General features: G+C 39.5%; 1 long non-coding RNA gene across 2 annotated transcripts; it reads left to right on the top strand.

Annotated features, from left to right (window-relative positions):
- Positions 1 to 15,595: 15,595 nt before the first annotated feature.
- LOC110476981 (uncharacterized) lies at positions 15,596 to 53,421 on the top strand. Of its 2 annotated transcripts, none has more exons than XR_014953118.1 (4): positions 15,596 to 19,990; positions 37,420 to 37,573; positions 50,842 to 51,028; positions 51,262 to 53,421. It is a non-coding gene; the product is annotated as an uncharacterized LOC110476981 (long non-coding RNA). The 2 variants fall into 2 exon arrangements; XR_014953117.1 differs by having other exon boundaries at positions 51,234 to 53,421.
- Positions 53,422 to 72,089: the final 18,668 nt, after the last annotated feature.

The raw sequence follows: 72,089 nt of genomic DNA, 5'->3' as shown, positions 1-72,089 counted from the left end.
GACAGTGTTAAGGAAGGACATGGTGATGGACTGAACTATTCCTTAATCTCCTTTCTTGCAGTCTGATCTGTTTTATTGCATGTACTGTTCTGCTGAAAAGGGGTGCAGGAAGGAAAGCTGCTCACCTGCCTCAGCTGAGAGGTACTCCCTGCAGGAAGTGGTGCTCTCTGGGTTGAGGGGAATTTGTGCCCTTCCTGAGTGAAGCAGCTGGAGTGCAGAGACTGACGAGGGCAGCAGGAAATCTGTAACAAAGACTGAGACTGGTAAACTTCTAGAGAACGAGTGAAAAGACTTCCAAGAACCAAATGCAACCTACTCATGTGGAGTTTGTTACAGCCCAGAAAGGCTCTGAAAACCACTGGGCTAAGGCCAACATTTTAAGAAAGAAGAACAGAGGAATCTGATTGCAAATACTTTATTTTCTAATATATTTTACCCAAAGGATCTTAAATCTGAAGTATCATTTTACAATTTCACTTTCAAAGTTACTTCTCTCTTGTGCTTCCATAAGCACATCTGCAATGATGGAGAGCTTCCTTGGTCTTTGTGGTGTGCTCCAAGTCCACCTTGGAGCTCTGACTTACTTCAGGTCCTCTTATACCCATGTGGAATTTAGGGGCAACAAATAATGAAATACAGAGTTTCAGAATTTTTGCATGATGCTTGCACATAATGCATGTAGAAATCGAATTAATTTGATATCTTTCATATATAAAGGACCAAAGAAACTGGTTAGGGAATGAAAGGCCAACTGAACATGTTACTAAATTAATTAATCTTTGAAATAAGCTAAATTTTCAATTCCTCCCTTACACAAATCTTGCACTAAATTTTAACAAATTCGCGGATAAAGGGCTGGGAGAAAATCAAATATTATCTTATTGGATTTAGCAGTGGATGAATATTTCTCATTCTGTCACAATAAGATTATTTACTCACAAAGAGGTACTAAAATAAAATATTATGAAAGATAAATGCTCATATATAAATGGCAAATATTTTCCCTATAGATTTTTACTTTGGGGCACAAACTTTACAAATATGTCTTCTGTTTTAAGCATTATTTTTCCTCTAATGCTTTTACCATTATTTTCCCATATTTATCATTTCAAGCAAAATCCCTGTCCAATTACATCTGTAGTCCTGGATGCCCTGCTTCCCCCTTAGGTGAATATAATATGAAAGTCAGGTACTTTCTTTCTTTCTGCCTTTCAAAGTGAAAGCTTTCTTTTGGGATCTAAAACCAAATCACCAAGAGATGTCTTCTGCAGGGACCATTACCTAGATTTATGCTGTTACATGCTTCTAGGTGCCTACAATGAAAGGTGAACCCAACCATCTTACTTGGGAAAATGCAAAGATCTTTCATTTCTACCATTTCCCTAATAAAAATCTCACTGGCACTCTCCCTCCTGAATTTTAATTATGGGTCTTTTTAAGTTCATAGGCATTAAACAGATATAATTTCTTACTTAGGAAATACCATTACAAGTGATTCACATGTACCACAAAACTTTGTGATTAAGCAATTGTGAATTTTCCTTGTCAAACTCGAAATAAGCATTGTATAGAAGAGTCCTACTCTGTTTTCCAAATTACAGTGCAATAATTGTCTCGTGGTTCCAAGTCACGACTGAGTTTCTGTATCCCCTACATTGTTTTCTTCTCTCTTTCATTTCCATATCTACATCTTTGCTTTAAGAAGAATTATTCAGCAGCACAAACCAGCAATTTCTCTTTGCTGTAAAACTTTCTTTGACATTTTAACACAGTATTAAAGATGCTGAAAAGTGTGCATTAAAGGCTGTATGTACAGAAAAACAAATCTTAAATCTATTTTGAAGAATTTGTGTCTGTTCTTCCACTCCAAAAAGCAACTGAATGGCAACATTTGATTCCTGAATATAGATGGTGAAAATCTGACAAGTAGAATTAGCTGCAGATGATGTAGATATTAGGATAGTTAAATGCACAAGAAAATATGCTACCTTTAAGATATCATACTGATTAGGATGGTCCTAAGGCTAACTAAAGATGATCCTCAATTATAAGAAAGCACTGCTATGTGTAAGAAATCTTAATGAGCAATGAAATTAGACAGTGAAGCTCAAAAGAAAATTATGATATATAAGCACAAATCTCATTACTCTACTGGTATGGAACATTCAACAGAGAAACATCTGAAAATGAGAAGGTAATAATTTATCTCTAAGTTTTCCCTTCAAATTAAAACTTTGTCACATACTGATTTTTTAAGACATCCTGAAATGCATAATTGGCATCATATCATCAAATGTGTAATGCCACTTATTATAACAGGTATGCAATTTTTTTGTCCCACAATGTCACTCTGCATCGTAAAATTAGCCAAGGATTATGTCTTTCAAAGCAAAGGACTGAGCTCCATCACATTGAAGCCATCTGCTGAAAGATTCAGACAGAAACTGCCACAATCACCAAACCCAAGATACTGCCAGCTTTACCTAAAAGGAAACACAACATGTCACACTCGTCTGACATTCCCTGTTGTCAAAGAATATGGCTTGCATACTGATCCAGCAAGCATCTGAGCAGCTTCAGGCACAGAAATGATTTAGACTGATTTTGTCATTTGGATCAAAATAGAGGAAAAGGAGAAGGATCTAGGATCAAAGTGTTCCAGCACCAGATTGTGGAGCTACTATTCCCAGCAAAGACCATTCATCTTGCATGCCTTGGTTCAGGCAAAGGTCCCAAAAATGAAACTCTAAAATAAGTTACAAATTCATCACCTTTGAAAAAAAAAATCTATTCTGTCATGGCAGAGTCACCAAAGAGAGTTTGAAATAAAAGCACTGCACTGAAAAGAAATTGTCTGTCTTCATTATGAGAAGTTTACAGTGTTGGTTCTTTCAGTTTTGTCTATACTATAGACTACCCATGGCAGAGACATGGAAACAAAGCTGGTCCATGCTCATCCACACCTTTTAATGTTGTAGTATTCCTGTGCCAGCTGGCAGTTTTTCCTTGTTCAGCTTGGTATTAGCATCAGTCATGGTCTCTTCTTGTTACTCAGTACAGTCACCCTATTTGAGAGGAGGAGAAGGGCTTTATCCAGACAGGTATGACCTGCGCCATGCTATCTGTCCACTCAGCTAAAAAAAAAGCCCTTCTTTATCAGTAGATGTGTAGCCTTTCTGTCCATAAAGAGAGGAATTGCACACATGGTTCTATATCACAGTTAAATGGTTTCCACGTGTTTCCAGGGATGGGGCATCCACCACTTCTCTGGGCCACCTCTTTCATTGTTTCTCCACCCTCACCATACAAATTTGTTCCTTATCTTTAGTTTAAATCTGCACTCTTTTAGTTTGAAACAATCTGCCTCTTGTCCTACAGCAACACACCCTGCCAAAAACCTTTTCCCTGTCTTTCTTGTAGGCCTCCTTTAGTATCGAAGGACTGCAGTGAGGTGCCCCCAGAGCTTCCTCTTCTCCAGGCTGAACAACCCCAACTATGTCAGCTTTTCTCCACAGGACATTTGTTTTCTGATCATTTTTGTGCCCCTCATCTGGATTTACTCCCACAGATTCAAGTCTCTTTTGTGTTGGGGACCCCAGAGCTGGGTGCAGCACTGCAGGTGAGATCTCACCAGAGCAGAGCAGAGGGGCAGAACCTCCTCACTCACCTGCAGCCCAGGACATGGGGAGTTTCTGGGCTGTGAGAGCACATTGCTGGGTCATGTCCAGCCTCTCATCCACCAGCTCCTTCTGGGAAGGGATGCTCCCAATCCCTTCATCCCCAGACTGGGCTGATAACAGATTTCTCCAATCTAGGTGCAGCACCTTGCTCTTGGTCCTGTTAAACTTCATGAGATTCTTATGAGCCACTTCTCAAGTTCGTCCAGGTCCTTCTGGATGGCATCCTGTCCTTCAGGAGTGCCAACAGCACCACTCAGCTTGATGTTGTCTGCAAATTTGCTGAGGGTGCACTCAATCCCCTTGTCTGTCATTGATGAAGATATTAATTAGCACTGGTCTCAGTGTGTACCCCTGAGGGACAGCACATGTCACAGCCTCCATCTGGGCAGTGACTCACTGACCACTATCCTCTGGATGTGACCACCCAACCAGTTCATCATCCACCACACAGCCCACCTGTCAAATCTCTGTCCCTCCAACACAGAGTGAAGGATGTCGTGCAGGACCACATCACAGGCCTTCAGTGTCTCAGACAATATCTCTGACTTAAAGACAGTTTGTGCCCAGAGTTTTCAGTTTAGAGAAAACAAAAAATCCTTACATTTTCAGAAGAAAATATTCTTTACCTGCAAATGAGTAAAAAACTAGAGACTTGTCCATTCCTTATGTATTGTTCCAGTGACATTGTTGCATGTTCTTTGGAAAACAGTGACAAAATGACTGAGCAGTGAAAAATAGCTTTGTAAGAGCATTGTTTTTCATCTGCAGCACATAAGTTGGACATCTTGTGCCTAACATGGTGCTGGGCTATGTCTTCTGTATTGTGAGCAACTGTTTTTCCCCAAGAAAATAAAAAGAAAAGAAGAAGAAGAAAAGTAAAAGGAAATAACCTGTAGAGAAGCATCATTAAAAGACACTAAGCAGTGGGTTACAGAATAGTCCAAACCAGTTCATTATTGAATTTCAGACATATCTGTATCTCTCAATGGGCCAGATTTGTACTCTTAGAATTTCTTGACAACATATCATGTGTCTTAATTTTCTTCTTTCCATACGCCACATTTTCTTTTCTACAGTTATTCCTCTCATCATGCCAATGAAATAAAAGCATGGAGGCACTGCCACATGCTGCAGTGCTGCCTATGCTGCCAGCACCCTCCTCACTCTCCTGCATAAAGCTCTTAGCCTCACCCATATCTCTGTTTGAACTACAAGTTCTCTGGAGCAAAGATCTCCTACCACTATGTGCTTGTAGAGTGCTTAACATAAGCAAACCATATCATTTATTGGCTGTTAGGCATGACTCTAATAAACATAATAAATAATAATAACCTTTTTAGCAGTCCACCAATTACCAGAGATCAGAGTAAAACCTTGCAGGAAATGGGAGAGCTGCCTGACCTGGGGTACTTTCTGTGCCATTCTTAGCACAAATTATGACCAAAAAGAAAATTGTTCATAATGAGATCTAGATGAAAGTCTTCACAGGGAGAGAACTAAACCAGAAACTGGGGGGAGGGTTTCTCCTGGCCTCATCTTTGCTATAGGCAAATGGTCTTGTCCTAATTACATTTTTTTCTCTTAGAATTTATCAGTAATTGTGGAAAAGAGCAGTCTAAACGGGATATTGTTAGTAGTGCACTCTTCTCCCCTTTGCCCAATTTGTTTGAAATAGGGTTGTCTTTTTTTTCCCCTGTGTTTTCTCATTCTATCTCCCCAAACAGCTCTTGCAGTGTCCTTTCCTCTTCCCTCCTTGCTCTAGTTCTTCCTCACTTCAGTCTCTCACTCTGCACCCCAAAGTCATCACTCACACCTCCACATGACACAGCCTCCTTCCCCTCTGCTTTTCCTCACAGAAGCTCACATACACCTGTTCCAGGATGGTGTTCCCAGGTGGTGATTAATGAGAGTTCAAGCTGGAGCCAAAGGCTGGGATGAGTGCAGATATAATAACAAACATTAGTGCAGGGGAGGGAGGCAGAAGCACATGTTTCTCTTCCCCAGGCTGCCAACACTATTCCACAGCAACTGGTTTGAAATACTGAGCCCCTGGGCCTCATTCCAGCCAAAGATGCCTAAAGGTTCTGATAATTTCTGAGGTGCAGGAGAAGATCCAGACCCATTACACATTTTAGGAGAGGATCTACATTTCCCTAGATTGGTTATCATGTTAACTCTGCAACAGCAAAGGGAATTTCTTACTGTTCAAATGTCACAGAAAAAAAAAAAGCAGGAGAAATCCCTGTATCTGATGGTGTGGTTTAAATCCAGCTGGGAACTAAGCCCCACAAAACTCCCCACTGGATGGGGTAGGGAAGAGAATCAGAAAGGTAAAAATGAGCAAATCTGTGGGGTGGGATACAGACAGTTTAATAGGCAAAGCAAAAACCATGCATAGAAGAAAAACAAAACAGAAAATTCATTCACGGCTTCCCATGGGCAGGCAGGTGTTCAGCCACAACACAGCCTAATACTGAATACTATGAATAAAATTAACTTTATCCCATTCAAACCCAGCACAGATGGGAACAGTCCAAGTAGAACATCCCTCTTTCCACATGGTGCTGCACAGGGCTGTGTTCCAGGGGTCTCTGCTGTGGCAGAGCTGCCTTGACCTGCCTCAAACACCCTCCTGCCAGTCTCTCTAGTGCTCTCATTCAGTGAGCCTGCCTGCATTTCAGACAGAAACCACTCAGGTCCTATCACGATGGGCTCTGAGGAAAACAGAGAAGTGTGCAAACAGAACAAGTGACATTTAATCTCCACTTCTGCACTTTTATCTGAGAAGCTTGACAATATACTGTGATTGGATAATGATTCAGGGAGAAATATTGAAGGGAGAAAGTGCAAAGAAAAATGTGAAAAGAAAAAAGAAAAGCCAAAGAAAGAACTGTGTTATAAAGTAGATATCCATTAGGGCTAATTTTATGCTGAGCTGAGAAGGAAAATTTCAGACTGTTATAAGACAGCCACAAAGCAAAAGCTGAGTTTCTGTACCACAAAGAAAAGTTTTCCTATGGTGGCACTGATAATGCTGAATTAAAGTAAAAGTCATGATGTGAAAAGGTTATTTCTAAATATATACTGAAACATTTAACAGGACAAAAAACATACAAAGCCCAGATAAGTCTTGCATTTTATAAAGTATTTTAGATTTGCACAGTTATAAAATATCCTAAGTTAAAATGGAACCACAAGAACTATAGAATCCAACACCTGGCCCAGGACACCCCAAGAATCCCAACATGTTCCTGAGAGCATTGTGCAGACACTTCTTGAGCTTTGTCAGGCTTGGAGCTGTGATACTTCCTTAGGGAGCCTGTTCCAGTGAGCAACCACCCTCTGAGTGAAGAACCTTTTCCAACACCTAAACTAAACCTCCTCTGGTTCAGTTTATTCCATTCCCTTGGGTCTTGCCACTGGTGACCACACATTTGTACCTGCCATCAGGACTGGGGCCAGGCTACACTAAAGCTGCTCCAGGTCCAGCTCAGAGAGCTTGGTGACTGACCTGCCTGCCCTGCCTGATATTGCATCCAGCTTGTACCCAAATGAAGACAGGATGTGAGTCAAAGCACTAACCATTGCTCTGGATTTCTTTAATTTGATTACATTAGATTCTCTCACATAAGTTCTTATCTTGTTTTCCTGTATCTATAGTTGTCATATGTGTTATTGGCATCTTATCTTTACAGTTTTGTCTCAGCTAACCCTTATGCCTCATTTTCTTCCCTCACTTGCACTCAACACTGACTTTGGAACATGGATTTGAGAGAAATGAGAACTGAGCAGAGATCAGAATCTATTGTACTCATTAAAGAAACTTTCTGGCTGCTCTGCTCTTCAAGTAAATAGTGTATAACAAGTTGTCTGCTAAAAGATGAAGGTCTGGGATAATGGAAGACCTTGTGCTGTTGTGAGAACAGTCAGAAAGATGATGAGGCAATGTCCCAGCCTGATACCAAGGGACACACAGTTTAGTCTTAGTCCTTATGTCACAAATCACAAAAGCTCATGGCTCCCCAGGCTGATCCTTAGGACAGAGTAAGAGCCAAATTACATCCTCCTTAAGGAAAGGTGTGATGGGGTCACTGCAAACCTGGCCTTATTATCCCAAGTACTGTAACATTTATTCTCCCCTGTAAATGTGGCTGGATCGATTCTGGTTGCATTTTGCTTTCCTTCTCCTAAATAACCCCATTAGGAGACAACTGCAAAAGGAACCCTGGGTGTCTGGGGCTCAGACTCCCTCTGCTGTAGATGTGTGCTGGATGCTTGAGCTCTTAGGGTCCAGGATGGCTGGAGAATTTCTCTGCTTTCTGCTCTGGAACTACCTGAGTCTTGCTACTCCTTAAAAACAGTCCCTTCCTATGTCCCAGTCAGAGGAGATTGCTGTAGTCTTCCTGAGGAAGCCATGGCCTGGCTTGAGTCTGAAGGGAGGCAGGGAGAGGGAAATTTGGGAACATCAGGGCCTATCTGGAGACCAGTACTGGATTTCCTTTTTTAATATCAAGCTTTTGTTTCATCCATTTAAGGCTCAAAACTACTGAGAACAGTCACCACCTCAGTTAAAATGCTTTATTCCCAATAACTTCACATTGTTCATCCAGTACAGGAGAAGAATTTCTGTCCAAGCCTGAGAAGTATGGCCTTTCCAAAGCAAATCCCATGCCAAGGGCTGTGCTGCCTCAGAATCCTTTTCTCTGCATAGCATTTGACAGATACACTGGTGCCTAAAAAATTATTTACATTATTTATTTGGACACATCTCAATTTAAAATCTGAGTCTGATGGAAACATTCTCTTCAAGACAGATATGTCCAAAGCACAGCTTCAGCCCAGCTGGATCATTTAGATTTTCCCCACTGAGTTGTATGGTGTTTTTAATTGAAATGTCATCTCCACCTTAATTGTTGCAGCAAAAGGAGAAGATATTATAGTATCTATCCATGACAGGCAAGTAAAAATTTACTAGGTTCAATACATGGGAATATCTATTTTCTAAGATGATTGACCTCTGTGATTCAGGTTCTTGGCAACATCCAGTTCTGGAATTTTTAACAGTGAATTCCAAAGAAAAATAAACAGAGAGGAAAAGCTTTATTTAAGTATTTGGTTTTGAAGAATTCACTCAAAGATGACATAGTGTTTTAGTATTTGTTAGAATTAGGCACTAAAATTCTTCAATCTTTTCCTTGTGGCTTGAACCTATTTTTATAAAATCTTTTTTTTACTCCATTGTATGCCCATAGACAATAAATATCTACTTTTACCCATTTCAGAGCCTAAATTCTGACTCTTTTTATATGTCCTGTTTTGCTTAAAGACAATGGCAGATACTTTTACTTATTTTATATTATTTTATAATAATTCTGTATCCTTTGAATATTGCTGCTTTTTCCTTCTGTCTGATGTATTTTGTTTCCTCCCAGTACTTCAAGCCCAGTGTTTCTAATCACATCTTTTATCTTTCAGATTGTTACATTGCAATTAACCTTCCCCTCAGCTGTATAAAGGTGTAACAATACTGGTTTATTTTGTCCTTCCTTATAGGCTATTCATTCCAGACCTCCTGAAAAACCAGCCTGAAGCAGCTGACAAAACTGCCCCTTAATGAAACTGCCCTATGAAATTACTCTAGAATATAAACCCCACAGTCATAGGAGGAGTGAAGCCTTATGAGTGTTTTGCGTTAAATTTATTTTTCATGTGAGCGTTTTAAAAAATCATTAAAAAGAGAGTAGTGTATGGGAAATGGAAGCTGCATAAAGGTTCTACACTAAGAACCATCCTACTGTAGTAAAAGAAAATCAGCTCCTACTTTTTTGTGCAGCTTTACTAATCAGTTGTTTGAATAACCTATATCAGAAGCAGCATATTGAATCTTTACTAAAAAAGTACCACAGACAAGCCATAGACAAGCACACTACATTAAATTACATAGAAGATTCTCATAGATAAACAAATATTAAAATCCAATGGAGATAAAATACTACTTTTCACATATGTATCATCTATGCTTATTTATTGTCCATATACAAGCTCTGCGAGCAGGAGAGTAAATTTGGTCTGGACACAATCTATATGGTTTATTTCCAGCTTACTCTTTCAGTTTTCCTAATTGGTAATTATTCAGACTTTTTCCATGCCAGGAAAAGAGCCATGCTTCCCACTGGAGAAAATACAGATCCTTACGAGGGACTTTGAACTTGTAAACCTTGTGTTGACTTCTCTCACTCAGCTTTCATGACAGCCATTTAGGAGTAGTCCATCAAACCACCAGGTTTCTCAGATCACAGGTGTGCAGACATAGTCGAATGAAAAGGCTCATCTAACCTAGAGAGTAGTTTGTAATTGGTTGAAACTAAGCCATTAGCACTTATGAAAAAAAGTTAGTAATGGCTTTTATTATTATTATTTAGTGGTTTTTTGGTTTGGGATTTTTTGTTGGTTATTTTTTCAGCCCGCTCTCCTTTCCAGACTTCCTCTTAAATCTGACCTTATACAAGGAGACAAACAAGATATCCTTCCTGTTATCCTGTTTGCTTTGCACTTTTAACAACACTTCACCATGTGTTTGCACTGTGGGGGCATATCAGGTCGCCAATCTATCACCTACTGTGCTGAACAAAAAAGGAAAAAAAAAAATTCTGCCCCAGATTTAGCAGGTACAACACAAATTACACCAGGTATGTGGTCTGGAAAGACAAAGCAGACAACAGAAGAAATGGCAAAACAGAATAATGAATAGGCTGTACCCTGTATCTTCTTCTGGCTGTTTGATTTCTCCTCTTGTCTCTGCAGGTCTCCAAGCATTGCTAAAGAATAAGAAAACAGGATTATAAAAACCTGCGGATGTTGACTACAGATTTTACTGAAGCCCTGTCAAAGCCCAAAATACACATACAATGAGCATGTATGTCATTGCATATTATGTCAGGTACATAAATATGAATGTGAAAGCCCACATACATCTTTACAGAGAGCACCCCTCATTCATGTGCACGCACTGCTATACCTTGTGTGTATTTACCAGAGGGACTAACACAGCAGATAAAGAAAGTTCTCACAGGCAGGCATTTCAGTGGCCTCTGTGCCCAATTTTTCCTGCAGTGCAGTTAAAGTTGTACCACCAGCTCTGTGCTATCATCTGCTTACTGGTGAGTAACACAGAGACACACTCTTCTGGCTCTTCTTACACCCTCTGGACTGGAATATCAGACCTGCATGTTTCTGCTTGAAATGCCTGAAATGCTGACAAATTGAATCATTATGAACCACCCTCAGGAATTTCATTGCCTGAGTCCTGACAACTGCCGGTGACATGCAAGCATTAACTCTAGCAAGAGGTGTTTAAATGGCTTTAAATCTCCAGTTCTCCCTCCTTCTCACTTGAAATATAAATGGTCAGCTGAACTTTAGTGCAGACATAATCAATAGGAAGCGAGCAGAAAGGAGGAGGCTGTGGCAGAGTGGATGGACACTTCAAAAGAAGCCATGTCAATATGCTTATCTTTTCCTCACACTGCACAAAGACCAATCTCCCTCATGGATAACAGAGTATACTCCATCATGAATTACTGTCTCTTACAGTGTGGTTCAGCACCTTTTTGCTAGTGCTGTGATAGTGCTTGCAGTCATGCTTATTTAGCCTTTGAAAATAGGGAGCATGTACGTGCTTTGTAACACTCTGAGTTTCCTGAAAATATTCAGTTGAAGCTTCAGGCACTCTCACTGCAAACAGAAATCTCAAAAACTGTGGACAGTTTTGAAGAGTGTGGACTGTATAAAAAAAAATCCAGATGAGCTGGTCTTGCTCTCTAGCTGTCAAAGGGTGTAAAATTTCTTCTTTTATATCCATATATTTATTTCTACCTGTCAAAATAATTTTCCTGTCATACAAAGACATTAATCTGTGAGAACTATTAACATGAAGACTTTCTTCAATGTTCCAGTTTGACTTCCATTGAAAATGAAGAATGTTTGGTGTATGTACAGAGGCAAGAAAGAGTACCCTTCAGTGGTTGCTGCAGGGCAAAGATGGTTCTGCACTGAAGGTATCATCCAAAGCAGCTCACCTGTGCATCAGGTGTAAAAAACCACTGTAGACCAGAATAGAAAACAGAGATTTGCCATGTTAAGGATAACAGATCCTCTTTGTTCAGCAGCTACCTGACCAGGCAGAATACTTTTTTTTATCAAAACTTCTTTCCTGTTGCTGTGGGACCAGGCTACAGGTGCTCTTAGCTTTCCGAATGATGCTGAAAAATGAGTTATCCTTACAATTTCTCTCTTCCATGTCACCAGAACTTCAAAGTTTAGAATTCCGGAAGACAAAGATTAAATACAGATAAATAAGACTGAAATCCAGCCTGAATTTATCTACATATTAGTTATAAATTTGCTTTCCTAGTACCAGAGTTGTGTGTATAAGCTGGTGCCTTATATTTTTCAAATCCTGTAGTGATCCATTAATGCATAACTCTAAACTCCATATAATGAGTTAGTTACCTGTCTTCACATCTTGGTCAGACAAAGGAATCCCTCTAAGCCTGAGACCCAAAGACATCCTCTGCTCCAGGCCCCAGTAAGCACAAACAAAAGTGAATTGAGGGAAAGCAAACTTGGGGAATATGACTTCATTACCTGAAGCTGTAATTGGAGTATTGACCCCTGATATTCTAACAGACCAAACTGATACCTGTCTGAAAAACTCGTGGCCTCCATCCACCTTGGGTGTAGCCCCTCTTGGAGGCTTTTGACTGCCCAAGGTGTACCTATTGAAGGCCTTTAATAAATATCCACTTTATTCTCTTAATCTTGTCTAGCCTTGTTCTAGGTAGACGCTCCAAGGCATCAAAGTTCCTTACCTTATTTTATGTTTGGATGTGTTTAGACAAATTCTGCCTGACTGTGCAATTCTGCTTTTTCTTGGTAATTCAGATATGCACTGCCAACCGCTTATAAAGGGTATAAAATATCAAGAACAGAGGAAAATCAGAGGCATCACCTACAAAAGAAAGGATCATACAGACATCAAAACCATGTCCTTACTGCAAGTTGATAGAATGCAAAGTGAAAAGGGGGAGTAATGGTGTTGACATGGTTTCCAGTTTTACCCCAGCATGGTTCTATGGAGCTTTTAATTCATGCTGTAGACATCCACCATAACTGGCTGGGTGAGTAGTGAAGTTCATAAAATTACCAATATAAATGTCAACTGTTTTTCCTCTCCTCATAAAGCCTTATTCTTCTTCCTTTTCAATGATCTCATCCTCCAGAAACATAATTTTGTATTCCTTGATAGTATCTCCCAATCACTCTAGATCTTTTTAACATCTTCGTCTAGGGAGAAAATTTATAATTTATTTTTATTATTTCCTTATGAATCACAGCATATTTGGAAAATTACCTGATTCCTCCTACTTAATTTTGGCTCACTTTTCCCCTGAGATATGCAGGTGACTTTATTAGGAAAAGAACAAATGAGATCTCTCTGGGAATCCTGCACTCCATCCAAAGCTCAGACTGTGCAATGAGAAGAGCTGATCTTCCACCAGTGAGAGATGAGGCCACGGAAGTTTCTCTGCAAAGGGCAGCACACAAGCTTTGAACACAGAGAGAGCAGAGTTTGATATTCCCCTTTTATGGTTTTAGGAGTGAGAATGAAATGAAAGTGTAGGAATAACAGGTCAGACTAAAGGTTGTCTGGTCCAAAATTCTGTCCAAGAAACACAGGGACATGCAGGGACAGCATACCATGACGTTGCCCAAGGGGAATTTTACAATCTCTAGTCCTTTGTAATTCTTGGACTGCCTGAGCCAGTTTACTTGCATTTCATAATCCTTGATTTTAGTTGGGGTTTTTTCTAAATTCCTGTTAGTTTGTCCAATGGTTTACTGAAATTGTTAACTTTTATGATCAACACTTCAGTGAGGAGCTCCCATACTACAGCAATATGCAGATTGCTTTGCTTTCTTTCTTTCATCTGTGAGTTCTTTCTGATGCTTCCTACAGCACTCACTGGAAGGCACAGTGAACATCATCCATCCTCTCCTGCCACTCATGGTTTTACAGACCTCTACCACTCTTTCTGTAGCTCACCTGCCAGCCTGAGGAGCTGCCACAAGACCCTTTCTCCAGGTGACACAGGTTTTACTGTGACATGGGCACACAGGAACGGGCCTGGCAGAGAAAGGTAGTGCCATGCTGGGGCAGAGGTTCCTTGGCACTGGGAAGAGCAGGGTGGGACTGAGGTAAGGCACAGCTGAGCCCTTCAGCTAAGCTGGGGGCACAGGCAGGAGCAGCCCAGAGGGGCTGAGAGGGACTGAGCACAGCCCCCATCCCATCTTTGCCTGTGTTTTAAGCATGAGGTTTCTCATTCTGTTCCCTCCCCTGTTCCAAGGGAGAAGAGCTGTGAGGGAACCCTTAGCCAGTGTTAACTACCACAAGGGTCAGGGTGAAGCCTAGTGAGAGGAAATCATATCAGACAGAGCCTGGGATGGCTGGGAAGAACCATGGGGAACAGACTGTTCTCTTCAGACTCGACCAAAATGCGGTCTGGCACCCCCAGGAAGGGACATGGGAGGCACCAGATGGGGCAGGTCAGGGCCAGCGTGTCCAGGGAGTGCCCTCAGAACCAGGACACACATCTTCCAATTTAATATCACTTGGAAGGAACCCAAGTCATGGCCTCAGAGCTCTGCCCAATGCAAACCAAAGGGCGTAAGTCGAAAGAATGAGGAGATTTCTTCAATGACACACTCTTGATGTAAACATGCTAAGGTCTGCACTCCAAGATGTTTGGATATGACCTCATCCATCCACCCAAGTGCAGCCAGAGCATCTCCCATCTGCTCTGATCAGAGCTGTGCAGTTTAGCACTAATTCCTTACTCAAGGCTAGGTCTATTGAGCATCCTCATGCCCCAGAGCTGTTTAAATCCATTTGAAAAACCAAGCCTGTTCCCTTAATCTTACCTTCCATAACAAAAATGCAACAAAAAAGTTCTTCAAAATATATTAAACAAGACAGGAGCAACAACAACAAAATCATGATATATCAGAATATAATGTGAAAAAAAAAAGATATACCACAACACAAAGCTATTCACCAAACACTACCCTGAGAAGGAGGATAAGCAAATAAAGAAGAACACATGAAAGGCAATGTGCTTCCCAGTGTATTCCTGGGAGACACTCATGCAACAGGGAGAGTGGTCTGGATGCTGTGGCTCTCACACCTGCTCTCAGCAGAGGAAAAGTGAGATGATAATAACCCCCTTCTGATGTATAGGCAAGGGACATGAGCTGACAAACAGTGTGATTCATGATCCTTGTGTTAGAGGGGAGTGACAAATGATTGATAATATATTTCCACATTGTTTCTGACAGGTGGCTTGTGGAAGGAGAGATCAATCCCAGGTTCTGAAATGCATAGAGATCTCAGCACAAGGTAAGAAGGCAGCAGCTAACACATGAATTATGTTCCACAGTGCTTGAGATCGTCTGAGCAGCAGCTATGCTTCCCTTTGGGCATTTTATGCAGTAAATGCTCTATTTTCCAAAGCATTCAGCATCCTCTCCTTTTCCCTGATGCTCCTGTGTGTTCAGGATATTGAATATCATACTGGAATGGACCTTCAGAAGACCATGCATTTTTTAGCAGGGATTTTCAATAATTCACAGGATCAGGCCCTAAGTATGCAGGGTATTAGACAAGAAATTTTTCAGTCTCTTTACCACACAATTTCAAATGCAAAGAGCCTCTGGTTTCCATGTAGTAATAGTGTTTCAATCTCCCAGCCATATAAAATGCCTGGCTAATTGGACTGGTAGAGGAGAGGGGTTTTTTTGTGTTTGATAAATTAATCAGTGAGCACTGCTGTACATTTCCCACTAAAATTCTTAATGCCAAAGAATGAGATTCTTTCTTTAGTTTTTAATTGAAGGGATGACTTTTGATCCTCTATTAGTGAGAAGAGAAGAAAGCCTTTCAGACGGAAGCGGCACCCCAGCTGTTGCTCAGCATCTGAGAGGTTCAGCACTGCACTTCCACGAATCCCAGGAGCCTACTGATACTTAGCATAAACATGCTAAAAGGATCAAATTGACATTCACACAAACTAGAGTCCACGAAATCACAAAAGCTCTTAATCCAAGCCTCTGTGTAAAAGGATCACTTCTAATTACCAGTCTAGATTAATCATCAATGTTTAGCTAATAAAAATGAAGCTATCAATAAGCAAAGCAAATTCTGAAATGCTGGTAGAGTCCAGGCATAAGATAGAAGATGATTTAGTCATTCATTGCAGCATTTCTTTCTTTCTTGCTCAGTTTTTCAGCATTTCCAAAGCTTTTGAAACTAATGAAGACAAAAATCCCTGAGGCTTCATTGGTTACAGGTTCCACACAAACACTCACACACACACAAAGGCAAGCAGGTCAAGAAGCAGGGCAATTGAGGATATCCTGTTAGAATTCTCTGTAGGTCTTTGCTCCTGCCTGGTACTGCTCAGTGGAGCTAACACATAGCTGGACCCTTAGGCAATGTTATAGGGCAGCTGCAAGTCAAGGTGAAATGCCACTTCTGCTCTTTCATTAACCCTCCCGGGCCTGTCATTAAATATGGCAGGCTTAGCATTTTTCAGTTCAGATGGAAAAGCACTGCCAATCCCAGGAGGCAGAATTTTTTCAATGCCTAAATTGATGAACAAGACAAGGTCAGCAATTTTCAGTTTATTGACAGAACTCTATTTATCTTTAGAAGTATTGAAATGGTATTCCAGGTGCCCTGGAGCAGAACTGTGACCAGACCAAAAACAGAGTTTATGAGAACCACTATCACTTTACTACCTGAAGTACTGTGAGTGGCTTTAAATTAGCTTGCTACATTGGAGTGATTTTGTGATTAGAAATATTTTCGTAAGAAAAGAACTTAAATAAATGCAACAACACACGATAGATGGAGACAAACACAGAGAAGCAGAATAATAGAGAAAGAGCAGAAACTGCAGCCAATCACCCATTTAAAGTTAAATATAGGTTCTGATGCAAAAATTGTGTGTGGGCTTTGTTTGAGGTTTGTTTGGTTGCTTATAAATGTTTATCACTAACAAGCTGACTAACTGATCTAGATCTCAGTGGGAGAAAGAGAACTGACCATTTGAAATCTGCCATCATCACAGCAATTCACTCATGACAGTTACTGAAAGCCACAGCTGAGCTCCACTTTTTTTTTTATAAAACTAAATAACCTTAGTTTATTCATAATGAATAATAATGGGTGACACATTGCTGCAGGAGCAATTTGCAAAAATTGGATTTTCCCCTTTAACCATTGCTGGAAGGGGGTTGCACTGAAAGGCCTTGCCTTCAGCTAGAAAAAAGTGTCTTTTTTGTCCCCCCAAACAAATGCAGATTGTCTAAAAGTAGGCCAAAAAAAAAAAAGAAATGGAGGTAATAAATGTTTCTAGCAAAGACTAGAAAATCTAGTTAAAATCTGGAGCTTACTGACTTTACTTCAACCCACTAAATCAATAGCAGAAAGGTCTGACCAGAGCAGGGGATCTGCAGCAGTGATGGGGTGACTGCATCTCTGCCCCTTGAGCTGCTTCATGAATGAACACTTAGCCTTTGTTAAAACTGCAGATTAAACTGTTGCCTTCCTAGCTTTTGCTGCAAATGAACTAATTTCTGCTAGCTAAAATGAGTGAAGACCACATCTTTGTCCCCAAGGAAGACAGAGTCTAAGGACACACCATCTTTTCATTATACAAACTATATTTTTAAGGGAAAAGCAAGCTGGGATTCCATGGTATCACTAGGCTAACTTCCTTGGATGAGGTTTTGTTTTTTGGAGAGGTTGTACTGCAGACACCCCAAGTCTCCTAACAAAAATGGTCTGGTTACTTAGCCTTTGAAACAGGCAGCATCTCTGCATTTTAATTAAGTCCTGACATTAGGACGCCTGGAAAAAAAACAAAACTTCTGTGTGCCAGCAAAGAAAGCAACACCAGAAGTGTGTGGGAAAGCGGCTGGGATTGAATCTCTCAAGGCTGAAGCATGATTCCAGGGCTGCTCTTCTGCTTCTCACAATGATCAACTACCTTAACTGGGGCTTGAAATGAATGTGGCTGCAGGGCTGCAACTCCAAGAGCATCCTCAAAGCCACTGAGGACATTTAGAGACAAGGATGGGTCTGATGAAGTTCTGTAGAATCCAAGCTGCTAAGAGCCACCAATTTAGATTTGCACAGAAGCAGGAATTTCTTTCTAAAAATGTAGGCATTAGCAGGCATTGAGCACCCAGGGAGCCAGAGAACCTGGCAGAGTTTCACTTTTCCCCAGTTTGCCCTTCAAGGACCCCAGATGGTGTTGAGTGGATGTGTATGCATGGAAAATGCCAGCTGGCAATTAATCTCAGAGATATTTCTGAAGAGGTAAACATTACTTTCGTCCTGGAAGACTAACAATATTAATGATGCAAAATAAGTTTCTGGGTAACCCTTCAAAGTAAAATTCTTATAGTTCCTCCAGACTAGATTTGCAATTTTTAGGAAGTGGTCAAAGAATCAATACCTGAGTTTTGTGCTTTGAGCAGGGAGTATCTAAGATTTTGTTGATAACCTCAGAGTTTCCTGATGATAGTTTCCTTTATGTCAATGATTCATGTCAATTTTAGCAAAATTCTCTTTCCATTTACCCTGGAGCACATCTGTGGGCTTAGCAAGTCCATGTATATTTCATTATATCTTTCACATGTGTATTTCACATGAGCCTGCTCTCATCTGGCTGCAAATTTAACTTGGCAGTTCAAGTGTTAGCCACCAAGTGATGTTTTCACCAGAAAACATGGCCAGCATCCCTCCTACCTCCCGACTCCTCTCTTCCTGCTGCATCAGCCTCCAGTCCCCTCTCCCAGCTGTGCCCTGGGTAGGAAATGCAGAGGCACCTTTGGGCACAACTTCTATGCACAAGGATGGCAGGTGAAAGGCACAGTGTCTCACAGTTTAATTGATGTAGTCATAGCATCAGCCCCCAAGGCAGCCACAGACCCTCATCCTCGCTGCACACAGCCACTGACACCTTCACCCCAGTTTCCAGATGCTTTGCTCACCTCCCCTCTTCTGGTATGTTGGTGTGGCTCCATGCTGGCCTATACAAATTTTGGTTCTATGCAAATTGCTTATGGTATGCAAATCAATGCATTAAATAACTAACATAAAGTGACACACACAGAGATGTGCATAACTTGGCAGCTATAAATCTGGAATCGTTCCACTGACGTCAATGGTTTCACTTCAGATAGGCTCCAGCATAGAAGGTGTTGAAATCTGGCCCTGTGGTATTTTCAGTCAGCTTCTAAACACAAACTCAGGAATTAATGATTTTAAAGGTGTCATTATTATTATTGCCTGTGGGTTTTGTTATTATTTAGGTTTGTATGACTGAAAATACACCAAAATGTGTTTTCAGAATGTGCTTGATTTCAAGAGAGCTCACGTTGATGATAAATAGAGCACCTGTGGTCTATCAGAACTTCAGGCAGTTGGAACCTGATTCACTTTGGTCCTAGTGGCATAATAGTTTCTATTTTAAAGTAGCCAGGGCCTAAAATGCAGGATTTATGCCAAAAAGTCTTCAGAGGCAGATGTACACCTAAAGTATTTGAAATGAATTTAGAATAGAGAATGAGCAGAGATAGTTCCGTGCTACATGCCATGTATTTTTGATCTGGGGCTGGGAGCCTGGCAGCATATGCACCATCTTGTGTAACCACCCCCTGACAAGGATCTGCTGTTATTGTGTGCAGGGAAAGCAGAACATGGTAAAGGTTAATGCTGCACATGGCAGCACCACAGTGCTGAGCAGGGCCCTGGTTGTGACTGCTCCAAAAGCGCTCTGCAGTCATTTACACATTCGCAAATGTCGCTTTCACATGGCAGAATTTCCACCCACTTTTGCCTGAATGTAAATGACTTCAAGAGATGCCAGGCATTAAGTGTTCTCACAACTGCCCCCAACATCCCACTGCTCAAAAACAGTGCTTCAAAAGACTCCTAGAAAACCCTGTAAGACTTTCAAAATAAATCTGTTTGTGTTTCTGAGCCTTCTTGGTCACTAGTGGGCTTAGGCTCAGAGTTACAAGGATATACTGAATTACAGGACATGTGAAACGATGACAAGGAGATCCAGCAAAGCCTGATAATGAGAGACTGGAAGAGCCAAACTCTGCTCCTGCTGTCTATTTGATCTGTTCAACTCACCATAAATTCTGTTGCATACTGCATGGGTAAAAAGCTACAGGAGGTTTGTATTGCATGAAGAAGCTTCCAGATTTCTTATTAGTCAACTGAACTAGCATCAGAGATTATGGATTTAAATATAGAAGCAGTCAAAACTGGAAATGTCTGTGCCTAACTGTACAAAAAATGTTAACAAGTGTGTATTATGTTTTTAGCAATATTTTCCTTTGGTTTTGTGTGTGGTTTGGGTTTTTTTGTTTTTGTTTTTGTTTTTTTTTGCTGACATTATAATTATGGTATCTGCACGTTTGTGTTGCTACAACTAACTTCAACTGACAAAATTAGAAATGCCTATTATAGCCATTAGTCTGGGAATGCTTTTTAGTTTGTTTAGGTTTTTCTTTCTTAATCCTAACAGTCTCCCTGCAGACCTGAACTGACATCAATTTACCAGTGTCTTGACATCTTAAAGTTGTTTCTTATAAAATTTGCATTGGTGTCATTTTGTTTCAAGCTGATATTGTGACAGTGTCTCCCTGGATTTATACTGACAATTTATTTTTGTTTTGACATCATGTCATCCCTATAGCCCTTCACTAGCTTCTATCATAAGTCTGTGGATTTAAATGAAAAGTGGTTTCTTTGTGCAAACTACAGTAACTAACTAAACTTTTTCAGTAGCTACTTTTCTGACCTCAATATCTAGCTATTGATTGCACTTGGGTTTTTATAGAAATGTCAAAAGTTCCTGCCTAGTGCTTTAGGCAGCTCTTCCATATGTACCAAATAAGGAAATTAAACCAAAGCTCCCCTTGAAACTAAAAAGTAATTGCCTATAAAAAAAAAAAAAGGGTGAATGCATGTTTATAAAACCAACATCAAACAAACAAATGGGCCCTATTGGTGGCATTGCCTGGAGAGCTGCTGGTCCTCCTTTGCTTTCACTGAAACATTAGAAACACCTTTTTGGGACTGAACATAACATCTGCTTCCAGGTGTTTCCTTGGAAAACACAAATTCGTCAATATCTATATATTTAATATGCTGTTTCTACTTCATTTAAATATTAAAAATTACATTAGGCAAGCTCTGGTGTGGGCTAGGGGAAGGGAGTTTTCAGGAAAGTTCCCATGTGATATTATAGCTTTGAACCTGGTTTATTTTTTCAGCTCTTTCATTCTTAAATTCAAAGAGGCAAGAAGGATTGCGAGCAATGTCACAAATGCCTTGTGACCCTTCCTGAAGTAGAGCCATTGCATGTTAGAGCTAAAATTCCCAAGGGGATATTTGTAAATTATAAAGCAAAATCCTGCCAGTGATTATTGAGTGTTCCTAGGATTATCCATGATCCTGACAGAGTGGCCTGTGTATGTGATTTTGCAAAAGCTATTTTTCATCAGAGTACGTGCATGGTTTAATGAGATATTTGCAGGGGTAACATCATTTCTGTGTTCTGGTATAAATGGTTCAGCTTCTATATATCATAGCTGGTAAATCACAGTATGGGTCCAGAGAAAAGGAGCCTTCAACAGCAAAATTTTCTCATTTTTATTGGATCAGAACATAAATTCTGACTGATGGTTATGGTAATTTGCTTTCACTAATGTCTCACCATCAGTGTCTAGGCAGAAACCCCTCATGGTTTAACCAAAATTAAGAACTCAGATGTGAATCTTATGTGTGTGTGGGAGTTTATTTATTCTGCCCCATTTCACAAAGAAGAGTGAAATTTGATTGTCTGAACAGGGTAATCAGGCATCATTAGAAAAGACTTCCAGCTCCTGTTCTAAAAGCACCCAGGTCCTGACAGAGGTCCTGTGTGATACCTGTCAGCCTCACATGGAGGTTTAGAAACCACAGCAGATCTCACCTCCAGAAGAGATCAATACCTAAGTATGACAAGACCAAGACAGGAGACATTTTAACAGCAGTGGAAATAGAGACCTGAGAAGACAGTGTGTGAGGCTGGTCACAAAATTTATTTTTAAACTCATCAAAACAAAAATTATGACTTCATTATAAGTTTAACTGACACCTTGAAAGTTAAATTGGAATTACTTTGAACTTTATCACCAGAATTCAAAGGGGAACCTTGGGCTTGAAACTACTTAGAAAGAAACTGAATGCAAGACCTGCACTAAATGTAGATAAATTATCAGATATCTATAAGAGCAGTGTCAATTTCTATAAATGATTCAGATGAGGAAAAACCATAGTGTATAAACCTATCAGTGAAGTTTCTTCTAAATCCTTAACTTTTCATTAGGTATTCTCTTTGCACCCTTCCAATATTGAAATATGTTGCTGCTGCTGTTAGAATTAGATCAGTATATTTCTGTTTATCTGCAGAAGCACTCAATCTGCTTTTGATTTCAGCAGAGTTTCATATGTAATTAAACATCTGTCAGATTGGAATGTTGCTTTCAATAATTCGTTTGGGGAAGGGAAAGACCACCACTGGAAATAGCACTCTGTGCATTAAGCATGGCAATGAGCACTCATATTAACCTTGCATTTTAGCCCTTCCAAGCACTTTTTACCTGAATTTAAATCTGGTCTTATTGCATAGATATTTTGAAACTAACTTCTGAGTTTTAGTCCCTGTTGTATGCCAGTTTTTCACATATGTCAATCATCTCTGAGTGATGCTAGCTCTAAACACAGTTTGGGGACTTCAGCATATTGCTCAGGGTGTCCAAAAATGTAGGACCTTTTTGAAAATGTAGCTTTGCTCAGCTGATATTGAGCTTTCTTTCTGGCTAGCAATACTGATGTAACTGCAAAGGAAGCTCTGCGATGCTCTGCATCTTGGTACAGCCTGTACAGGTCAACAGAAACACCAAGAAATTTGTGATAGCAAAATCAGGGATTAGAAACTTGGAAAGTGCCTCAAAAGGTATGATTGCCTGAAACTTGGATTTTCACTGCCTTGAGCAGTTACCACAGCCAGACTCACCCTACCAGTGCTGGAGCAGTTCTGTGGACTCAGAACTGGCTCACAAGGGACCACAAGTTGTGAATAGTCCCAGATCTGGGTGTCATACCTGTGTGGCAAGAAACAGGTGAGGACTGGTCTTGTTATGCTTCCCATGGAGATTTATCCAGGCTTAGGGTTTATTATCCTCAAAATACACAGACCTAGAGATTATAGTTAACTATTATTTACCTGCTCTAAATTGGAAGTTTTTCTTGCTGGGAGAACAGAGCTGACAAAGGGTTTGCTTATTCTTTCTGCAGAGGATATGGTCCCTTTATAGAAATTCCATGGTGTCCTGTGAAGTGAGACACAGAGAGTTGCTGCTGATCCCCACATTTGGATGAGTTTGACCACAGATTTCTGCTTCACCAAACATGAAGGGTCAGTCAGGTATAAAACCAAGGCCTATAATACCACTGGCTGTGGAGGACTGCTTGGTGACAATGGTTTGTAATGCTTGGATAAGAACAGAGTTGTTGCTGTTCTTTACAGCATGAAAAATCCAGATATGTAAAAACCCAAGCATATGTATGCCCAATGCACTTCTGATGGTCATGTGATAAAAGGTAAAATCAGCTGTGAAAGAATATTACATAATGTGAGTTTATTTTCATGTGCAGACAGCATTGGGAAGAATATATTGAAACTTACATTCTAATTTCAATATGTAACTGGTAACAGAGGAAAGTTCAAACTGACCCTTTGAAGATCTAGTATTTTTTTGGCTATAATTTAAAAGTCAATCATAATTTTCAACCATTATTTATTGCATATTTAATATGCCTTTTGTGTTTTCAGCATGCTCCATTTTTACTGATGTTTGAGTAAAACCAGAACCTATTTCTCAAGGATCTACATGTTATATTCCATAAGTTTTAACCTTGTGAAACTCCTTTTTAAAATGTGAACAAGCATCCCAGATGATGGGGAGGAAGAAGGGGAGCATAATCCAATTCTACATAATATCACTTCAGCTTCTCCTTATTCCATTACTTAAAAATTCAGCATCAATTAAGTGTTAAGAAAATATAAATGTCTTGGTCAAGTAGAACAAAATCTACAGTAATTAATTGCTGCAATATTTCTTGCAGCCATTCCCCCTCCATAAGAAATTAATTTTCATTCTTCAATACTTCAGACAAGATTCAGGACATGGAGAACATGGTGATACAAGGGTAGAAAATTAATTTGGTTGATGTCATTCTGTAGTTGAATCCCAGCATTAATATCCTTTGTAGAGTGACTGGGAATGATATCTGAATTTAAAAGTGATTCTGTGAAATTTGAGGCTTTACAGAATTGATATTGTTCTGGGAATGAAGATGTTGCAATCTTCCTGCCATTTGCAAAAGCCAGTAAAAGTGAAGAATCAAATGAGACCTAAAATTCCCATCTCTCTCTCCAAAAAACACAGCTGTCATCATCATCTCCCACTCCCCTTTTGTAATGATCACACAGACTTGCCAAGATAGTCACGTCTACGATTGTCTGTGTTTTGATGGATGAGCCCTTAAAAAAAAAAGAAAAAAAGCTGAAATATGCCTGAAGGCAAAAAAAAAGAAGAACGTGTCTTTGTGCAGAACTTTCACTGGCCCCTAGATAAGAGAAAATTCTGGCCAGAAGAGAACTTCAGAGATATCTGAAGCATTTTTCAACCCAGGGAGGGAATCAGGAGAGATGGGTTTGGGCTCCTACCTGCGTCCCAGTCCAAAGAATCTTCCTTAGGAAGGGAATTCTCTCACATCTGAGCAGTATCTGGGGGCAGCTGATGTTTTGCACCCCATGCTGGCCTGATTAACACTGGGGTTTGCACCTCAAGAGTGAAAGAACTCCTCTGCAGCTGTGCTGGCAGAGCACAGGCTGCTGGTGTTAGGCTGGGGCAGCCAGATCACAGAGGGGAAATGTGGTGCCAGGTTTAGAATATAAGAATTTTAAATGCCCCACCACTGAGATCACCTGAAGTTTTATACTGTGCATTTGGTTCAAAATGATTAAGCTTTCTTTTCTCGACTCTGAAGAGAGCCTTAGCTCTGACTTGAGTCTGATTTCAGATCCATTTATTATAAAACTAGTGTTTGAAGGGTAACTCTGAAGGGACTTCATTTGTATTTGCTGAAGAGATTGGTATGTCTGCTTCTGACATTCTGATTCAAAAAATCATCCTTGAACCCAGAGTATCTATTTCTATGTTCCTTTTATGAAACATTATGGAGAATAATTGTTTAGTAAAAGCATTGTCATTTACATTATTGTATGTTATTTGACCTTCCTCAAGAGCACTGGGACACCTCCAAGCACAGCACTTAGCTTTGAATATTGGCACTTGTGAGCTTGTTCTTACACTCTGGTAAGATGATTAACGTACCTTGGAAATTACCTAATGGCTCAATACACCTTCTATGCAGCCTCTTGTAAGAGAAAAACAGGATAATGTGAAATACCATTTATGGGTACAAAATGGAGGAGTTGAAACAGAGAAACTCATTCAGAAGTATTGACAGGATATCTGTAGTGCTGAACATCCACACAGCAGAATTTAAAAGCATGCATGAAATACAGTGCTATTGGAACACATCCCAAACACATGGAGACACCTGGGTGACAAGGACAGTCCCTCTTTAGAGGCTGGTGGAAGGAACATGGAGAGATTTATCTGGTCAAAATATTGACATGGAACCTTGCCTTTTTTTACAAGATGTAAAGTATTGTATGTCTATGACACCAAAATGTCCTAAATTAACTTCATCAACCACTTGGAAGGAACGGCTAGACTAAATGTTTGGATCTGTCATCCCTCCTTTTTGGACATTGGACTCATTTTTAGCAGAAGGAAAGGATGTTAAATGGTCCACACTGATTAACAGTGTGAGTAATGGCTAGAATACTACTGGAGAGTGTTTATCTGTATATTACATTTTAATGCTGAGGTTCATAATCTCGATGGCATTTTTATTGACATTTATTAATTTGAATGGCTCTAATTCTATAAGTTTATAATGGTTATATAAAAGCATCTGTTCTAAGTAACAGCATATTTCTGTGATTCATTTTTTAGTATTAGCACTTGACAGAGACTGGTTATCTGCACACTCTGGATGACCTTGATGTAACTTCAAAGTACAACTTAAGTGCAACAGTACAGTAAAAAGATACTCCAACAAGAAAGTTTAATCTCAAATCTCTCATGTGCTCAAAAATTTTCCCACTGTTGCTATTACAGTTCCTGTCCTCATTTTCAAAAGCCTAAGACACAAATGAGCTTTTGTTAAGTGCCCTAAATCATCACTTATTTGCCTGAAGGTGTTAATGATAGGTCACATTCTTTTCACACACAAAGTAGAACATTATTTCTAGAATTCTCCTATTGATTTCAGTGCTGTCAATATACAATGACTGCCACTGAAAATTTGTCGCTAATCGTAGAATTTCCAATTCTCTCTCCATTGTTCTAAAAATAATATCTTGCAGGAGTGCTCATACCACTGTCAGTTTATCGAAGAACAACTTCCAATTGAAAAGCCATGAGATGTTATTAGCTTATATTATACATGAAAGTTAAAAGTAGTGTGTCATCTGGAAGGCAGAATACATTACATTCCAACAGTGTCATCACGAAGGGACTTGAAAATACACTCCCAAAAATAGTGCAGTCAATGGGCTTATTCAGCTGATCTCTAAGTATTGTCAGTATCTTTTATTATTGTCATTATTATTATAGCACATTGGGTATTTTTTCTTCCATTTGACAAAAAAATATGTAATAATCAGTTTCTTTTTATTGGCTTGAGACTATCTAGGGACAACACAGAGGATCTTTTATAATGAAAAACTACTAAGAGGTGCAGCCACTTTTGGCAAGGTTAAATTATGAACGCAATTCTACCAAACAAAATTCATGAGTCACAAACAAGCTGCCACTGCAAAAAAAAAAAAAAAAAAAAAAGGAATTTAAAAAATAAAGCTTTCTCTTCCCCTATGTCTAACATATATACTGATACACATTTAGGAATTCAACTCTTTGCTGCAGTCAGACTTCTGGAACGGTAATCACTCCCTTGAGCTTGGAGAGAGACTATTTACAAGAGAATGTAGTGACAGAACAAAGGAGAATGGCTTCAAACTGAAAGAGAATAGTTTTAGATTAGATATTAGGAAGGAATTCTTCACTGTGAGGCCCTGGCACACATTGCCCAGAGAAACTGGGGATCCTCCACCCCTGTAAATGCTCAAGGTCAAGTTGGATGGGATCCTGAGCAACCTGGTCTAGAGGAAGGCGTCCCTGCCCATGGCAGGGGGTTTCAAACCAGATGATCTTTAAGGCCCCTTCCAATCCAAAGAATTCCATGATTATATGAGAAGTTGGAAAGGGAAAGGGAAAGGGAAAGGGAAAGGGAAAGGGAAAGGGAAAGGGAAAGGGAAAGGGAAAGGGAAAGGGAAAGGGAGGGTATTTTTCCTCTGGCTCTAACTGAAAATATGGCATCCTTTGTTGGAAGGGAGGAAGTAAATTAAGGAGAAAATAGATTATATTTTTACAGTAGATGCTGATATCTAGCCAGTCTGGAAAGCAGAAAAGTGTTAAAAAGACAAAGCTCTGTGCCCTGTTACAGGTTCTAGTGTTTTTATGGATTTAGCAGGCTTCCTTCACCACAGCAAGTTGATCTTTGTGTACAAAGCACTAATTTGTGTCAGTGGATAACTTCAGTAATGCAAACAGTGGGTGAACCCAGCTGAGAAATTTGCACTATGGAACAGAAATTGAGTTTTTTGTGTGGCATATTTCATATTTTCTACACAATCTTTCAAATCTACTGTTTTCCTCTCTCCCTGTCCATGTACCCCAAGACCGATGCTCCTAGCTTCCCACTCACAAAAGCAGGTCTCAGGACTCCACCAGCTAACAAAAAACTAAAAAATAACCCAAACAAACATCCAAACAAACAAACAAAGCCACAAAATAAAAACTGAACAAAACCAAAAACCAAAAATAAAAAAAACAAAAACAAACAAAACCCAAAAACAAAAACAAAACAAAAACCCAAACAAACAAAAAAATTTAAAAGGCAGGAAATTATACCCATTTTGCTGAGAGTTTTTTCCTGAGTCTAGTTAGAGAAAACCACAGACAGCTATCTTCTGCTTCACAATATGTAAATATACTGCATTATATTGAGTAAAACAGAAAGAAATTACTCATCAAGAATTTTCTCTACAAGCGTGCAATTAGAAATATTTTCCAAATTAAAACACAGCCAAAAGCTGCAGAAATTCACATCTAGAAGTAAACATCTTAAAACTGCTTTAGGATAAATATTCTGCTACACTGCAGGAATTTAAAGAAATGAGAAAAAAAAGGTGAGAAACACAGTGCATGTACCTGTGGTTATATGGACTGTAGTTAAGCTGATCTTATGACACTCAAAAATTCTGTTTGTGTTTAAAGGTAAGTGTTTGAAAGAAGAAGAATTGATCTTCACTGATATCCATCTGTGAAGTTCTGACCTCTGCTTTCATCAGCAAGCCTTTCTGCCAGGCAGCTGAGAGTCAAAAGAAAGCCTTGCTGTGAGTTCTACCAAATTCACTGTGACCCTAATTCATCCTGTCTTATGTTGAGAGTTTAACTACACCATTTTCACAAGGAGTTCAGTCCCTCTACACTCCCTCAAATATCTACAGAAAGTTGTAGAACCAGACCAGGCATCTGACAAAACTCTTCTGTTCCTAAACCATGAAAGATGCCTCCTTTTGAAAATGCAAAAACATAAACAAATTCCATAATTTGCTTTATCCAGGACAAAGGCTTTAACCACGAGACTGTGGTTTAGTTCTGGAATGAAGATTCAGTAGAGTAACATTTTCTTTTGGTATATCTTCTCATCCTATTCCCTTCCCGGGCCATGGTGTTCATTAAAGAGACATGGGTAGACTCTGATGTCTGCAAAGAAAGGCTTGTGCTGCAACTAAACCTTTCAAGTCTGTAATTAACCCAAACTCCATCTTCAGTTATTGAATTGAGCTCTGTGTAAGGGTCCTGTACTGCAGAAAAAATCACACATATCTAGAAAGGCTTTTCAGCCAATCTGAAACCATCCGTCACTATTCTTCATTAAGCTCCACCCACTGATTTACTGAGAAACTCTTGACATCTTACAAAGTTCTCCATCTCAAATTTGCGAGTTTCACCTATATCCTTCCAATTTGTGTAAGAAAATGATGAGCCACTAATGTCACTCCAGACCCATGTCTCAGCCTGAGGGATATAATTTCCCATCTTCACTCAAAAATATTACACTCCACTGAACACTGAAGTAACTTGGGCTGGATTTATTGGCTGTAGTACAGTGTCAAGTACTGTGTTAAGTCCACTACTTGTGAAAATACCCACGGGGAACTCATGGAAGGTCAACATTAAGCCTTTCTAAGCAGTAAAAGCAGAAGTAGTAATACACACATAGCTCTGTCTGGGTGCAGGCATTGTATAAACCACGTTAACAGTACTGGCTAATTAAAGTCTTCTGTCAACTGATTAAAGATTTTATTGTAGGAATCCCAAATCCTTTTGCAACTTCTGTTATTGTCAAGCATAAAATACTGCTCCACACTTGAGAAATATATTCAGAATCCAGAATAATGTATTAAAATGGCTTGACATCATCCCACTCTGCTGAGACAGAAACTGCTTTTCCATTTCTATGCGGCTTACTTGCAGTTTTCCCTCTAGCACCAGTTCTTGCTTTAACTGCAAACAGCAGCCAGCTGAAATGGACAAGTAGCATTAACTTTAGACTCAGAAATACAGAAACTGTACTCATTAATCATTCCATATGAATTTACCACCATTAACAAAATTTTATATGATGGGGATTTGCATCAGGAAGAAAAGGAAGCAGTGGAGTGCTTTCTTTTGTTTTTTTCTGGGTTTTTTTTTGCTCTAGCTTGATGTCAGACATAACAGAGCATATTTAATACTCCTACAGCTGGAAAAGAAGGTTTATGAAATGTGGGCTAGGATCTATCTGGAATAGATTAGATTACCCATTCATGTTCCAAGCAGCTGAACTGAGGCAAATAACACCAGGATTTGAAGCCTGAAACCTCCAGCAGCAGTTATGGGACAGGAGAGTTCCCTGTAGACACTGATTCCTGCCCTTTCATCTTGACCAAGTTCTTCCTGTGGTTGTTCCTATAGGTATATACTGTATTTTCACTGTCTCTTGTGGAGATCCTAACAATATCTTTTATCTCTTATTTGCATCTTTTTTAAGGATAATTGTGTCCCACCACAGGGGCAATAAACCACCAACAGAACCAAAAAGGAAATATATTTTTGCTTTATTTTGCTCCTTTGAAAATCTTAACTGGAGCTCTATTTTCCTGTGCTGTGTGTTTTTTCACTGTGGTTATCTTGCTGACATTTTTCCTTCTTCTCACTCAAAGCAGCTATCTCTGTAGGATCATTTATCCTTCAGGCAGCTGTCTTGTTGGGACCACAATCCTGCTAGAACCTCTCAATAGTAAACAAAATCCTTTGTGATTTCACATGTGCACTTTTGTTTTGCTGCCTTTAGATTTTGCAGGGTTTTCACTCTGTCCCTTGACCTTCCTGCTTTTCATCAAGCCCTAAACTTACACACAGGGCATTAACATAGGCCTGGATTTACCTAATCCACAGGGAAATTTTAAATTTTTCATAGGCTCATACAGCCCGATGACAAGTTTCCCGAGTTTGCCAAGGAATCTCTATTGTTAAATGGATATATCCAGAAGGATGTTAGACATAAATTTTTAAGGATGAGTTGGAGAAATAAATTTATTATTAGTGGGTCTGACATCCATGAAATACCTACTAGGTATGTTGAGGAGATGAGGAAGGAACAGAGTACCAAGTTAATTTTTCAGAGGAGAGATGAAATCATTGCTGTGCTTGCTTTAGCTGCTGAATTGGTCCCTCTTAAACAAGAGTAATTTGGGATATGCAAAAGCTCTGCTGGTCAGCTGGTAAAGCTTTGCAGATGTGCACATGAGCTTTATACAGGTCAGAACTTCAGTCCCCAGCATGCTGCATACATGAGATTCCTTCTAGGTCTATTTTCATTAATAATGTGCTTACTTCATTAAATTGTCAGGGAAAGTTAGAGAAAATTATTCAGACTTCTATTTTTTTAATAATAAAATGAGTTTAGGAAAAAAGTATTAGAATTTTTTTTCCTTTTTCTTTTTCTTTCTTTCTTTTCCTTTTCCTTTTCCTTTTCCTTTTCCTTTTCCTTTTCCTTTTCCTTTTCCTTTTCCTTTTCCTTTTCCTTTTCCTTTTTCTTTTTCTTTTTCTTTTTTTTCTTTTTTTTCTCCTTATCCTTTCCTTTTGCTGTTATTCTATTTCCTTTCTTTTCTTTTTCCTTTTTCTTTCTTTTTTATTCCTCTCTTTCTCTTTCTCTTTCTCTTTCTCTTTCTCTTTCTCTTTCTCTTTCTCTTTCTCTTTCTCTTTCTCTTTCTCTTTCTCTTTCCTTAGGGTATTCTGGTCATCATGAATGACACTATTTGAAAAGAAAGCTACAGAGGATGCCCTGTACATACCTGTGTGTGTATAAACACAACTACACCTTTAGTGGTCTTCCAGTGTTTACATTCTCCCCGCTCTGTTCAGCTCGGTGTTGCTTTATTACTCACACTGCTCATGCACTTGTAGTTTCCTCACTGAGGATTGGTCCAATGCACAGGGCTGAGGCTAAGTTTACATCTTCTCCAATTATAAAAGGGCCATTAAGTTCAGATAATGTGAAATATAAATTTAAGAGGAATTCTGGGGAAATCATAATTAGGTGCAGAGACATTACATGAGTTTAATGACCGAGATTTAATTTCAGTTTTCAGGATTATTAATTGAGAAACCTTATTTAGCTCATCTTCTTTTTTTTTTTCCTTAATTAATTGGAAATTTATTTTCAAGCAATTAAGGCAGAGATTCTTTTCAATCCTTAAGTGTTTGTGAGCTATATACTAATGTTCTCTACCTTGCTTTCAAAACTCTGTCTTGTAAATTTCTTTGAGCTCTTTCTGATAATAATGCATGCATGTGTTATTTATACAGAAAGAACAATCTCCAATTTATATATTCTGTAGGAAATTAAGTTACATGGGACTCAGAACTGAGCATTTCATAAATACTGATAGATTAGAAAGATAGTCTGCCACAAAACCATAGAGAAGGAAAAAAATTAAGAAATAGCATCGTTCTGTGTGCCTCTGCAAAAAATGGCTGAGATGTTCTGCTGTGGTGTTTTATGGATTACATAAAAAGTTCCATTATCTCAACAAGTAAAATCCATTTCCTGTAGCCCGACACACATGATGTGCCCACCCTAAAGTAATTACCTTCACTCTCAGGGGAAGAGTCACATCTCCAGGTGAGGGAAGCTGATTCCTTTCGATGCAAATTGCTTTTTGCATTCTGTATCTTGACAGTAGAGAAATGGTTCCATGTGCCAAACCTGCACACCAACTGGGTGCCAAGGTGTGATATCCAGTGGGTTGGTACATCCATGCAGGAATTCAGCTGCTGTTTCCCTGTTTGGCACCATGTAAGAAATCCAACTTTCTCCTTCCAAAGCTCTGCATCTGGATGCATTTAAAATGTGAGAGCTGGTGCATTAATTTAGGTTTTATTCTCCTGAATTGCTGCTCTAATCAAACGTGAATTATTGACAACTAACCAAGAATACAACATAGAGGATAGTACCACTTCCTAAAAACTTAAGCCCCATAAGAAACTATTTTAATAACTAGAGATTTTTTTTCCCTTATTTTTCAGAGCTAGGTCCTACCTAAAATTCTCTAACTCTCTAGTCTCATTTCTTTACTCCACAGTACTAAAAATACCTACTTTTCTATAGTCTCTGGCTTTCCAAAAACCACCATCAAATCTGCCCTGGCACCCCATGTCAGAAGTAACTCTTTGGACAAAAAGTCCAGCCATAACACAGAACCCTCAGGCTCTGAGACAGTGATTTCTGAGAAAAAAGCCTTACTGCACAGAAACAGAAGCATTTTTTTTTTTCTCAGTGCAGATGAAGAGGCCTCTTGGGAGGAAAAACATCAGGAAATAAAAATATCTTCAAATAATTTCCAGCCAAAAAATGTCCATGAAAATATATATTATTAAAAAACTATTTTAAGAATGGAGCTGGTGTTCCCTTTGTATTTGGGATCTATCAAAATTGGAAAAGGTGAGAAAAAATAATGATGTTTTAAATAAATAAAATATTATGAAGCAAAAGAAAGCACAAATAAATTCTGCTTTAAAAAAAAATTAATTGAATGATTTAGAGGATTAGTGTAAGGAAATATACTTCATGTCTAAATGACCAGTTCCTGAGAAAAATCAAATTGGTCTACAATGGAAGAGTGTTTATATCTATAGCTTGTCTGCCAACAACTCACCCAATTCACAAAAATATATAATTAATTAAATAAATAAATCTCCTGAGGCTGTTTCAAAGGAAAAAAAATTATAATTCAATGAAATGTTCATGAAAGTGTCTCCTGGGGAAGCTCAAACTCAAATTATTTTGTGTTTCCAACTTCAGCTGACACATGGCTGGCTGTTTGGCTGTGTCTGACTCATGAATTCTGTGTCTCATACCCCTTTTCTTCTTTATATATTGAGATTCCTGGATCGACCAGGAATATACCAATGTGACATTTCAGGGTCAAAGTGTTTTCAAATTTTCATCAAAAGGTCAAAATCTGCCATAGGAAAACCTGATTATTATTATTTAAAATCTATTCATTATATTTTCTTGAGTGAAAGAATAATTTCTCAGACAGATGAAGAGTGTCAATCACTAAGTCAGACATACAGCAGGTTATGGGTCCTCAGTCATTGTAGGGTTGACTGGTTCAGTGTTCATATGGTCACAACGTGGAAAAGTTAACTTTGATGCATAATAAATTATACCTGAATAAATAAACACATTCTGAGTCATGATAATGAAGTTTCTGCCTAAAAAGCAACACAGAAAATATTTGAAATAAATAATTATCTTCTGCTGTCTTTTCAAATGAGATAGTGGCAAACAGGGTGTCTAATATAGCATGGCTTCTGTTCTTTACTGAGTTTCAAGGTTAAGAGAGCAAATGGCAAATATGATTGTTGTTTGCTATCAGCCTCCATTTCAGTGAGCTCCTGTGAGTACCACCTTGCTTCTCCTGTTTTATTCACCATTTCAGATCAATTAGATGCATCTTTCTCAGGCCAGACTCCTTTGTACAAACATACCTTCTTCCCATAATTACTTTTTAAACATGGAGCTTTTCTAAAAAAAAAATATCAGCTTTCTGAGAATCTGCTGTGTATTGGTACAAGCTTCTTATGTCCCTTTGAGGTTTTTTTTACAGACAGAGGTTTTAGTAATGTATCATCACAGTTATTTTTAAAGTACCTCGTACTGAGACCCAGTATCTGTTGCAAGATAGAGTCCTCACTTTTAGTCACAATTGGCCTCAATTCTTTTGGCTGCTTTCTTGTTTCTTTAGAAAGTACAAGTTTAGCTAGATTTTTCTCTCTAGCTCTTCCTCTTTTTATCTTCCATGACTTATGCAAATGATTAGTTTTCCCTCTTAATTAGGAACAATCTGTAATAATGGTGCTAATATTAGCTAGGATTTACAAAGATGGATCACTACATCATCTTACTTTGTTTTGAAACATGGCTGAAAATATGCTTGTAGGTAGAAATAAGAGCCCTGCAAGGCAAGATTTCTAGTTGAGTTATAAGGGTTATAAAGGTTATAAGGATTATAAGGTAAGAAACAGATGGATTTGCAAAGGACAACACAAGGCAATGATGGCAGTTGCAATTCCAACAGTCTTTTCAAATTCTGTTTAAATATAATGCAGCCAATTTGTATTTTTTAGTTACATTTAGTACCATTTTTGTCTACCACTGGTGAAAGATTATTAGACTCCATCAGGTAGATCATCACAGATGTACATGGGTGTAACTCCATGGATATATTCCTCCTGCCCACCTGTCCCAACACGCCCCTGCAGTGCTCCCAGCGGAAACCATGAGCCCAGGTGGGCAAAAAGGCCATTGGCCTCCTGGCCTTCTGTGTCAGAATATTGTGGCCAGCAGGAACAGGGTGGTGTGGAGTTGTGTTTTTTGTATGTTTTATTACATTTTTATTCTGTCATGGTTTGTTCCAAGTGTACCCCCATACTGTATTGGTTTCTCCCTAAGTTTTCCCGCCTTCCCTCATGTGTCAATCTCTCTAGAAAATGCCAAGTCAGTCCCCTGTCCCCGCCCAGGTGCCTTGTCCGTCACTCGGTGTCCCTTCCCCTGCCTCTAGAAACTTCCATCCAGGGCACCGAGTGATTGGATGAGGGCCTGGGCCCCTCCCCTGTCTCCCCCTCACTGGATCCCCCAGATGTCAATCCCCACAAGAGCCACTCCTTTATGTTTTCCCATTGGCTGATCGGTTCCCCTCCCTCTCCCTATATAACATGCTGCCAGCAGCCCCCAGTTGCTCTTGTTGGCTGGCCCCCTTGCATGCTGTTTGATTTTCAGGACCTCAGTAAGCATCAGAGTTTTGCCCCCAACAAGTGCCTCTCCTCATTTCCTCACCGTTGGAATCAGCAGCGACCTCAGGACCCACAAAGCACTCTCCAAAATCCATCAGGGTACAATGGAAAGTGCTTCCACTGCCCTACTTGCCCCAGAGGAGAGCTGGCCAGGGCTGAGGATATCTGGGACAGTGGTCTGGGCTGGGGATGTGGCACGGTGGGGGTTGTCCCTCTGTGCTGGGCACTGGGGTGGCCACACCTAGCATCCTGTGACCAGTTTTGGGACCCTCAATTCAAAATGGACATTGAGGTGCTGGAGCATATCCAGGGAAGGGCAAGAGATCTGGGGAAGGGTCTGGAGCACAAATCTGATGAGGAGCAGGTGAGAGAGATTTGTAGCCTGGAGAAAAGGAGGTTCAGGGATGACCTTACTGCTCACTACAGTACAATACAACCTGGAGGTTGTATTTGGTAGAGGGTATTCTCCTTTACCAGGTGACAAGTGAAGGACAAGAGGAAATAGCCTCAGGTTACACCAAGGGAGGTTTAGATCAGATACTCGGATAAAATTCTTCACCTAAAGGGCGGCCAAGCACTGGAACATGTTGCCCAGACTTTTGGTTGAGCCACCATCTCTGCAGATATTTAAAAGATATGTGGTATGTAGGGATACGGTTTCATGGTGGACTTGGCAGTGCTGGATTAAGGATTGGACTTGATGGTCTCCAGATGTATTTTCAAACCAAAAAAATTCTACAATTCTATGAGTCTATACTGATGAAATTTATCAACAAATTCTCTGAAGTTCAACATCTCTGCTTTTAATTAACATTTTGTGATCTTACAAACTTCCAGGGTCTATGATTTTTACCTTTTCTAGTTGTCATGGGCAATCAGATAAGAAAAAATCAAGTTTTTCCAGGAAATGTGTGAATTGTTATCACAGAACCTAAAATGAAGTCACATACTCTCAGACTTCTACAACAGCAGTTTGCTAGCACCGTTCACCTCTTCATTACTGTGTGAAGCTGGATATGTGGAGTTCCTATTCTTCTCAAAAGCAAAGTAAAACAAATCCATTCTCCTCTTTTCAGGGATGTCTTAGGCTGGAACAGTCACTGTTGATTTCTATGAATCTGGTTCAGTTTGCACTTTAATTTGGAGAGTTCAGGCAAGCTATGTGTTAGCTGTGAGGATATGGCAAGCATCAAAGGGTCATCAACTTCAGAAACTATTGCAGATGTTCCAGGGAGAAGGAAAAAAAACTGTGCTTATGCATTTAGAAAAGGTATAATAGCTATGTTTGCACAGTGAACATCGCACAAAAATTACAATGCCTAAATATCATGTAAATGAAAATGTGGAGATGTAGCAAATTTTCAAGCAGTGTAATTTTGGCAGTATTAGTTACAAAAGATTTTCAGTGGAATCCAGATAACACTGCCAAAAATACATATACTAATGACAATTAGGCAAACTATTGAAACCAAAACTGAAGAGTTCAGAGACTCAGCCAGGGAGTTGTCGACCTGTTTACTCATATAATCAATTCAATATCCCTCCATCACATGTATAGTTTATTTGCTTAATGGGATCAGCCAGATTGCTTTCAGGTTTTTTTTAAGAAATTCACAGTAGACTTCATTTGGTTTTTGTCTTCTTGGTGGAATTTTTGATGGTGTCTTTAGCATCACTTACAGCTCTCAGGTTTTGCACAACAGTTGTTTTCCTTCAGTTATTGATGATTATATGATGACTCCATTTTAGTTAATTGCAGCAAATATAGTCAAAAGGCATTTTAGCTCTATTATTTGCAATTCTGCAGATTCTAAGCATAGCATTTCATAACACATCAGTGTTGGAGTTTCCTTTTTTTATTTGATAAGCTGCTTGAATGGATCTTGAGGCTTGAGTCAGTTGCCTACTCAGACGTGTCATGTGTTATTTGCAACACCCACAGATATCTGAGACATCTTCCCAGGGCTGGCAGCTGCTGCACAGAACCTGTGGGATGGTGGTGCTTGCCTGGACCAGCAGCTGGAAGTAGAGCAGAGCTCCATGAAATGGCACCAGCCACCCACCCAACCTGGGCACAGTTATCCTGCCTTTATCAGGTGGGGTTCATTTTAATACTCCTAATTTTAAGTATTTACAAATAGATGTTCACCTCTGTTTTTAGTGTCCAAGTCTTCACTGTGGTTGGTTGAGATTTAAGAAATGCATTTCAGTTTTTTGAATGTCATCTCCAGTGGGATGAGACATTTAGTGCACCCTGCTTTTCCTCCAGGTGCCACTCCGAGGAGTCATGTACTCTTAGAAGTTGTGTGTCATAGGTGCTTGGGTAGTCCTGGGTCCATTTGAGTGACCCAGGTGCCATCAGATATCCTTTTATAGGTATCCCCTTGCTTGGCTCATCTGGTCAGCTCAGCCAACAGAGCCCAGAGAGCAATTCAGCTGCTCCATCAACTTTAGGAGCCAATAGGATCTCCTCCTCTGCTTGCATTGGGCAGTGGCAAAATTCAGACACTCTCAGATAGGTATGGAGCTCTTTAAGATAGCAAGGGGATGTGGGGCTGGCAGATACATCAGACCTACAGCATACCCTGGGGTCTTCTGGACCAGCAGTCAGAGCCCAGGCAAGGTACCCCACTGCCTCTCAGGTGTTTGGGGGATTGAGGAGAGCCCATACACCCTCACCTGTAGTTGGTGCACATTAAGAAGCAGACCCCTTAAGTTGGGTCCCAACACCTCCCCACTGTACTTGGAAAAAAAGTCAATTTTGGAAACATTATATAAGGTGTGTTATGTAAAAAAGAGAATATGCAAGGTCCTCTGCTCTTGCCCAATGTGTTCTGCCTTTGATAACAGCCATAACTTTCCTAGTCTATTAGGCCAGTTGTGATGGGCTGACTCCAGAGAGCATCCAAATACGGACCCTGCATTTTCCTCACTCTCCTCTTGGAAGGTGGAGCTGGAGGAAGTTGAAGGAAGGTAAAAGGACTTGTAAATTGAGATAGTAATTATTTAACAGGAAAAACAAAAGCTTTGTGTGCATGTAAAGCAAAAATGTGAATTAATTCACTATTTCCTGTTGGTGGGCAGATGTCCAGCTGTCTCCTGGTAAGAGCCTCAGCTTGCATAACATGCAAAGGCAAATGGAAAAGACAAATGCCATAACTCTGAATTTTCTTCTTCTTTCTCCTTACTATGAGTTTCATTGCTGAATATGACATCATGGAATAATTCTGGTCAGTTTGGGGCAGGTGTCGTGGATATGTTTCCTCACAGACTGTTCTTAATCCCAACCTTCTTACCTGGGAGGGTGGGGGAAGAGAATGAGAAAACCTTGATACAAGAGATGCCCAGCATCAGCCAGAACACTGCTGTGTTACCCACACTGTTTCAATCCCAAAGGCAAATCCCCACATGGGTTGTGACAAAGGAATTCACCTGTGAAATTTCATCCCAGCCAAACCCAGTTATGCCATTGCTCCAGGACATGCAGATTGTCTTCTGGGTCATACCTGTGCAATACTGCAGTAAGTCCAATATGCCACTGCAGTTCTTTCCCATATCATTGTTCTCATTTATCCTGAAGGTCGCTGTCACTTCTAGGACACATTATAGTAGACAACTCTGCTTTGAAGAACAAACTTGGCCTACAGCCAAGCAAATGAAAAGATTCAAGTGTTTCATTTAGGAAGATGGAAGAGGGAAAAAAAAAAAGGGTTTTCAAAAATGAGATAGCAGATGTCCATCCTAGCTTGACTGTCCAGTCTTCAGTGCCAAATATCTCACTGATGCAGCATCACCAAATCTGGGTGTTGTGTTTAAATTGTCTTAACTGGGAATCAGTAATTTCCAATTCTGACATACATTTGATATATGCACTTTTCAGATTCCTTAGCCTTTATGAGCTACAGAACATCATTAATATTGTAGATCCAAAATTGTCTCCAGGTCTATTTTAGATCACCATAGCTGAGTATAACAGAACTTTTAATAAAAGTTTAGACTTCAATCCTACACCAGTACTGCCAGGAGCCAATTTGTTATTGTGTCATCTATGCATATTGTGATACAGCAAGTATCATGCTTGAATGATAAGACCAAAATAAAGATGGGCATAACTAAAATAAGACTTAACTAGAAAGTGTAATGATATCAGAAACAGGAGCTTTTGACCACATCAACAACTTCCCTAGAGCTTGTATAAAAAGCATGTTTCACAGGGGATTTACAATTCATTGCCTTCTTTATCCACTGCATAGTAACAAACTTGCCACTTGTCAGTTAATTCAGGCAAATTATTTTGTCTTTTAGCATAAAAGAAGCAGTTTAAATTTTCTTTGTTAGTGCAAAACACACTACTGGCTTGAGTATTACTGTTTGACCAAGTATCATATGACACACTAGAAACTTGGGAAATTAAAATTGTATTCTAGAGTTGAACTTTTCTGGCACAAGATTTCTGTTAATATTTCACTTCTAGTCTTTTGTGCCAGGGGTGCTAAAAACTGAAGGCAAAAAAAAAAAAAAAAAGGAAGAAAATAACAGAAAATGAGTTTATATTGGATTTGGGTAACTGACAGCGATTGCTATCAAATCACAGATTAAATAATGTATTCCTGAAGTGTTCAGTGCATATATGTACACAGAGTAAAATTTCCTGCCTCTTTCTCAGTCTCCCTCTATGTCAGGAATACAGACACATGCACTGAAACTACCATTTATAGGCAAAACCCACATCAACATTGAGCACTTCAGTGGTACAAAAATGGTGAAACAAAGACGGCTCACAGAGACTGACTGGATACCATATGTTGTTTTGAGAGGTGTTCCATCCCAGGTTAAGGTAGCGATGTCAGTCCAAAGCATGTGAAATTTCCTGAAATTTCCTGAAAAATCATATGAATTTCTTGAAAAAGAAACTTCAGCTTTAAACATCCTGTGATACTGACCATTGACCTATGCATGGGAGGGAGGTGGGGCACTCTGTTGAGGAGAATATCTAGCACTGAGTCCTTCCCCAGTCTACTCTTTTGTCATTGCTAAACTGCCTGGTTTTCTGGCAAAGTCTTAGCAGAGTTCTAAGCCCTGATTCAGCTTTCCAATAACTGCCAGCTCCAACAGTGCACTGCTGGCACAGGCCATGACAGGTGAAGGATTTGCTCACTGACTATGCAAAATGGGCAGATGTTGGGTGAGAGATGGAGAAGTGACTTGCCAGAGTCAAACAAACACAAGACTCCATGTGGTGCCCTGCCAACTTTCCCTGCAGGATCCTGCCTGATAAACTCATTAAAGTTCACAGCAGAATCTGGAATTGAATTTGAATAGGCTTAGTAACACAGAAGTGTATTAATTAATTGTGAAAACACTATTAAATGTAAGAATGGTAACACCAAAGTTTACAAATTGTGACATGAATGTATAGGAACAACAGCAGTTTAGTAACTTGGAAAGAAGTGAGCCAAAAAAATCCCTTGTAATGAATGTAACCAGAGCAAGAGGAACATTATAGACTAGATCTTCTCTGTCTCCTGAATTAATCACATATAATGAAGAAACTCTACATCTATGGGGAACTGGCACATAGCAGTGATATTTGACATCCATTTAATTTCAATATGCTGGAAAGGACATATTTTTCCTTATGAAAAATAATAGATACTAAGGTGACTAGAAGAGCAGTCTTAAGTTTTAGCCTGTTTTGTATCTTGGTGTTTTCTCCTTCTTTTTACATAAATAAAAATGAAAAAGAAGTTTAGGGAGTTTGGCTTATCTCCAACACATATTCACAATCCAGCCATGCAAATATTTATGCCCAAATGGTTCCCAGCCTGGACAAACTTACAGTGCTCGCCTGTATTCATCAAATGCCAATATCAGAGGAAGAAGATACTCTGAAATACCTGTATATTTTGAAAAGCAGAGTCAACCTTCTCCTTTCTAAAAGTTTATCTTGTAGTGAATATTTGGGTACACAGTTTAATTTTGTACAAAAATTTTTATTCAAGGCTGACATTTGAAGAGGAAAAAAATGAAAAAAATTAAGAACATAACCTGACAATAAGTTGACATTTAAATTAATTTACTTTATTTTTAAGCTTCTACTGTAAAAGTTGTGATGATAATTATTTGTCTTGTATTATCTCTTTCTTTTGGATTTTGCTGGTGAAAAGGTAAAAATGGGCAATTTAATTTGCTGACTTTTAAAGCATTCAGAAATCATTTAAACACTGAAGGTGTCTATTAAGAAACAGTCTATTACATTTTTGTAATGAATGTATTCTGATAAGACAGCAGAATGCAGCACTCGTGAAAGTAAGGCAAAGTGTCAGAGACAGATAGTGGAATCTAAACAAACTTTGATTACCAATGAAAGCCTACACATTGGTAAGGGCACAATTAAATCTTTATGAACAAATTTTTTTCAAATTGATTATAATAATAATAAAGAGAAATTTAATGTCTTCAAAACAATGTCTCATGAGTGACATTCTGACTAGTTATAAATGAGGATGAATTTTTAGAATTAGTCCCAGTGATAATTGCCAAATATTTACAGTTTTGGTTATTGTGTATATATAAATATTCTTGTTGCTGCAGTTTCACAGTTAAGACATTTTTTTCCCTATCATGTAGTAAGTATAGGAATGTAAGTATGTTTTTATTTACAAATAATGTAAATTATATTACTGGCAAAAGGTAAGCCATATAGAAGATAGGAGGAGCTGTTTCTTTATGTGTTCATGCAATGTACAAAAAAGCATTAAGAGGTCAATATTCTGAGGGTTACAAATGGCTGAGGCCCTGTTTCATCAGGATTGAATAAAACTATGAATTCACATGCTGAGGTTCCTGAAAAAAAATTATGATGGCAGCTCAGATTGACAGGGTTTCCCTATCCATGTCATAGCAGATTTCAAGGACAAGGTCTCCAAATTTATACTCAGACAGAAAGGACTGAGGTGTTGTCTGGCTACCACTCTGCCTATTCCTCCTCCTCTGAAGCCACAGTGAATGGAAGCTGTTGGAAGCGAGCAATGAGCACATTCTGAAATCAAAAACTGTTGAAAGCTGAAAAACTACAGGCTGTGAACTCATCCTATTGCAGTGCTGCCCACTGCTTCACACAAACAGCCTGAGGGGATCCAGGTATGCATGGAAATGAGTGCAATAAGGAAGGAGAATGTCAAGTGGCAAAAACCGTAAAAGACCAGACTTTCTTGTTTTGGCAAGGAGAAAAAGGAGACACAAAACATATTTGGAAAACCAATAGGAGTACTGAAACTGGAGGAAATAAGGGTACTGAAAAAAAGGACTTGAGTTTGTAATTTGGCTATGAAAATCCTTGTCACAGAATATTATGGAAGCAAGAGCATATCAGGGCTGAGAAAGCAAGACAGCATTTCAATGGTCATCAGAGTAACCACAATGCTAATTGTTAACTTGATTAATATTTTATGCTGCTTGATAACTATTTATTCTGTAATGTATTATTGTTAGCAAACATTTGCCTTTCAAAATGTCTGGCATCTGTTACTTTCGCTGGAAGTGAACCAGACCATTGGTAAACATACACCTTTTCTATAAAGACTTTGGAATTACATTTCAGTTCCACATGGAAATGAAACTACACTCCCTAAGGGAAAGATGGTGGACATTATGACTGGTATTTAAAATGGTTCCTGCTGAGCTCAGTACAGGATTAAAATTTTACTATGTTGGGAGAGGTATAAGAAAACATTTTGCTGAGTACAGAACCAATATGACAAACTGAGACCTTTTCCAATTATCCTGAGGTAAATGCAAGCTACAGCTCCTTCCTAAACCATATTTGAAAGCTACACTGACTATTTCTTGATGGTCAAGTAATTTTTTAAGTGTACTGGAAGGCAAGTTTTAATTTTTTATCTTTCCCATGGTATTCAAGGATAGATGCCAGTATGAAAATACAGGGACAATTACTAGCAACCAAAAAGGTAATTAGGTTTCAGAAAGGTTAGTGTTTTATTTTTTTATTTCTTACTCTGCAATGAAAAAAGGGCTAATAAAAATGGTCACATGACTGTTCAAAGTGTTTTGAATCTTGGTTAAGTAAGCCAAACACAAGGAACAAACATTTTTCACAGACACAGTGAGGGCAATGTGTTCTGAAGGGTTTGCCAGATACATCTTCAGTAAGTAAGGTCAAATTATGTGCAAGGTAGGGATGTTTAACATAAAACCAGTATTAATAATTCATGTGCTGAGCTGAATAGTGGCATGATAAGATATGGTGATGGGGGGAAAATAAACTACAATAAACCTGACCACTAGACAGAAACAAGGGAAGAAAAATCTCATATAAAACAAAAGGACAATAGGAGAAATTAAAATACCGGTTATACTGATTTAGACTTTTCTTATAAGTGCACACAGAGATTAAGTGTCACAATATGACAGTGATTCTGATTTCTCTTATTTGCTTGCTGGTTATCTCAAGCCAGAGTGACTCAGTGCAGAACCTCACCTTGTATCTTATCAACCAGCTACAGAGTGTTTATTTTCACTGCAGCTCAATATGGAGAAACAAAGCTCTCTGGATAAAGGAATATGTTGGTACTATATCAGGAAGAGAATGGACAAGGTGGTCCAGGCCTAAAAAATATTTTGAAATCTCATACAAAATATCTTGCAAGAGCTGAGTGAGCTGGCAGCTAATTAATGTTATGCTTGTCCAGGATTCAGAAATTATGCCTTCTCTCAGATTACAATACTGAAGAAATATCAGGAATACTTAGCATATTCCAGAAACTAAGATCCTCATAAAATGCAGTTTTTTCCAAGTTGCACTTTCTGGCACACACATGGGCAGAGCTACAGGTGCAAGTCTCAAAAAAGCACATGTAAGAAGAGCAAATGAGTGGGAGGGAGCCCACTAACAGCAGGTGAGAACACCCAGTGAGAATGACCAGGGTACATTAAACTCCTTTTCCGGCTCCTTAGGTTTATATATCAACAGTCTTTCTCACTTAGCTGACTAGTGCTTTAAGATAAGGGCAGAGATGAGGAGAAGGCAGAGATGAGGACCCACTTGAAAGAAGTAATATTTCTGGCCCTTGTGTGCCTTCTTTCAAATTCCTCTGAGAAAAGTAGTAACTCTTGCAGTGCCAATTCCAGGGAAACCATATTGTGTGACCTGCTGAGTCTCCATTTCATTCGAGGTCTCTCAAAGAATCATAGAAGAATTTGGGTGGGAGGAGACCTTTAAAGGTGATCAAGTCAAATCCCCTGCAATAAGCAGGGACATTTTCAACTAGATCAGGCTCAGTACAACCTGACTTTGTTGCCATGGATGGGGCAACTATATTTCCAGGCAACCTGGTCTAGTGTTTTACCACCCTAATTGTAAATGATTTATTCATTATATCTAGTCTGAATCTAGCATCTCTTAGTTTAAAAACAATACCATTTGTCCTGTCACAATAGTCTCTTCTAATAAGTCTGTCCCCATCCTTCTTAGAAGCCTAATTCAAGTATTGAAAGACTGCAGTGAGGTCTCCCTGGATCCTTCTCTTCACAGCAGAGGTGTTCCAGCTCTCTGATAATTCTGTGTCCCTGTTCTGGACTCACTCCAACAGGTCCCACATCTTGTCTGCACTGGGGGCTGCAGAGCTGGATGGACACTGCAGGTGGGGTCTCACCAGAGTGAAGTGAGGTGAAGAATCCCATCCCTCACCTGCTGCCCACACTCCTTTGGATGCAGCCCAGGATTAGTTGACACTCTGGGCTGTGAGTGTCCTTTGAAAATGTCATGTCTAGCTTTTCATCTACAGTAGCCCCAACTCCTTCTTCTCAATGCTCTCCTCGATCTATTCATCCCCCACCTTGTATCTATACTAGGACCTTGTACCTAGCTTTGTTAAATCACATAAGATTCCCACAGACCCACTTCTCAAACTTGTCCAGGTCCCTCTGGGTAGCATCCCGTCCTTCAGATGCAACAAGCTCCCCACTCAGCTTGGTTTCATTTGCAAATTTTCTAGAGGTGCACTTGACTCTACTGTCCGTGATATTGAGGAAGAAATCAATTACTCCTGGTCCCAGTACAGACCCTTGAGTGACATAATTTGTGTCCATCCAGACACTTTGACATTGACTACCACCCTCTGGATGCAACCACCCAATCAATTCCTCATTCACCAAAGTCTACCCTTCAAATCGTTCTCTCTGACTTAGAAAGAAGGATTTTGTAGGAGTATGTGAAAGCCTTTATAGAAGTCCAGGTAAATGACATCTGTAGCCCTTCCCTTGTCCACTGATGTGGTCACTACATCATAGAAGGCCCCTTAGTTGGTCAGGTAGGACTTTCCCTTGGTGAAGCCATGCTGGCTGTCCCAAATCACCTCCCTGTTCTCTGTATACCTTAGATGGTTTCTAGGAGAGTCTGCTCCATGATCTCCCCAGGCATGGAAGGGAGTCTGACAGGGTGGTGATTCCCAGGGACCTCCTTTCTACACCTTTTAAAAATAGGTGAAATCCTTTCCTTTTTTCAGCCACCAGGGTCTTCACCTGAGTGCCATGACTTTTTAAACATCATGAAAAATGGCTTGGCAATAACATTAGACAATTCCCTAGGGCAAAAGCTTCAGCCAATTCCCTCAGGACTCTTGAATGTACCTCAGCAGATCCCATAGGTCTCAGCTTTCTGTCTCCCTCTTTTAGCTGAGCAGAAGCTTTGGGACCTTTCATTTTGGAGCAGGAGGACTCTTTGGGTTACATTATTGATTTACAAAATATTTACAACCACAGATGAATATAGAGTGGAGGGATTTCTGGAGGCCATCTAGACACCACCCCTGTCATAGCAAGACTAGCTTTAAAGTTACCTCCAGCTGTCTGTTAGATCAGGTCCTTGTCCAGCTGAGCTGTGGCAGTCCTCAGGGATGGAGAGATCAGAGTCTCTGTGGTTAACCTGTGAAGAATGGGTCTGCATGAATATTCATTCCCTGCATTTAACTGAAATCTCTCTTGTGGCAACTGTGACTATTTCCTCTTTTTCCTTCCTCTGCATCTTTGAGAAATGCCTAACTTTGTCTTTCTTATAGCTACCCTTCAGGTAGTTGAACATAGCAAATAGTCCTTCTCTTTTCAAGGTTAAAGAAACCTAATTACTTAAGCCATTCCTTGTTGATAATGGAATCCAGAATCACAGCTACACTTTTGAGCTTGACAATCTGGTAAATTTAATACTCACCAAACAGTGCACCCCTCCAGTGCATATATTCTCATTATGACTGTGAGGATACTAAAGAAACTGTGCTGCAAGTTTTCCTAAAGCTGATGTAAATGATTTAAACCCCATCCCACCCATGGTCGCAGACACTGCTATTTCAACACGGAAAAAAAATCTGTTTGATCAGGGAAAATTTATCCTGATTTATTACACATTATTTATCCAGACTCTGTTACCAATTATCTTGTCCCATTGTGTGCCTGAAATTGCTTCTACATATAAAACTCCTTTATCAAGAAGCCCTGGAAAGTACCTAAAGAAGCAACCTCTGTGCTCCAGCAAGATTTCACACTCTCCACCACAGCAGAGATAAGAATAGTAGAAGTGTTTGGATTGGAAAGAGTCTTAAAGGACCATCAGTCCTACTTCCATGGCCAGGGTTTGCATCCTCTAAAGTGGAATACCAAGAATGGGACAAGCTGCATGACAGACAACTTGCAGTTTGACTTACAGTTTCTCAAGGAGTTCTGTACTCCCCAGGTCAGGAGCTACAAGAAAAAAGGTATGATTTACAACACACCCTCACTTGGTGTGTTGTAAAATAAAAAAATTGATTTTTTGAATCCTGGTTTTGGATCTTGAATTCAATGTGCACTGGTATTGACATTAGAGTTGTGAGTCGTCTAATATATCTGGTTATTTTAGTGCCTAAATTTGTCACTTTAATCCTTAACCTTTGTGTGCCACATTGATATTTGGGAAATCCACTGTGCTTCAATGGTACTCACAGAGTAGGCAGAATTGAAGGTGACATAAACATAAACTTAATGATGATGGGAGAAGTTTGAGGCTGGAGTCAGGAAGATCTGACATAAGTGTGCCTCAGTAAATTTGCAGCCTTGACTCACACCCTCAGAATTCCCACACATTGTCAGGCAGAGAATACGTCTCAAAAGCAGTAAATACAGACAGAAAATATTTTAAAATAGCAAATAGGAAATTCAAAGAAAGTAGCAAGCCTTAGATACCATATATATTTTTGTTAGGAAGGTGAGTCAATATAGGAATATGAAGCTGAGTTATTATGTTATATCTAAAAGAAGGCTAAGGAAAAACTTTTTGTTCTGAAAACTTACTAGAGTCCTAGATTTGGTTTTGAAGTTCCCATGTTCTGCTCTTGCTCTGGACATAGATGTTCACAATTACAGACCATTGGTTATGCAGAGCAAAAGATTGTGCATTTCAGAAATCCCTTATTCCTTTTGTAAGAATATTCAGAGTATGTGAGATGATAAAATAATTAGAGAGGTATTTTCTAGCAAGTGTGAATGCCTGGACAGTAATCAGAGGAGACATGAATACCGGGAGGTGTTTCTTCTTCTTTTCAGTGGCCTGGGCTTATTTGGGTTAAAGCTGAACAAAAAAGAATATGTGTTTTTATTCCTTTTCTTCCTCTGCATTCTGTGAGTGATAAAACTTGAGCTGTGCTGCCAAAATAATCACAGCTTAAAAAGCTGCTTTTAGGGATGAGGATTATCTCAATTATCACAGCTCTTCCAAAGGTATGAGCATAGAGGACATCAATCTGATAAGACAAAAATCCTTGTATGTTGTGTTCCCATATCTATAAATTCTATAATACACCCAGAGGCAGCAGTTCTAGTCACACTCATGCTGTGCCTTACCCGTTCAAGTAAGAGATCAGGAAAATTCTGAGTCCTGAAGCCATGGAATTCTGATACCAAGACCCGACTGTAAATTATCTGCCTCTTCATTGGAGGTTAACAAGGGAGCATCTCTGCTGCAATTCCACCATGGCAAAACAGACACCTTGACCTTCTTGAATCCTAGAAATGCTCCTGGTGGTAGGCCAGGGTGTAGACAGCATGCAGAACCATCCTTTTGCAGTACAGCAACCACTGAATGGTGTGCAGCATTCACCAGTTTCCTTTCCAGACCCGGGTACAGACTGTGCTGACAGGATACCAACAAGATGGATCCCACAGAGAGCTCAGCTGTTCCTGAGCATCCTGCACATCTCTGATTGTGACTGAAACAGCTCCTTGATGTGCAATGGAAAGATGCAGATGTTGCTGATACCCTGCCAGCAAAGTGCACTGTTTCTAACCAGGACATGTCTGCTTAATTGTTTTATGTGCACATGACTTTCACACAGCATAAGAGCACTTGACTCTCTCTCCTCTGTTCCGATACTTACAGTGTCTTCATAACACCCTCCTGCTCCTTCTGACTTTTTCCCCATGTAATTAATTCTTACACCCGCTTAAAATCACAATTTGACCCTTCTATAAATACCCTGGAAATCACATTTGTGGAAGAAGTCACAATGTGGTTTGTAGAGTTGGAGGACCAGTGACTACATCTGACTGCAATACTTTTACCTTCCATGGGCCTCACCTCTGTCAAAGCTTGGAAGGTTTGACCATCACACCAAGACTCTGAGCAAGCTGATGTACGCAGAAGCAGTATGGCAGCCTCACTCCTCTCAAAAAGAAAGTTGGATCTTGCCTGCCTGTAACATTTCTTCTGTTGCTATTCTTTTTCAATTAAATAACTATAATAATGGGAAATGACATAATTGGTTGATTTGGTTTCAGGAGACATAACACGTGTCTTTTGAGCTGAACAGACTCACAAAGCAGCAGACAGCGGAAATGGCAGCAAGAGACAGAATACTGTATTAGACTGGAGTCAAGACAGAGCTGTTAAAAGTTAAAGGGCAAAGAAACTTCCTCTGTGGACTCAAAATATGTATGCTGGTGTTACTCTGATATCATTGACAAATCCTTTGTGATCAGGTACCTCAGTTATACAAGGCTGTCAAATTGAATATTAGACTAATTTACTAATCCTGTCTCTGTTTGGCACTGAGTCCGTCTGGCTGAATGCTGTAATCCTGTTCTCAGGTATAACTGCTCTAATGTTGCTGTGTCTTATGAGTAACAGGATGTACCTTAGCCATTATAAAATGAGCTGATTTTGAAAACAAATAGAAGATAAAATAGGCTAAAGATTTCAATTCATAAAGCTGGGAAACCTGATGAAGAGAACTGTCTTTTCAAAGATCAAGTACAGCTATTTGCAGCAAAATTGCAGGAAATAAGTAGGTTTTACTCTCTTGTGTGGTGGTTTTGAGCAAGCATCCATGCTTGAATAAGGTTTTAAACAAGTACATTTTCTACCTTTGCAGAGGCTGCTAAACTGGTTGGTAAGCTGAGGGGCAGTGTGGGAGCAACTGTTTAAAGCACCAACATTGTTCCCTCTGCCCTTACTCAGCCAACACCTTTCTCTCTCACTTTGCAAGGAAGGGGACAGGCACAAGATGGAAAAGAGAGAGAAAATGTGTAGATCATTAAAAATATAATGAGGTGAAGCAAAGAGCACTTGAAAGTTGGGATCTGGCAGACAGGCCAAACTCTTGAAGCAGCAGAAAGCATTATTGATAGGTGATATCAATAATAAATGTGAATAGGAGGTAAGAAACAGCAAGGAGGATGAAAGTGCAGATCTGTACTTAAAGAAGAGGGATGGAACATGCTTGGGCTAATGAGACAGTGGCTGCTGCACTAAGGGCAGGGGGTTACTTTCTTCAACTTCTCCTTTGGCCTTGCAAATGCAGGAAGGAAGTGGGAAGATTACGGGATCTTCCTTTCTTGTTCTCCTGCTGAAGAAATCTCTCCTTTTCTCTGCTTCGCTGAGGTCAAGGTATTTATTTAGTAACAGCTCTTCTAGAGAAAAAGCAATGGTAAAATTTCCAAGAGCAGAAGGTGGAAGAGCAAAGTTAAATTGTAGAGCTGGAGATGCAGACACAGCAGCAGCTCTGTAGGGAGATGCTGCAATTCATGTTCAGGAGAGGAGTGCAGGGTGGTTCTTAGCTAGGGCCAAACCATGCACACCATCTTAACCAGAAGGCACTGCTTGGATGTTTCCTTCAAGCAGGGCAACCAAACCATTCTTTTTATGTCCTGTCTTCCGTGTTTGTGATAAATACATCCTAGTACGTCTCAAATTAGTGTTCATGCAAAGGTAAAATAAGATTATTATCAATACTGGCCAACTAAGATTTACAGAACTGCACTGATGAGAAATTGTTGCTAGTGAGATAGAACTTGATCCTGTTGCTATTGACTTTTGCAGAGCTGAGGAATCAGTGTCTGTAGTTATCTTCACACGTCATCTCAGTGCACTTCATCAAATATCACACATCTTTTAAGGAGCATCTCTGGAATCCCTGAGTGCTCCAAAGATACAAAATGTCCCTGGAAAACTCATGTGATTTCCACTAAGGATTTCACAACCTCCTCTCAGGATGGAAAAGTAATGAGTAAGTTGCTCTTCTTGTCTTGATTTTGTATTTCTAATCAGGAATATGAAAACAAAATTATATATTGGCTTATGTCTTCTTCAGAACTCCCCAGAAAGCAGGATTAAAAACCAGAATATTGGTATTTTGGGAGAAAACATTCTAACTCTATAGTGAATCATCTCTATTTAACTAACTCATATGCTTTTTCCTGTTTGTTTCCAAGCAGCACTGACCCTTCTCCTCCACTCCAGATCACGGGATATTCTGAGGAGGAAGGGATCTACAAGGATCTTCAAGCCCAGCTCTAAAATGAACAGCCCATATGAGGATTAAATCTACAAACCTTGGTGTTAGGAGCATCTGCTCTGACCAACTGAGAAAATCTCAGGATCATTCTCTTGGTAACTTCTGAAGATGTGAGTTCTAAAACAGACTGGGTGCACCCATCAATCTCAGACAATCTCTGCCGATCAATGATGTGTTCTCCTCTGTATAAGTGAAAGGCGGATCAAGAAAAGAGGATTTGAAAATATAATTAATTTTTCTAAGGACTGAATAAATTAGAAGTGATAGTAATATATAAAGAAGAAATAAAAACCTGTTTCCAGCAGCTGTTGCAAACAGATATTCTTCTCCAAAAAAACATACTAAAATCACATCTTTTTAATAGGTATTTAGTTTAGATATATTCATTGAGGTTTTTGCCTTTCCTCTTTTCTTTATCCTTAGACTCAGGAGAGAAAGTTTGATATAAGACCACAGTGAATGATATTTTTTTTTTCTGTTTACAGAGTATTTGCAACTGGATATCCTTCGGGGGAGTTTTCTAGGGTGTAATTTCCATGAAACTAGGGAGAAATGGAATTATTTCCTGTCTCAAACTAAACTGAATTTATCCGTTACAAAAATCTAAGTTGTTTCTTAGTGCTGCCTCCGGGTGTTGCAGTACTCTCTCCTACTTGTGAGGGCTCATTTTCACCCTTGAGAACTTCAGATAAGTTACCCCAGAGAAGAATTAGGTTATATAGGTTTTAAACAATGATTTAGAGCCTAGTACCTAGAATAAAGGGCAGTAAACCCCTGCAATATCATTTAGTCTGGGCAGCAGTCAGTGCAGTGTTGTGCCTTTTAGATATCGTTAAGTGCACATTATGTAGTGTCCATCCCCCAAGAGCCTCCTCCACAGTCCAAGTGCCTGCACTGCCCAGGAGCATTTCTTGACACTCACTGTACCACTTGTCTCACTTAATATCATCCCATTACTCTTAGTTACAGCCCCTTGATTCACTTTTTTTAAAACCTCACATTTTGGCTGCATAAACCTGCCGTACATTTAGAGGCAGATTCATGTTGTGTTAAACAACACACAGAAAGCACAGCACACACTTTGCAGTGGACAGTGTCCTCACTTCAGCTTGTGAAAAGAAGTAAAGAATAAACCTTAACAAATTGTGTTTGGCTACAGGTGGTGTAATGAACTGAGCCTTGGGTTCAGCTCCTCTGATCCCAAAACACACATTTGAAAAATTTGATAAGTTATGTAAAAGTCCATACTGCAGATACTTAAACCAAGGTGATATAGGACAAGGAGGAAGTTCCAGTTTAACTGAAAGAAACCAGTTTTAGATTGGATATTAAGAAGAAATTCTTTACTGTCAGGGAGGTGAGACACTGGCACAATTTGTCCAGAGAAGCTGTGGATGCCCCATCCCTGGGATTTTTCAAGGCCAGGCTGGATGGTGCTGGGAGCAACCTGGTCTAGTGAAAGGTGTCCCTGCAGGGTTGTTGGAACAAGATAATGTTTAAGGTTCCTTCCAACCTAAATATTTCTATGATTCTGTAATACACATTTCACTGTAGGTCACTGCAACAAACCATCCCAAAAAATGTCAGCTGTCTCAAAGGTGGAATTCTCTCCAGCACCAAGGAAAGCAGAGCACAGAGAAAAGGTCAACAGCACCTCATCCTTCCCCATTGTCACCACTGCATAGCCTGGATTATCACCCCAATTTCCATAATTTGTGTCATCATTCTACAAGTTTCTTTATATTATAATTCCAGCCTGAAAGTGTCCACCCAGTTACTTTTCCTCTAAACTCCAAGTAGCCTCTCCCCCACAGGACTTAAGGGATAATATGGACATCTTGCCTGGTCTGTCTTTGGGACATGCTTCTTTATAAAGCCCCAGCTGCAGGTTTGATGAGCACCCAGTGTTGCTTTCTCATATAATAAATGTATGTGTATAGGCATGAGTTTAGGCATTCTTTAATCTTAATTTGATATAATGATTAGTAAAGAAAGCAAGTTAATCACCCAGGTTTTATATCTTACAGTAGGGAGTTAAGTACTTAGACCTGTATTCTACTCTTGGTATCAACGTGGAGAAAATAAACTGTTTTTTCTGACACTGAGTCATTTTTTTTTCCCCTAGCTGAGCTTTTTTTGTGACTGTTATCTATATCTTCAAGTGTAAGCATGTGTTATTGTGGACAGCCAGAACCAAATGTTTCAGTATTGCCTCAGTGTGCTTGCCATCCCTCTCTGACTTCAGCCTATGTATAAATTACAGCATTTGCTGCCATAATGCAATTTTAAAAGTAACTTTTTCCTTGCTGAAGGTCAAAAGGACAAAAGGTCATTCTACACCAATTACTTTTCCCAACATTTAAAAAGAAATATTCAGGTCATGTTATTTAAAAATTGCCCCTCTCCTACCCCCTCAATATTTTTTTTTTTTACTTCCTGCCAATTGTACTTTGCCAAGGAGTTGCCATCATATTGGTAAGAACTGTGTGTTGTGCTGTTCTTCTGACCTGTAGGCAAAAAAGAAGTTCTCATCAGAGAAAACATCCTGCTTTTCTGTAAGAAAACATTTCCCTTAATGGGAAAAAAAAAAAAAAAGGTGAGCTGGAGTGAGCAAGTATTTTCAAGAACATACTGGATATTTTTCTGCAATCAATAATGTATCATTTTGGAAATGGAAAGTTATATCTGTCAGCCTCCTGGCTAGGAAATGTCATATTAATCCTGACTTCACATGGACACTGTGACAGTGACTCCACCCTTGATAAACCATTTAGTGTCTGTTCAGTCTAGTGAAGAATCTTCAGACTATCATTCCACTGTGATGTGGCTTTAGCTAATAAATCAGTCAGAGAATCTTTTTCCTCTCTTCCCTCCCTTCACCACATTAATATTGATTATTTGGAGGTAAGGAGTCCCAAGGAGTGGAAGTGGATACGCCTCATTGCCTCGAACAATTCTTTTCCCTCTATTGGGACAGTACAAGGTAAATTAATAGTGTGCTTGCAGACACTAGATAATGTTAATGTACTCGCTATTGATAGAGTGAAATAACATGAGTAACTTCAGCTTTGCTTAAAACAAAACATTAATTTTCCAAGGCCACTAGGATTTATGCAGCTGGTTGGTGTAACACATACAGTCTTTGCTTTTTAATATGCAACATTTGCGTTTTTAAACACGAGGCAGGATTTTATTGCCAGATGAAAGACAAAAGGGGATTTAAATTCACTGCTTATGCTCTCAAGCTCTTGTCTGCCTTTAATCTAAGTCTCTGCTCGATTTTGTGGGTAGGAAGATGCCTTTTCTACAAGGAAATAATACAGAGCAGTCTTATCCCCCTGTGATCCTCTGACTATGTAAAAATGCATAGGAAATCTGTAAGTGCAAAAGCTATACTTCTGTATATGTTTCAAAAAAAGTAAAGTCAACTTTCTCATTTCACTGAGCTTGAGTTAATATTACTGTTAGCATCTGGTACAGTGCTGTGTTTTGGATTTAATATTAGAATAACCTTGATAACAAACTGATGTTTTGGTTGTTGCTCAGTAGTTCTTTCTCTAAATCAAGGACTTTGCAGTGTCTCACGTGCTGCTGGGGAGCAGGTGCACAAGAATCCCCAAGAGAGCAAGGCCAGGAGAGGTGACCTGAACAGGACAAAGGAATATTCCACAGCACAGAATGGCATGCCCAGTATATAAACTGGTCATGAGAGGACAGTTGATGCTGGTGGACAGGCTGGGCAGTGGTCAGTGAGTGGCGAACGATTTTTACTGTGCATCACTTTTTTGTCTTGGATTTATTCCATTCTCTTTCTTCTTCTTCTTTCTCTTCTTCTTCTTCTTCTTCTTCCTCTTCTTCTTCCTTCTTCATCTTCTCCTTCTCTTTCTCCTTCATCTTCTTCTCATTCCTTTATTTTGATTATTAAACTGTTCTTATCGCAACCCATGAGGTTTGTTTTTTTTTTTTTTTTTCCAGTTTTCTTCCCAGTCTCACAGTAGGTGGAGGGGAGTGAGGAAGCTGCTTAACAGTATTTAGTTGCCATCTGGTGTTAAACCTGACAAACGTGCTAAAAACAAAGGCATTGAGGAAAGCTCCACTTTCACATCCATCCATTTGGCTGCTCTGGGAAATTATGGCAGACATGTTGGACGAATTAGTGGGTATTTTACAACAGCATGGACCTCTGCTAGCTTGAACCACAGTCAGTGTTTGAGACACAAGGCTTTCTTGCTCCTGAGACAGATTTGAAGTTCCTGCAGTCCACAGCATGGATTTCTCCCACAGTCACCCTGCCTTTGGTGCACGAGGAGCATCTCCCATGCTGTGATGGGAAACGCAGAGGAAACTGCTGGTGTGGAATGTAGGTGAATCTAATGTCAGGTTGGAGATGGCTGCAGATCTGCAATTCAGCCTAGCAGGGGTCACAGCACAGCAGCCTGATGGGAGGCAGGGAAAGCATTGCCATGCAGGGTTGGCCCCAGGTTGCCATTTCCCTTCTGGTCCCACCAGTTTGCTGCACAACTCTGTGTGACTCACCTGAACTTAGAGTTTACCTATCTCTAACACCAGCATAAACTCTGGGTAGAAATTGAATTCTAGCAATTTTGGCTCTGCTTTTCTCCTTGCTCTCTGAACCTAATTTCTACAAATGTGTTTCTAGTTCATAAATACTCATGGAATAGCTCATGTAAACAAATTTTGTCTGTACATTATTCATGCTCTGTTTGCTTTGATTGTGCAAGTTCCTGTATATGTGAATGGTCATAGAAGTCACATACTGTTAATTCTGGTACCTGACTGGATGACTGTTTTTTAGATAGGATAATGAACAGCTAGTAATAAATAACAAACTATATAGAGTGAATATTTGGAGGAATAATTACGTGTGCTGGAAATCACAAAACTTTCAGGATTTGCCAACATTCTCCCTTCCAAATGAACTGGTATTCAGTTGAAAGCTCATGAATGATAGATAATCTCATCTCACAAATAATGACAGTTCAAACCTCAATTAAACAAGCTTCACAAAACCCCTGGGAGATAGACAGCTACAACTAAATATTTAGTTACATTACTAAAACTGATATGTGAATATTTTCACTAAGAAGTTTGGCATTTGAGAAGCATTTTAATGCCATTCAAAGAAATGCACTATTGCAAATGAGTGAAAAATACCGTTATTATATTTGTCAGATTCCAGCATGCAAGAAAATTAGATGAAGCATATTCAAGGTACCAGCTCTGGTGGACTGATTGAGGAAAACAGAATCATTTACTTGTGACAGGTCAGCCCAGAGCCTCTTCTAGTCTCAATGAATTCTAGAGTTACTTGACAGTCTGCCAGCCTGCAGAGCAAATGCCAGAAATTCCTTCTCACCATGTGCGAATTAAATCATGACTAAATATAGACTCAAAGCACAGGTAACTTGCACATATCCAGCTTGTCAGGAGAGAGCAAGACCTGGTTCCTGTTTCAGTAGTTACAAATTTATAAGTAGACCTTACAGAATTCATTATTTTCTATTTTTGCTAAGGTACCACCAGTCTTCAGAGTCATGGAAATGGTGAAAGCATCTTGATAGCTCTCTGGGTGAGTTCATCCTTGTATAGTGCTGGAAGTGCAAGTCCTAACCACAGTCCCATTTTTCTGATTCCACATGTGCCTCAGATGTCCACAGGAGGAACCCCATAGTACAAGTGGGGGCTGCAGAGCATGGTTTATGTGAAAGGACTTGTGTTCAAAGGATAAGGTTTATAGGACCTTAGCTGTTAGGAGCTCACTTTTTATCATATTTCACTACTGTAGAGTTTGAAGTGATGAAAGATGCATGACAGAGTAAATTAAAGCTTCCTGCAAGCCTTCCAGTAGTTCTTATGTTGGAGCACCTTGAATACCAACCTGCTATACCCTTCCTGTATACTTTAGGCATGGAAGGTAGTGGGGAATCTCATTACCCAAGAGTTCCTCAGAGGGAAAATATCCTATAAGGTACCACATTGCTCCAAGATGGCTTTGGACATCGAGTGCACAAATGCAGGTATGAACTGCACTTTTGTTAGGGTGCTCACCAAGGAGAGGAGAACACAAACACAAGTGGGCAGAAGGTAGTGAAAAATATTGAGAGAGAATCTGTTCATGCCAGTGTTATTCTGAACTAAATCAGTGTTTATGCTGATAGGAATGGGATCGGGATCAGGCATGCTTTCTCTACAGCTTTCCACCTTTTTCATCCTACTAACCAAAGATTCCAACATCCTACTAACCAAAGATCTGTTCTCAACAACCTTCCCCATAAAACCAAAGGAACGTCTTTGCAGCCTCATATTTGTCAAAAAAAAAAAAAAAAAAAAAAAAAAAAAGGATATAACCTTTGCATTACCAAAATTACTTGTTAAACTAGATCAAGAAAATCCTGCTGGCCTCCCAGAGCCAACAGCAGTTCACTTTTGGATGCACCGCCAACTCTCATGAACTGGCTCTTCCTTTTCCCTCTTTCCCCAGTAGGTAAGCACACTTAACAGTCTTCAAAGAAGCCAGACTTCTCCTTTCTTTCCTTTTGTAGGTAATGCTCCCCATTCTCAAAGTAGGAAAAAAGCTGGGGTAAGTTACTATTAAGCCAACACAGCCCTTCTTTAAATCTCAAGACATTGGTTCTCTTACCCTCTTGAACCTTTCATACTCTGAAGAGCTTGTGTTTTTCACTTTTCTTTTACAGCTGGAGTTTCTGAAAACTTAGTCTTTTTTTCTGCCTCATGCCTGGAGACATTTTTTCTTCTCAGAATGTTTAAATTCCCTTGTACTGCAGGGTAAAGGAGCCGATGCATGTTTGCAGCTTAATCAGGATATTGTCAGGTTTCTTCCCCAGTCCAACGTGAACTAGGAGAAAAAGGCTTAGAAATGACAGAAAAGTGTGTGACATGTTCCATGGCAAGAAAGTACCTTATGCTTCCAGGGCCACACTGGGAGTTAGACCCTGCAGAGGTCTAGTCCTTTTTTTGGCATTGATTTCTGGTCTGACCTTTGCCCAGTTGTTAAATCACTGATTTTCAAAGGTGCTGAACGACTGCCAGTAGGTCTTTTGTGACTGAGGTCAGTAAGAGCTTGGCAGCTGGAAGCCAGAATTTCATCTACTCACTTCAGTTGCAGCTGTGGGTGTTTCAAAAATCATATATCTAGAGAAGGCAGACTAGACTAGGGGAAAGGTTAAGTCAAAAACAAGTTGGAAGCAGTTTTAGCTGTGCTTAGTTACTTCAAAATATGATTCTGGTCCAAATGTTGTCAGATAGATTAGTGACTAATCTGATAAAGAAATTAATTATTTGTCAGTAAAAGCTGTTCTGTGGAGTGAATGATTGATTAAAAATGCAATACAGGACATTAGCACCTGACATAGCTCTTGCTAACAGAGATCAGAATTATCAGATGATGTCACACCACAAAATAAGGCCATACAAACTGTGCTAGTGTGTCTTTGGTACCATGATAACACAGTTTTGATACTTGCACACTGTGGATACAGTATCATCTATTAGGGAATGGAATTAATTTTGAAGTTTGAAATCCAAAACAATGTGAAGTACCCAGAGTATTCTGTGGAAAGCATCACTGAAATCTAATTTAAAATAACAATTTAGTTGAAAGCTCAATTTCACATTTTTCTGCAGTCAAATACCATTCATCTACATCTACTTCCCGTTACATGTATGGAGCTGTGAAATTACCCTCAAGGAAAAACAATATAAACCACAGCAGGTTCAAATCCTGTAACTTAGCATCTTGTATTTAATGCCAGAAAAATGCTTAATCCAGCCATACGAATATGTGTCTATGATTTTCTTTGCCATTAAAGTGACTGCATATCCTGAGAGAAAAGAATAAAAGTAATAAAATAAACTTGCTAAAGGATGCACTTCCTTCCTCACCAAAGGTTAGGAGCGTTGGAGTATTGTGAGTCAAATCTCCACTGGCATAAATTGCCATAGGTCCAGTGGCTTCAGTGTTGCTAATATGTTATGCTAGTAAAGAATTAGACCCTACCTGCTTGCCTAATGTTTCATTTTGGAGAAATCAGGCAGAGCCTTCACAAACTGCAGAAATAAGAACACTTCCAGCATCCACATTTAAATGCATCTTCTTTGCCTCTCCCCAATTATAAATAGAACTTGTTTTGAAGAGTTCAAACAGTATGAAAATTTTTCATTCACATTGCTTGTTAGTAAAAAAATAGCCTTTCATTTCCCACTTCCTCCCCCAAATATTCTAGCCCTGTTGATGTTTTGATTTGTTTGGGCTTTATTTCATCATGCTCTCTCAAACAAAAATAAAAGCAACCTGTCTTCGACACGGACATTTTGTTTCATTTCTACAAAGTGAAAAGCTGTGTTTTTCACAAACATTTAGTTTTCCATATCATCACAAAAGGATGCATTTTCCTATGCTTCCCTAATCAGACAGTTCATAAACATAATTCCAAAAGGGGTTGGATGTTTAGATAGCTAACTAGGCCTAGGGTAATTTAATCATTAGTAATTAATGATGTAAACTGACAATTTCTAGTAAGGATGTTAATTCATATCACATATCAGGAGAAAAACCAGCTATGCGATGTGATTCTGACTGAGGTGAAGTTGTCTTCCTTGGTGCCTGGAGGCCTGGAAGTCCCAGATATAAAGCAGCAGGGAAGAGGAATGGTGGATCTGACCCTGAATAAAATTTCAGATCAATTCTTTGCAAGATTTTTGTTTTTCAAAAAGTTAAGCTTCCTTATCTTCTGACCAGCTCTACTTGCAAGTACCAGTTATGTTCAGAGAAGAATCTGTTCTATAGACTGTTTTCTTCTAAAAACAGCAATTCTCTCTTCTTTTTCAAAGCTTACATTTCCTGTTTTGGTATCTATTTTTCATCTTCCTCTTTGAGCCATTCTTCACAATTTCATTGCCAGAAGAATCACATCATTTCCTTGCTGTTTCTCTAAGTCAGTGCTTCTCTTGATACGTCTTTATAATTGTTCTTTGACCCTTACAATATGGAAAATTTAGCAGAGAGTCACGTGGGAGAGTCTCTTCAGGGGAAACACAACTCCTGTGTCGTGGGACAACAATCTAAGTGAAATTGCACTGAGTGGAAGATGAGTGTGTGCACACAGTATTTGAAGATGCTGGAGGCAGAGGCGTTCTCCATTACCCCCTCCTTCCTCATCACCCCCCAGACAAACACATTCCCTCTCAAATACCCAGATTAGCAAGGTTGGGAGTACCAGGAAAATCTCCTTGCTTGTGGAGGTTTTGTAGACTTTTTAGACTCAGCTTAGATTTTTCTCAGGCTTTTCCTTTCTGTTATCAAGTGAATATTTGGGATGAGTTTTCCCTCAAAGCACCCAGACCAGATTTCACATTTTCCTCCATATAATTAATTGTTTCTCTTCCCATGTCTCTGTTCCATCAAGTTCCTTGTGTTATTGGCCTGTCCACTCTGGCATTCATGATTCCTACCCTTTTAACCCCACCTGGAGATTTTATTGCTGTGTTTTTATTCCCAGCTTCTGACCATATAGACTGGGGACCAATTCCACTTGCTCCACAACTGTAAAGGGGTTTACCTAAACTCAAACACTTGGTCTTTGTGCTTTACAAATTTTAGCAATAATTCCAATGCACATGTATCCAGCAACCTCAGACAAAGCCTCTGCTTGAGTCATTCAGAAAGCATTGCACCATTTTTGGGAAATTCAGCATTCACATCTGACTTTTCAGTCCCATGGAGAGAAAAGGGTTGGGAATAAATAGGCGTAGGAAGAGAGACTGGCAGGAGGCATTTGTGGGGTTTTTCACACTTGAAGGGGTTATGGGGCATGAATGCAAAGAGGAACTCAGTTTCTAAAAGGAATATGGAAGTAGAGCTCCTTCATGTACCTCACTGACTGTCCTGGAGAGGAGCAGTTACAGTCCAGTGTGAAAGGAGGAGGCTGAAGGCAGCAAACCCTTGGAGCCACAGAAGATGGAGACAGAGGAGAGACCCGCACTGGGAGCAGCTGTCCCTGAAGGACTGTAACCAAGGGCACAGGGCAGCCCACTCTGCTGTGAGGGACCAACCACCCCATCCCTGCACCCTCAGGAGAGAGGAACTGGGAAAGAAGTGGGAACAGGGGTGGGAGGGAGATGTTTAGTTTTTGTCTTTGTTTCTGATTATCTGGGTCTATTATAACTGATAATAGATTGAGCTACCTTTTCCAAGTCAAATCTGTTTTGCCCATGGTGGCAATTTGAAAGTGATTTTGATCTAAACTGAAAAATTTTCCATCTCATTACTTCCATATGATCTCTTGAGAAGGGGGAGGGAGACAGCAGCTGGATGGGAGCTTGGCCCTTGGCCAGTGCTTACCCACCAGTGTCATCTCATACAAGAAAAAAGGTTCACATTTCTCCAAAAGCCTCAAATTCTCAAACTATGCAGCAAGCATCACCTCAGGCTGTGAAGACGGGGGAAAGAAGAATTGAGGGAGCAGGGATTCAGTTTAGGGATGACAAAAGGGAGGATCAAATGAGTTCAAGGTCATGGCTTGCCTGGTCCACCTAGGTGAGCTCAGGTCCTCTTCCAAACCCTCTATCAGAAAAACCATGCCAGTCCATTCCAAGTAATTCTGCTTTAAGCCAATGTCTATTGCTATTGTCAATAAAACATGGGAGGAAAAAAAATGAATTATTGTTAAAATTGAGATGAGTTGGTTTGGCATAGAGGTTAGAAATATTCCTAAAAAAGAAAGAGTTCAGAAAATAGCACATCTTTGCTTAATTCTGTTTACTCCACATCTGAAAGGATGATGTTTACCCTTTTCCTGCATAATATATGTGAGAATGTATATCAAGTCATATCATAGATGTCATTATTTTGCTACTCAGAGACACTTCAAATACATCAGATGACATCTGAAATCATAAAATACCAGTTTCAGCCACCAGGAGACTCCTCTTCATGGGGTGAAGATGCAGATGTTCTCCCATGTCACTCAGTGGCATACTTGGAAAGAGATTTTTCTGTTGGTACCCAGCAGTCTCAGGTATTTACACATCTGTACAAGCAGGTGTGGGGTTAAGTCCCAGAACACATATTATGCAAGGCAAGTGATAGACCAAGACATATTCGTTTCCTAACTCCATAATTAGGCTCCCAAATGAGTGACTGCTGATTGCTTAGCACTTTTTAAAGCCTTAAGGCTGCAACTTCTGCAAAATTAATGAAAGTGGTTTCAGGGAAACTTTACAGCTTGCACAGAATCTAAAAGACTGTAGTCCTCATGAATTTTGTTTCTTCTAACCAAAAGCAAAGATCTGGATCCACAGAAAGATAAATGTAAAAATAATTCAGAGAAGCTACAGCATCTTTAAATTTGAAGCATATGGGGATCAAAGAGATAGTGGCTGACAAAATGCAAACTCACATTTTAATGTACAGATAGCCAGAATATGACTTTAGTCAATGATTTTCTCCTTTTGATTTATTTAGTCATACGTTTTTCATGGATATTGATCTCAAAAAGTTTAAATGGGTTTCTTTCTATCTCAGGACAGATAGAACAAGGTAGGAGACCTAAGCGGTCTCAGTTCTGTTTTTCATTCTTCTGCCATGTCAAAAAATAAAAACCCCAGCGTGTTTTTGTTTTTCATTCATTTATTTATTGTTTACCAACTCCTGAAGTTAAGACCAATATTAACACAGGAACTGCCACACTGAATCCATCCATCCATCTCTTATTCAGTTCTGTCTCCAGGGAAGCTCAATGCTGGAATATGAAGGTACAAAAAGACATATGAGCAGGCAGGTAAGGAATAAATTGGTTTCTTTTAAAATATATGTTATAATAAGAAAGATAGCAGTGATATCTAGCCAAGGGTTCATCTATTCAGTAGAATTATGCTCTGCGTTATTTTTGTCACCAGTATTCCTAGAAATTTAGAGAAGGAATGCAAACAAGAATGCCCAGTGCAAGTGCCTCTGACCTTTGGAAATAATTGGATGTGGATCCAAACGTGGCAGCCCTATCATGTACTAAAGTCTCTTAAAATCATCCTATCCATCAGCCAGACAGGGAAAGAGAAACATGGAAGAAAAGGTCACATTAGCAGGAAGCAGCTGGCATGATTCCACAAGGTTCATATTATTTAGTGGGACCAGTTTCTGCTCTTCAAATTCCAAATTCATGCCAAAATCTGGTGGCACAAACATGCACAGAATTTCACCCTTTGCTATGTACTGCATCAGGGTGACATTTCAGAAATGATATGCAGGGACTTATGCTCACATGACTGTAAATAATAGCAGTCCAGCTCCCCAGAGATGGCACTAAACTCCTACTACATCCTCTGCAAACACTGCCACGAGGCACTGCAGATTGGCTCCACAGTGTACACACACATAAACCACCTTGCTTTAGTTGAAAGGCTGAAGCATTTATTAGAGGAAAGGATTATAATGATGCAGTTTAAACATTGTTAACTAAACATGAATTGATGAGGAGAAAAAAAAGCTTAGTAAGAGATTAGTTCTTCCTTCAGAATATGGACAGCAGTGCTTCTACCATTAAAACAAAATCATTTTGTGTTTCCAAGTTGTTTTTTCCTTGGGCTCTTAAGGAAAAGGGATTTCCCAAACCACTATAGATCACTCCTATAACCCAAAACATTCCTTCTATTTTTGAGACAGTACATGAGGCATTGAATAATGAGCCACAAATCTTCTGGCAGAAATCCATGGACAGTAGTATGGAGATAGCTTAGCTGACTTTATGCCTGTATTACTGCTGGGGTGCAGACACTTGGAGGCCTTGTGGGAAGCCAGAATATCAATTTCAGGAGGAATCTTGCATACACAGAGCTAAGCCCTCCTTCAGCCAATTTGCATTCTGAACTGACAAGGAGTCAGAGGAGAAAGGGAAAAGTAGATCAGAAAAGCACCCAGAGACAGCAAATTTTCAGGGGGCTTGCTGGTAAATCGCACTGGCTGCATTACCCCCCTTCCCCAAGGTCATTTATTATGCCTTTTTCCAGCAATCCAGTGACAGGAAAATGCTGAGTGCAGGGGGTGTTTTATCTGTATGGGGACTAGTTCTGTCCTCACCACAGCTAGTGAGGAATGGTGAAAAACATCCCAGATCTAAGTAGATTACATCAACAAATATGATCTGAAGTTTGAGATGTTCATCTGAACATCTCTGGATTCCCAGATGAGCTGCAGCCAAACTCATTCAACCATCTCAAAGCATCCTTTGCAAAACTCTTTGATTTTGTCTTCATGATCTGGTATTTTATGGATAGAACGATAGAATAGTTTAGGTTGGAAAAGGCCTCTAAGGACATTGGGTTCAACCATTAGCCCAGGACCACCATGGTCACACTAAACCAAGTGCCAATGACCAAAGATCAAAGGATCCAAATACTTACAGTTCCCTCAGTGCAGGTCTCTTTCACCAGTCTCAAAGATCTCCTTCAGAGTGGTAACCACCCAATCACTGCAGACAGAGAAAACAAAACCTCCAAAAGAAATCAAAAAATGCAATTTTTCATCAGGAGTGCTCACATCACCTTCCTACACAGATTTTAACCTGACATCTCTTGACAAGTAAAGACAGAAACCCTTATAAACAACACCAATTCTCCCCAGAGCAGCTTCCTGTTTAGATGAAACATCTAGTTTTTGTTTTCTTCAATTAAAAAAATTATTCTTTGCACTAGTCTCCAGGAGTGGAGTAATGTGTATTCTCAAAGAGATTTCTCTAGATCAAGCTACTACACACTTAAGGATTTTTTTTGTTCTGTGTTTTTTTCCTCTTCCACAAGCTGATTTGAGACAAATCAGTCTCAAGATATACAGATGTTTCTGAAGACACTTTTTAAGCAGAAATAAAAATTAATTAGTCACATCGCTTGATCTGAAACATTCACTCAACTCTACTACTGACAACTTGGAGCTCATCCAAAGGTTCTGTACTCCATATTGTGTTCAGAAGCAAATATTCTCTAAAAAAATGTTTTTGCATGATAATGACTTACTTGCCTTCAGTAAGCAGCTACACATCTATAGAAATTATACCAAGTTTAAGATTCTGTTGGTAACAACTTTAATGCAACATCATACAGATGCAGCAATCTGTCTCATCCTAATTCTGGGAATGCTAAGGTCATCCTTACTAAATCTATAAATCACACAGCAGCTGCAGTTACCTGTCACACAAAGGCTGGTCCTTCACAGCACTGCCAATGCACTTTAATAACAATTCCTAGGTAGAAGTGAGAAAAAGAAGTGAGAGAAATCACCAATCCTTTAGTTTAAAATGTGTATTCTCCATTGTGAGAAGATGTTCTTCAAAACATCTGGATGAGAAAAAAAAAAAAAAAGTTGCTTTGTTATTTGTTAAGGGAGAAAGCATATCTTGATATCATGCAAGGTCCAGGTATAACAAAATCATAATCAGTCTAAAAGGAATAGAGACTAAAGGAATGGGGTCTAAAGGAATGGGGGAAAACTTTCCTGAAATGAAACATCCCAGTGCTGCAAAACAGGCCCTGATCTATTACTACAGTAAGCATCATGTGAAGATTCCTATCAGATTCCTCTGTCTTGGGTGCATGTTCAGAGAGCTTCAGAGAGCAGTTCTGCTCACATTTTAAACCTGCTCTCCATTCCTTGCATGATTTTCTTGAGAGATTATTTAATATGAAACATTCCTGAGGTACCCAGATTTATTTATATTTCAGAAAATATTTTCCCCCAAAATAGGCTTATTAAAATAAGCCCAAATTCAAAATCATGTTCTGACAAATTTAGACCAATGTTCTGAACCCATATTTCATCTCTAATAAGATGACTTTATGCTAATCAGAAAAACAACTTCTTTGCTCCTCTCAGTGGAGCAACTTCATTTCTGATGCATTACAGAAATGTCCCATCCTGTGCCATAGAAATTAGATATTCAGCAGCAAAGAACTGTGAATAAGGCTCAGTTCACCTAATTGTAGTTATCTCATTGAGTCTTCCAGGCATCTGTAGCAGAAAATGCATCCATTAGGGAAGGTCTAAACAGAAATTAAGGGTTTGGCTGTCTCTGTGTGCAGTTATTGAGACACAAATGGCTCCATCTAGGTGAAATATAGACTGTAAAATACAGGAAACAAAATCTCTAGCCTTATTTTCATAGATGATAATTAATAAAAGGAAGGGATTAAAAATGCTCAGTCTCAGTTATAAACATGGAATTACTTTTGGATTATTCTTTGCTAGTGCTGATTTCTATGATAGATGTATTCTGGCATATACATACTGTACCATGTTCTGGTAGCATTCTCCTTTCCCTAAAAAATCCACACTATGAATAAAAAAATTATACATTTCCTTTCATTACATTAGGAATATTTAATAAACAAAAGCAATTCAAGAATAGGTAGGTAGGTAGGTAGGTAGGTAGGTAGGTAGGTAGATAGATAGATAGATAGATAGATAGATAGATAGATAGATAGATAGATAGATAGATATAATATATGCATGACCTCTTTACAGCCTAGAGTGGCTCATTTACAACTATATAATGAAATGGCTTTCAAGCTTCTGGGTTATTCCCTGAAAGAGAATGAAAAGTATAATTAGGGTTAATTTCTCATAAAACTTTTCCGGAATATTTTTATGTGCAAGATAATAGGTTACTTTCCAAAAATGAAAATAAGGAAAGGTAAGGCAACAATGATAGTGGAGACTCATGTGTCCTAGAGGACTTTTTCTAGGTCACTGTGAGAGGACATGACATTACAAAGGCAAAAGAAACACTTTTAGATTTTTTCAGGGATTCCCAGATGTGTCCTTCCGGCAGAGAACGCCTCATTATGTTCTTGCAGCACTATGTGCATTTCTGGAGGGTGCCAAGGAATTGATACCATGGCTGGGAACAACGGAACAGCTTCTCGCATCACTTTGTTCATTCCCCCAGACAACAGCTCTGGTCTTATTCTCAGCTAATGTCCTGAGCAGCCTGCTAAACACCTGCTACAGCACATGATTAAATTGTACTGTGTTGGCATTAAATCTGCAGTGCCAGGGGGGCATTGCAGATGTTTCTTTTAGAAATATCACAAAGGAGAGCTATGACGCAATACAACCAGTGTCTCCAGGGTACTCTTTCAAGCCCTGACATAAGGACCTTCTTAAAATTTCATAGTGTTCTGCTTTCAGTAACATCCAGAGGCCACATCCAGAACAAAAACAAGGGAGATGGTTTTCCTTACTCTGACACATTGTTAATGATTTCAGGCATTATTAAAAAGTCTCCAGCCCTGAAGGTGTCAAGGCCAGATTGGATGGAGTTCTCAGTCTAGTGAAGGTATCTCTGCCCATGACAGAGGCTTGGAACTAGATGATCTCAAAGGTTTCTTCCAACCCAAATAATTCAACGATTATGTGATTTTCCAGAGTCTTTCTTATTCAAGAAGGAATTTGAATTTATTTCAATTTTATTTTGGTTTCGAATTCCAGTTATTCCTTTATTGACAATGCCCTGATAACTTCTACTGCCACTGTTATGCTTTAAACAAGCCTTTACCTTTAGTAAAACTTTATTCCATCCACAGTCTTTGGATCATATGATGCCCAAGGCACGATTAACTCTGTGAGAAACTGTATTGACTGTCCTTACTGCAGTTTTAAAAAGGGAATATATGGGAAGTATTATTATACAACTGGACAGATTATTCTTAATTTGTTTTTAGCAGAATATATATTATATGTAGTTTAATTTGACCCCAAAAGTTAGACCCCAACTGAAAACTCCAAGTGCTAATATTATGGATTTTGAAATCACAGCTCAAAGCTGTGTAAGTTTTTCAGCTTTGTCCTTTTGGGATAAAATCTGGGCTTTACTGAAGTCAACTCCTTCTGAGTTTGTCAGAAAGATGGTGTCAATCCCACAGAGCAGTGCAGTGAGAGACAAGATAAAGTTGCCTGAACTCCTTTGTTCTCCTCCATGAAAAATATCCCAACAAAGGAAGTTTTTCACTTCCAGGTGCTTAGAACACACCAGAGAGGAAGTAAGTGAATCACCTAGATCTGCTTATTTGCTGCATGCATTCAAGCTAAATCTTTTTTAAAAAATTCCATAATACCTTTGATGCTTCCTTAAGACAAAGACCTCTCATATCCTTTAGAATATGTTACAATATACCTCAGTGTAAAGCATCAGGAAGAGCTATGACTTATTGTCCTCCTATCAATGTAATTTAGCATCAGTAGAGACACCATGATTTTAGCACAATTCTCAAGTATGGTTACTCATGGACATTTCTAATTTAGGTGCTCAAATGCAGGTGTCAAAGGTATTTCAGAAGTGTTGACAGCCCTTAAGATGTATGAAGTGGAATTTGTTTAGCTAAATGAGAATATTTAAGAGTTAGGCTTTTATTTCTAAGCAAGCCACTCTGGGATGCCTTTGCAGTCAGCAAAGAATTAGTAGAGCTACTATAGTTTGCGTCATGATTCATCTCACCCTCAGTGAGACAGCTGCATTTGTTGGGATGAATCATGCACTAATCTCCATGGACTATACTGATCAGGTCACCACTTACTATAATAAAAGCCCAGGCAAGAGGCAGACACCTCATGTTAGGTCAGATGAATCATCTAACTAGCAGGCTTCCAGCCTACCCTTCCTGCAGCATTGTTTGAGTTCCCCTTAATGCTCCACTGGGAACATCAAGGGCCCTCAGTCCACCAGCAGAGATGAAGACATGTCTACATTGATCCACCAAAAATGGGAGGCAATAGAGGTAATGCAGCTGTGTCTCTGACCAGGTGCAGGAAATGGGGAGGACAGTCAAGGCACTCAGTTGACTTTGGGTTTTACGGCTGCATAAGCCACCTGCTGCCAGATCTCTACATTGATGAAAGGAAAGATCCTGCACACTGAACTTTGGTAATCATCACAGAGGCCTGTAACTTACCCTTCACCTCTATGAAACACTTCTTCACTTTCTGGAGAAGCACGAGGTTTGCTTCTCAGAGTGTCTTTCAATGAGACCCTGTGGTCAGAAGATGCAATGGCAGGAGATTAACACTACGATGAAGATTAACACCACAGCTCCCACTGCTGAGAATACACATCAAAATAATGCACTGATAGCAAAATTTAAATATTTGATTCTGAAAAAAAGTCAAAAGGTCAGAAATTTTCTCCTGGGTTTTCTTCTAAAAGAGAATTCTGAGAAAGAACCTGAAAAACCCAATTTGCAAAGCATTTCTAGTCACAGTGTGTTCTGACAGAAAAAGTTATCATCAAGCTTTTTCTAACCTCAAGCTTTTACTAATCTCTTTTGATGTTAGCATACTTGTATATCTCTCTTCTTAATATGTAAGCTTGTTAAATTATTAGAAGTTAAAATTAATGTTATTGTTAAGGACAACCAAACCTCCCTCAGGTAGGCTGGCAACATGCAAAGCCAGCTTTATTCTGGCCTATTTATGTAACACTTTCATTTTGATTTATTATTGGCTGTGACATTTAAGTAGAACATGTTCCAAGCAAGTCTGTGAGTTTGGACTTACTGCACTTAAAAGAGCAGGTGGGGAAAGGAACATTAAATTTGTCCCCAGTTAATTCAGAAGATACATCCACAGCTTCTGAATATTCCACTAATACAAGTAATTTAGCCTCTGAGTTTAGTGATTTCAAATACTTCTATGGATATCAGACATCTAAGAAAAAACTCAGTAGTAAATAAAACTGCTGGGACAACACATAAGCTCTGCAAAGGAGGAAATATATAATTCTGGAGAAGACTCAGAAGGATCAGAGAGACTTGGTGTCTTTCAGCTTAGAAGCAGTGCTTCAGGGTTTACGAAAAAAACTGAAGAAAATAATTCTGTATTGGAAACATAGTTGCAGGTACCACCTAGCAAAAATGCCCTCCAAGTATAAGGGTTTTCAAAGGATCCCATAGAAACCTAGACCAGAATAAGGTTAACAGTTCATTTTTCTCATTCTTCCATACATGCTGCATATCTACACAGCAAACTAATATCATGAACTCACATCAAGAGTGAGAGATTAATATTGAGTTCTGAGCCAGTGCACCAGAGCAGAACAAACAACAATCAGAAAAGAATGACACATCTGAAGTTCCATTATGCTGCTGGTTTTCCCACATTGCAATCCTTGGCACGGCTGCCCCAGTACAAACCACCAGCAGAGGCTGGTACAAAGTTTACAGCTGCTCCATGGCAGAATCACATCATCCCATCTGCAGAGGCTCCATCCATTGCTACTTTACTGGCATTTTGAAGTGGCACAGTGTAATGAACTGATGGTTGCCAGCTGTTAATATCAGGGCAGAGCTCTAACATGACCAGCACCTTCCTTTTGAAACAATGCAAAAAATAGTAATTTAAAATGGAGAAAATAAAGCTGCATTGATGAAAGAGCAGTCAGTAAGTCATCAGCATGTTCTTACCAGTTATGAGTTTGCACTTTGTTTTTGCAGACAAAGCTCCTGATTTCAAAATCAGGGTTCATCTCATCACTTAACTCCTGCTTGTCTAAGATATAGTCTTCCTGAGATGTTTTTGGATAGCAACAGCAAAGCTTGGAACAGAACATTCAGATTATATTGTGTTTAGGGTAAACATGTAGGAATCAGGATCATAAACTTAATTTATACTAACAAATTATGCTTGTTTAGGATGGTTCTCTGTCACTAGGACACCTTGGCACAGAAAAGACTATTCTAACATCCAAACCACCTCACTCTCTCACCCTCCAGTAAAGTGCAGCTGCATGGAAACTGCTTATTAGGAATGGTTGCTTGCCTGTACTAATTATTGAGCTGTGATAAGGAACAATTTGGGCCAGGGCTGGTTGGCTAAAAGAACAACAGGAAAAATGCCAGCAATCTAACAAGGTACACAACTGAGTTTCAGTGACACAGGACAGTTCCTGACTCCATGTAATTTGCTGGCATAGACAATCCCAAGTATTTAATTCTTGGTTCTCACAGGTTTGTGTGTCACAGTGTGCCTTGGCTGCAAGGAGGCTCTGGAGAGCTCCAGGCCTGTCAGCCAGACCTCGGTGTCAGGGAAGGTCATGGAACAGACCATCCTGAGTGTGATCTTGTAGCACATACAGGACAACCAGAGTATCAGCCAGAATGGGTAAATGAAAGGGAGGTCCTGCCTGACCAAAATAGATCTCTTCCTCACAAAGTGACCTGCTAAAGTGGATGCGGCAAAGGTTGTGGATGTATCTAACTGGAGTTTAGTAAACCTTTGACACCATTTCCCACAGCATTCTCCTGGATAATCTGGCTTCTGAAGGCTCCAGTGGATGCAGTCTTCATTGGCTTGATGGCTAGGAAAGAGAGAGATGGTGAATGGCGTTAAATCCAGCTGGCAGATAATCACTACTGGGGCTCAGGGCTCAGTACTGGGTCCAGTCCTGATTAATACCTTTATTTATTCAGATCAGGTGACTGAGGGCACATTCAGCAAGTTCACAGTTTGCACCAAGTTGAAAGTCAATGTGCTGGAGGGTAGGTGGGCTCTGCAGGGGGATGTGGAAAGGATGGATTGATGGTGTAAGGTCAGTGGAACAAGGTTCAATAAGAAAAAGGATTTGGTCTTGTCCTTGGGTTATGGAAAGTCCCTGTGGTGCTCAAGGCCGGGGGCAGAGTGGCAGGAGAACAAACAGGAGCCAGCATGTGCATACATGGGCAAGAAGGCCAGTGGCATCCTGGCTGTTGTCTCTGT

This window comes from Lonchura striata, chromosome 2 (genome assembly GCF_050655825.1).
Source record: "Lonchura striata isolate lonStrDom1 chromosome 2, ASM5065582v1, whole genome shotgun sequence".
In the NCBI taxonomy this organism is placed as follows: domain Eukaryota; kingdom Metazoa; phylum Chordata; class Aves; order Passeriformes; family Estrildidae; genus Lonchura; species Lonchura striata.
Note: the sequence above shows the minus strand (reverse complement) of the source record. Positions and strands in the feature narration are given on the sequence as shown.